Genomic DNA, 71,702 nt, shown 5'->3' with positions numbered 1-71,702 from the left:
CCCCTGGAACTGGAGTTACAGACAGTTGTGAGCTGCCATGTGGGTGCTGGGAAAAAAACTCTTTTTTGAAATGAATTTTATCTGTGTAGCTTTGCACTTTTCCTAGAACTCACTCTGTAGCCCAGGCTGGCCTCGAACTCACAGAGATCCACCTGGCTCTGCCTCTAATGAAGGTATTTTAGGCCTAGGTTCCCTGGGGAGGCCAAAGACAGAATCTATGTGGGGTTTTTTGTTTTGTTTTTTTCCCAGACAAGGTTTCTCTGTGTAGCCTTGGCTGTTCTGGAAGAACTCCCCTGTAGACCAGGTTGGCTTGAACTCACAGAGATCTGCCTGCCTCTGCCTCCCGAGTGCTGGGATTGAAGGCATGTATTGCCACCTCTACCAGCCCGGCTGCATATTCTTTTTTTTTTTTTTTTTCCCAAGACAAGGTTTTTCTGTGTAGCTTTGCGCCTTTCCTGGAACTCACCACCGCCCAGCTATATTCTTAAACTTATTCCTGAAAGGACACATAATTTTTTTTTTTTTTTTTTTTTTTGGTTTTTCGAGACAGGGTTTTCTGTGTAGCTTTGCGCTTTCCTGGAACTCACTTGGTAGCCAGCTGGCTCGAACTCACAGAGATCCGCCTGCTCTGCCTCCCGATGCTGGGTTAAAGCTGTGCACACCGCCGGCCATAATTTTTTTTAATAGTTTTTTCGCCGGGCAGTGGTGGCACAGCCTTTAACCCCAGCATTCGGGAGGCAGAGGCAGGCGGATCTCTGTGAGTTCCAAGCCATCCTGGGCTACAAGAAGGTGAGTTCCAGGACAGTCAGAGCTGTTACACAGATAAACCCTTTCTCAAAAACAAAGAATATGTGAACATGTAATTGTTATCGTCCCCATAATAGAAATGTAATAGTATTAAATACTCTGTATCACAGCTTGCTTTGGAAAATTGTGTCATAATTCATGCACCACAAAGATTCCTATTCATGTTTTGTTGTTGTTTTTGAGACAGGGTTTCTCTGTGTAGCTTTGCACCTTTCCTGGAAGTCACTCTGTAGCTCAGGCTGGCCTCGAACTCACAGAGATCCACCTGGCTCTGCCTCTCGAAAGAAGCTGGGACTAAAGGCGTGCGCCACCACCGCCCGACTACTATTCATTTTTATTGAATAAAGATGTGTATGGATTCCAGGAGAGGCCCAAAGCTGCACAGAGAAACCCTGTCTAGAAAAAAACAAAAACAAACAAACAACAACAAAAAGATGTGTATGGGGGTCAGAGGGCAACGCTGTGGCGTCTGTTCTCTCCTTCCACCTTCTCATGGGTTCTGGGGATGGAGCTCAGCTTCCCAGACATTTGTGACAAGCGCTTTTCCACTGAGCCACCTCGCTGACCCAGCTGGATTTTTGTTCGTCTGTTTGCTTGTTTTTAACTGAACATACTTTGTGATATGTTATCAATGCAGAGTTCTACCTCATTCTAATTTTGGTTTATCTTGTTCTGTTTTTTGAGATAGGATCTTATATCATCCAGGCTGGCCTTGAACTCATGATCCTCTCGCCTCAGCCTCCTGTGTGCTGGTATTACAGGCATGTGCCTCTGTGACAAGCCTTCTTTTAATTTGTTTGTTTTTAAATATTTATTTATTTATTGGGTTTTTTGTTTTTTTGTTTGTTTGTTTGTTTGTTTTTGAGACAGGGGCTCTCTGTGTAGCCCTGGCTGTCCTGGAATTCACACTGCAGACCAGGCTAGCCTCTGCCTCCTGAGTGCTGGGAATAAAAGCATGTGCCACCATCACCCCGAGACTTTTAATTTTTAAAAGTACATCTATTGGGCTGGAGAGATGTCTCAGCGGGTAGGAACAGTTACTGCTCTTCCAGAGGACCTGAGTTAGGTTCCTAACACCTATATCAGGCAGCTTACAACCAACCATTTGTAATTCCTGCTCCAGAGGATCTGACACTTCTGGCGTCTAAGAGCACTGGCATTTACATGTACATCCCCACGTGTGCACACTTGTGTGTGCACGCACGCACGCACTAGCGGTATGCAAGTGCCTGAGAGACCAGAGACATCAGGTTCCCTGGAACGCTTGTGAGGGGACTGATAGGAGCAGTCGGAACCAAACTTGGTCCGTACTAGAACAGTGTGTCTCTTAACTGTTGAACCATCTTTCCAGTCCCTGGTGAGTTTATAGCAGGGGTTCTCAACTTCCCAGTGCTGTGACCCTTTCATCCAGTCCCTCGTGCTGTGGTGACCCCCAGCCACAAAACTGTTCTTGTTGCTACTTCATAACTGTATTTTCCTACTGTTACGAATCATAATGTAAATACTTTTTGGAGACAGAGGTTTGGCAGAGGGGTCGGGACCCACAGGTTGAGAGCTGTTGGTTTATACTGTCTTTCAGTTGATGTCTGTCTGATACTTTTCTCATTAGCCTGGATTTGGAGCTGGAGAGAGAAAAACCACAGGGGTAAAGCACTATTTAGCCTCATTATCTCATTTTTATCAAGCATTACACAACATGCTGCATAGAATATAATATACTGACTGCAGATTCTCCTAGCAGAAGTAGATGACCTCAATAGAGGTATATTTTCCATTAGTCCAGAAAATGCTCTCCTTAATGTTCTCCAAGCTTTCAAGCTCTTGGACACATAGTAACAATCGTCACCAGACCTGCCTATCTCATTCCATCAAAGCCCATCCACCTGGCAGTCAGGCAAATCTTTCTTCTCTTCTCCATTAGTGAATTTGTGGGCATATGCAGTAGCCACTCCAGGGATGAGCAAACACACACCCATGATGCCCAGTCCAGGGAGAATCTCAAACTGCATCTCCACACAGTTAAACAGACTAAAACCCTACCCTTTAGCTTTTCAAAGGTGACCCGGCTTTGGCTCCCATCCAGAGAGGCCCTGCTTGGGAACCTTCTTTACCAAAGACATGTCTATTCTTCATATATTTATTTAGCCAACCATTTATTTATATTAGTAAGCTCTCATTTGTTGCTGTTATTGTGTTTGTTTTTTTGAGTCAGGGTTTCTCTATGTAGCTCTGGCTGACCTGGAACTGTAATATAGAAGATATACCACCACACTTGGAAACTATCTTGTTGTTTGAAGAATGCTTTCCTTTTTATTTGTTTTTTGCTTTTTGTTTTTTGTTTTGTTTTGCTGGAGACAGAGTTTCTTTGTATAGACTTAGCTGTCCTGGAACTCTGTAGACCAGGCTTGCCTCAAATTCACAGAGATCTGCCTTCCTCTGCCTCCCTAGTGCTGGAATTACTGCCCCACCATGACCAGGCTTGAAGAATGTTTTCATTTCTGCTACTATCAGATTCTCCAGGTTCATTTGTTTATCTTCTGATTCAGTTTAGAACTAGCTAAAGGGAATTGGGCAGTGGTGGTACATGCCTGTGATTTCAATCCTCAGGAGGCCAAGGCCAGTGAATCTGAGTTCAAGGCCAGCCTGGTCTACAGATTGAGTTCCAGGACAGCCAGGGCTACACATAGAAACCCTCTTTCAAATAAAACAAACAAAATGTTTATTTCTGGCCACCTGACTAATCTTCAACAATCGACAGGGAAAGGTAACCAAAGCTTATATGTTGTTAACAATCCAAGGACTCATACAGCCCAGACACCATGCTTAAATGCATATGGGATGTCATTTATTTCTCACTATTGATTCTATTCTTGATAAACAAAGTGCTAGCCAGATGCGGAGAGTCACAATCTTGATTCGACTTCAACATTGCAGGTAAGAGGAACAGACCCACTACAGTTCCAACCTAAAAACCAAATGATGGTTACATCTCTTTCTCCTTCACTCTGTAGCCTTGGCTGGCCTAAAGCTCAGTGTGTAGTGCAGGCTGGCTCTGAACTCACAGAGATCCACCTGCCCCTGCCTCTGCCTCTCCGAGTGCTGGGATTAAAGGTGTGTGTCACCACACCCCAAAATAAACATTTTTGAGTTGTCAAGGCCAGCTGAGGGCTTAGTCCTCAGCGGGTTTGGGACCAGACCCTGGCTCCTTTAGTTTTTCTTTACCAGTTGCTTCCTCCTCTGACATGAGTCGCTTCCTCCTGACTTCCTCTGGAAACACTGAGGGCATCTTCCCGGAGTCTTCTCTTGGCAGAAGGTACAGTGGTTGGAACCCAACCTCAAGGCCTCTCTGATCAAGAGGACAGGTGACTCAATAGAGTCGCACTATCCTTTGAGAGATGCGCCAGAGTCCCCTGAGGGACCTAGCTGACCTTGGAGGACAAGGGGCAAAATATTGTCCCCCTGTCCTCACAGGAATAGGTCTCCAAGTACCGTTTATGAATACCCAGAAGGTTAAGTGCAGCAGTGTGGTACTTTACATTTTTTGTTGTTTGTTTTTGTTTTTGTTTTTCAAGACAGGGTTTCTCTGTGTAGCTTTGGCTGTTCAGAACTCACTCTATAGTCCAGGCTGAGCTCAAACTCACAGAGACCAACCTCCCTCTGCCTCCAGAGTGCTGGGATCAAAGGCGTGCCCCACCACTGCCTGGCCCTATTTTTAAAAATAACCAGCCATCTTAACTCAGAAAAAAAAAAAAAATCTTTCATTCTATGGAAATCCAAAAAATTCTTCAGTCTTCGTCTTTCTAACATTCTCTATTCTCTCTAATTGGTTCCCCTTTCCTTTCTGTCACATCAGAAGACACTGTAACAGTAACAAATGTATTTACCAGCTTATTTGGAGACTCACTCTCGTCTGGTGCTGTCTGGCTCAGTACTGGTCCTTCTCATAACCTGTAGACACTTGTCCAGGAGTCTTATCCTCATCAGGATCGTGCATTAAGAGCAGGGATGGACAAGAGACAAAAACCAGTCCTTTTCCTCCGGGGTGTATCAGGGGACACTTGATTTTAAGGGTCTTCTGAGATTTCCCATGGCTGCAAGGACTCTCTAAGTTCCTTTAGAACTCAGTGGGTACAATAATGCCTCAAAATCAAAAGCTGATTGTAGTAGCCAGGATTCGGAACAGAATCAACGGAGTGTGAGTGTGTGTGTGTGTGTGTGTGTGTGTGTGTGTGTGTGTGTGTGTGTGAGAGAGAGAGAGAGAGAGAGAGAGAGAGAGAGAGAGAGAGAGAGAGAATTTATTTTGTCAGCTTTAAAACAGTAACAGCAGCAAAATCACATCTGAGAAGCTGAGAACCTAGTAGTGAGTCCTCAAGGCTGGATGCCCAAACAGTGGAAACAGCCCCCACAATAGCTGTCTCTCATTGAGGGGCGACAACCTGTAGTTACTCAGTCCACGAGGCAGGGTGCCTCAGTATTCCTAACCTGACACTGGAAGCCAGGGAGGTTCCTGTAGAGAGGCTGGTCCCCAGTCCAAGAGGAAGGCAGCAAATGTTGCTGGTTCTGATATCAGCAAAGGAACCAGCAGCATCAAGCAGCCACAGGGCACACTAATTCTGAGGGAGGGCCAAGCAGGCCTTTGGAATTACCCTTTTTATCTGGGCTGCTCCCAGAAGATGTGCCCACAATCGGGCAGGTTTTCCCACATCAGCAATCAGAACACTCCTTCAGGTAAGGTTTCCTACTCAGTGATTCTAATTTGTGGCAGTGTGACATTAAAACCAACCATGATAGTGATGGAGGAGATGCATTGACCTTATCACATGGCAATGTGGACTCCCAGAACACATTACACACACACACACACAGAGAGAGAGAGAGAGAGAGAGAGAGAGAGAGAGAGAGAGAGAGAGAGAGAGAGAGACTATGAACAAGATGTTCAGGGGAGTTGGAATCCTTGCTTGGGCAAGACTGGGGAGGGAGTGTTTTGTTTGCTAAGTGGGCCCCCAGAAAAAGGGACAGATAATAGAAAAACGTCTCTGTGAGCCTCAGTTCATCCTTTTGGAGATGGGGCAAATTCAGAGAGTACAATGAGATCCTAACATCTTAAAATCAGGGTAACAGCCGGGCGGTGGTGGCGCACGCCTTTAATCCCAGCACTCGGAAGGCAGAGCCAGGCGGATCTCTGTGAGTTCGAGGCCAGCCTGGGCTACCAAGTGAGTCCCAGGAAAGGCGTTAAAGCTACACAGAGAAACCCTGTCTCAAAAAACAAAACAAAACAAAACAAAAAAAATCAGGGTAACAGACTCAGATCCAAGACTAGTCGGGAGTCCTCCATCCAATGCTGGGAATTTGGGTCCATCAACCAGTAACCAGGGGTCCTGAAGAAACCAGAGACCTACCAGGGGAATGGAAGGCAGAAGCTCTGGTGAGGGCAAGGGCCCAGAAATGGGGGGGGGGGGGGGGGAGAACGCAGGGATCAGGCAAGAGCCACTAATGAGGGGCCACTGGAAATGCAGCAGTAAGCAAAATGGAGGGTCAGGGCAGGGAGGAAATGGGGGTACATGGGACCTTCAGGACTGGTGAGCTGGTGGGATGGAAGAGTGGGGTAGGGTAGGAAGAGCAGGTGAATATGAACAGGAGATGAGCTGTCAAAGGGAGGGAGGGACGGGTGGAGGTTTGGCCGAGTGGCGGGCGGGCTGAGTGTTAGGGCCAGGCCTGCAGAGGATGGATGGACAGGATAGAGGAGGCAGGGGCAGGGAGGAGTCAGTAGCAAGAGTGGGGAACTGCAGACTCACAATTCAGGGAGAAAGGGAAAGCAGGAGCAGGGTCAGATTTGAGAGGAGGGGGATCCGATCTGGGAGCCTGCCTGGGAGGATATTTGCAGAGGACCTGAGGGTCCGAGCAGGACAAACAGAAAGGCGGAGATGGAAACAGACAAAGGCTTGAATGGACGGGATCTTGGCCCACTTTCTGGTGCGCTGGAGGAAGTTTCCAGGGTCCGCACGGATGTGGAAGTCAAATGCACCAATGATGGACCAGCAGGGACTGTTGAGGAGGAAGGAGCCTGGTGCCGGTCCTGGAGCTCACTCTGTAGACCAGGCTGGCCTTGAACTCACAGAGAGCCGCCCGGCTCTGCCTCCCGAGTGACAGCAGAACACAAGACACGTGGGTTTAATCGAGCCTTTTGGTCTCTGGGCTGGCGACGTTTGTGACAAGATGCGGCAAAAGAGAGTCTCTGGGCATCTTAGAGGGTTGTTGGTCTATGACTGGAGAAGAGTGAGAAAATAGAGCTCTCTTCCCAAAAGAAAGGAGCACTGGGCGCTGGAGTCACCGGAGGGGGAGGGGTCCAAGGAGCGAGGAGGATAGAGAGGGAAAGGAATAGAGCGGAGTTCCCTCAAGGAACCTCACCCTCACCCTAAGACTGCCAAGTGTAAGGTAGAGACAGACCAGGAGCAAGTAACTCAACCATGACACAGGCTAATAAAAGGGGAAACGCTCTAACCAGGGTCTCTGCTGTGACAACCAGTTTGTCACCTGCTGAGGGGCTAGGATGGTTAGAAGGCAGAAAAGAGGAGAGATGGGAACTGACATGTTTTCCTTTTTGGCCGGAGGTCAGCCACTTCGAGGGGTAGCTAGGGAGGTAGGGTAGTGGGTTAAAGAATGTCAGGTGACTGATAAGCATCTGTGTGGTGTGGTGGCCATTACTGGGATGGACGGGACAGGGAGGCAAGAGTCTAGAAAAACAACTTGGAACCCAGTGACTTTTAGTCGGGGAATTATCATTGTTCCACTAAAATGGAGGGGCGTTGCCAATGAGCAGAGCTGTTAGGTCTCTGAGGCATCTTAAAGATGCAGAAGGCAGACAGAGCCCCGAGTCTGACCTCAGCAGGTGAGACTGTGTTTACTAGCACCCACAGCAAAAGGGGTAGCCTTTCTCCTGTGGGAAACGGAGAAAGAAAACCTGAGGTCTCATATAATTAGGGCCTAATTGCATGCCTAATTGCATACTACCAGCTGGGAGGAATGATTGGCTTCTCAGGTGAGCATCCAATGACCTTGCTTAGCTCCTCCTTTTTTTTTCTCTTCTTTCTCTCTCTCTCCCTCTGGTTTTTCTTGTTGTTGTTGTTGTTTTGTTTCAAGACAGGGTTTCTTGTATAGCCCTGGCTGTCCTGGAACTCACTCACTCTGTAGACCAGGCTGGCCTGGAACTCAGAGATCCGACTTCCGAGTGCTGGGATTAAAAGGCATCTGCCACCACCACCTGGCTTTTTCTTTTTCTTTCATTCTCTTTTTTCTCTTTTCTTTTTTCCAGACATGTTGTCTACAGAGCAGAGCAAGTTTCAGGACAGCCAAGAACAGCTAAGGCCACACAAAGAAACCCTGTCTGGAAAAACGAACAAGAAGACGAGAGGGGCCGGGCATAGTGGCTCACTCCTTTAACCCCAGCCCTGTCTCGAAAAATCCATAAATAAGGGCTGGAGAGACTGCTTGGCAGTTAAGAACAGTTACTGTTTTTCCAGAGGAGCAGAGCTGGGTTCCCAGCACCCACATCCGGTGGCTCAAAACGCAGTTCCAGGGGATCCAATGCCCTCTGGCCTTCTCGGGCACCATCCACACATAGTGCACATAAACTCACCCAGGCACATACACACAAATAAAAATAAATTGAAATATATGTAATTAAGTCTTAAAATGTCAGCAGATGATGGCCACTGTCTATAGGATAAAGCCATCGTATATTTTTCTCAGATCTCCAGCAGACAAATACAAAGTACACAAATTATTTTTAAAACAGCCATCAATATCTACCCACTATACATTTTAAGTGCCAAGCAACTGACCGGCCTCCTTTTTCAGCATCCTAAAGTCTCTCTACCATTGACAAAATGGTTAATTAATGGATGACTAGGAAAGAAAAGCAAAAAACAAAAATTTGCTATTTTAAAAAGAAGCTTTGGGGTTGGGAATTTAGCTCAGTGGTAAAGCGCTTGCCTAGCAAGCGCAAGGCCCTGGGTTTGGTCCTCAGCTCTGGAAAAACAAAAAACAAAACAACAAAAAGAAGCTTTGGAGGGGCGGGCAGGGGTAGGGTGGGCATGTCTACAGAACTAGTTTCAGGACAGCCAAGACTGTCTCAAAAAAAAAAAAAAAAAAAAGAACAAACAAAGATCATTCCTTCCTTGTGTGTGTGTGTGTGTGTGTGTGTGTGTGTGTGTGTGTGTGTGTGTTTTCATGCCACCGCGTGTATTTAAGTGCTAGAGCAGGATATATATATCTTACCCTATGGTGCTCAACCTTATTGCTTTTGGGCACAGTCTCTTCCTGAGCTGGAATTTGGGATTATTGGCACAGTCAGTCATGCCAAGGCTTTCACAGGTTTCGAACTCAGGTCCTCAGGTTTGTTGAGCAGGTGCTCTTATCCACTAAGCCATCTTCCACCCTTGAAAAAAATAATCCAAATCTCTTTCGAGACAGGTATCTTGTGTGGCACCTCCTGGACCACTTGGTACCCAGCTGGCCGAACTCACAGAGATCCTCCTCCTCCCCGATGCTTTAAGCGTCGCCACACCCCGGCTCTCTAATAATCAATTCTTAAACATATTTGGGGCACCCACCATTTACATTTCGAAATCTTCAGGATTGAATTACATTCACCATTTAACCTACAAGAACTTTTTTGTTTTGTTTATTTATTTTTTCTTCTTTGAGACAGAGTTTCCCTGTATAGCCTTGGCTGTCCTGGAACTCACTCTGTAGCCCAGGTTGGCCTCAAACTCAGAGATCTGCCCACCTCTGCCTCCCAAGCGCTGGGATCAAAGATGTGCGCCACCACTGCACCCCGCCCGCTTACACTATACTTTTAATCTGTTAATATTTTTAAAGTTATCTTGATGGCCTGAGAGTTCTGAGATGAAATAAACCTTGGCTTCCCTCTCCACGTTGGTTTTGGTTCTGGTATTTATCACAGCAGCAGAAAGCGGGATAGTGCAATTTATCAGCTAATCCCAGAATCTAAATTTATGGCTCTTTGCTAATCTTTCCTGTGTTAATGGATCTAAGGTTAGGGGATACTTTGGGAAAGTAAGGGTGTGGCTGGACAAGAGATATGGAGCCTTTAATTTTATAAACGGCAGCATTGAAATTAAACCCAAGGACAATTGTTCCACTGTGCTAACAGTTAAGGACTGCTATTGTAGGGAGGAAAGAGTCTTTCTTCACTGAATCAATAATAATAATAATAATAATAGTAATAACTTCTTTTTTTCTTTCTTTCTTTTTCTTTTCTTTTCTTTTTTTTTTTTTTTTTTTGTTGTTGTTTTGTTTTTTTGAGACTGGGTTTCTCTGTGTAACAGCTCTGGCTGTCTGGAATTTGCTTTATAAACCAGGCTGTCCTTGAACTCACAGTGCCTCCGGGGATGCTGGGACTAAAGGTATGCAGCAGCACTGCCCAGCTTATTTCCATTTTTTAAAGTATTTATACTAGTTTAGCCTTGAAGTGCTGGCGCATGCCTTTAATCCTAGCACTGGAGAGGCAGAGACAGGTGGATCTCTGTGAGTTCCAGCACAACCTGGTCTACAGAGCGAGTTCCAGGATAGCTAGGGCTACACAGAGAAACCCTGTCTCAAAGCAAAACAAAATAAAAAAAGATACATCTGTGGTAGGAGCAAGTAAATATGACACTGAGATTTCTGGCTTTAAGGAGATCCCAATGATTGACAGGTGTCGAGACGAGCATGAGGAGAGATGTAGAACAAAGTCCCATTATTGTCTGATTCAATGGCCCTGCTCAAACTTGCCGGAGACACACTCTTTCCACTTCACAGGGAAGGGTTAAGCAAGTCCTCAGAGCTAAAGTGCTCAGATCAGTATCTCCAAGGCAAGTAGAGAACCTTAAAATGAGTTCCCACACTAGGTTCCTTTGGTCCCAAAGCTGCCTTGAATACCGTTTCCACTGCCGGGGTGGGAGTTGGGGGTGGGTGCTGAAGTCCTCCTGGTCTGCCTCAGCCTCCTCCTCAGAGGTGTCGTCTTGCAGAGGAAATCCATCACACAACACAAGCCGGGCCATGTGAAGCTAGGCCAAGCCAATGATGTCCTTGCACTTCTCAAGAAGTGGCCTGGGATGACAGGCTGAAGTACCAAAACAGGATGTGCCAATGTTTCATTTCCTTGTGGAAAGTTGGAACTCTCCCCAAGAGAATGAAGATATTGGACTGTTGGTCAACACTAGCAGCCTCCAACCTTGTGACAGTCTCTCCCTTCAGGGCCTCTGATCTGAAGACATTGCTGACCAACAGAGCCCGTTGAACTTGAGTCCAGGCCCATAGGAGCTCTGTTCAAGAAACATTTATTGAAAACCTAGAGATGGCTACAGGAAGAGGCCCCAAGACTGTAAAGACTTCCCCCTAAACCTTCAAAACATGGAAGCAGAAGACACAGGTTGTATGAGTATCAGCCTTGGGGAGCAGGATGTTGGGCTGTCTTTGGGGCAGGTTGAATTTGAGTGCATCCCCAAGGCACCTGAGAGTAAGGCTCTGGAATTTACAGAAAGTCACAAGAGTCAGAGAAAAATCCTGTAAGCGTCACAGACCTGAATGGCAGCTGTGGTATCTGGCCTTCAGCTCATCACATACCTTCCCTTAGGCAATGCGTGGTGTTTGGACATCTCCTAGCTAGTTTGTTTCTACAAAAGCTCTTGGAATCAGGGTCATTATAGAAGATTTTAGTGGACTTCTATACTGGCCATTTGTCTATGACGTCTACTCATGAAACAAGAATGCTTTATCTTAACATTCCAAATGCTTCTGGTGCGGGACAGGATTGGCACATTTTGGAAAGACCTCTCCCCGGCTGGCACTTGAGACACCTCATCAGAGAGAGCTGAAGGGTTACTCAGGAGACACTCTTTATGACTAGGGCCCAACATAGCCTGCTGCCCAGTAGATACCTGACAGATACTTTATCAAAACACCAGTGAATAAGGGGGAGAAGAATGGGACCACGGGCTATGAAGGCAACAGTCATTCTCAGTCAAAGAGTCTGTTCTGTGAACAAGAAGAAAATCAGAGGCATCTCTGAGACAGGAAGTAGGGGCCGGACACATCGCCCCAGAGCCATCTCAGGCTTAGGAACAGTCTCTGACAGAGGCAGTGGCTGCAGGTCACGCAAGCATGCGATAGGTGTCCTCTGCCACTCAGGCCTCAACACAGATTTGGACCCAGCCCAGGGGCTGTGCCCAGCATCCAGAGAGAAACTGGCCTGGGCCTTCAGGAGCTAACTGCCCAGAGATATCCAGATAGGCTGGGGTAGGAAAATTCTGGGTGGACCACAAAAGTGCTGGTTAGAGTCTCATGGAAGGATAGTCGTTGAGCCTGTTCTAGGCAAGAGCTGAGTGGTGAGAAGTTCTAGTACTCACCCTCCCTGAGAGATTTTATTTATTATTTGTTTATTATTATTATTAATTTATTATTATTTTACATTTTTTTTTTTCTTTGAGAAACCACAGGTGGCTCTCTCTGTGGATAAAGGCTGCGCCACCCTGGCTCGTTCCTGTGAACTCCCTCTGTAGACCAGGCTGGCTCGAACTCACAGAATCCGCCTGCCTCAGTATGAGAAGATACTCACTTGGAATCCAAGAACTGGAAAAGAGGAAGTGGGCGGAGTCTGGTGTCAGACTCCAGGGATCTTTACCCAGGCTCTCAATCGAAGTTCTCCAAATGTGGAGATCACTCCAGGCTCTGCTTCCTTCTGGTCTTGTGACTGTAGAAGTGGGTGGGTGTAGGGAAATAGTGATTTTGGTATTTGTTTCCTAGTAGGATTGTTGTTGTTGTTGTTGATTTCTTTGAGGTTGGATGTTGAAGGTATTTGCTTTAGAGCAACCCTACCCTAGCTCTAGCCCGTGGCCTGTCTGCAGGAGTGGTTCCAGCATGGAGCTGTGGGGGACTACCTAGTCAGAAGCTCTTCCCAGGGCTCTTGATGTTCACAGGTGTTCCTGTGGTTTCAGAAACTCCATTTTATTAGTTCAGTCAAAGTTATCACGAAATCTGTTACTCTAGGGCATGGAACACTGATTTGTAAGGCCACTTTATTAGTTTGTACAGAGCAAGCGAACCAGTGTGTTCTTCAGAATGGGATCTAATGTCTTCTCAGGAGAAAAAAATCCTCCCAAGAATTAGGACAGGTGGAATTGCTGGGTAACCGATTGCTGGGTAACCAGTAGGGTCCCAGCAAAGGTCTTAAGGGGGCTTTGTTTAATTTAGAGTGGGATAGCCTCAGGAACTGCCAGAGTCATCAAGAAACAGGGTAGATTAATAGTCACACAGCTAAGAAAAAATAGCTGCCAGGCAGATACCACGCCAGCTAGCCACCCAGTGTGCTCTGTCTGTGGGGAGACTAGGAGCAGCTAATGTAATTTCCTTCCCCTGCAGCCCAGGCTTCACCCATCAGCTCGTTAGAAATGCAAAGTCATCCCCCATCCACTTAACCTTCTAAAGCAGAATCTGCATTTTACAAAGGGCCAGAGCCCTAGGTGCACATTAAAGTTTAAGGCGTTCTGGGCTGGAGTCGGGTCCCTGTGGAAAGGCACTTTCAGCCTAACTGCGGCAGGGATTCTGTGGTCTCTGGAAGCCAAGGCGAGGGAGCTCCCTCTTAGCCCAGCTGGACTGACTCTCCCGGGATGAAGAGAGCGGGCGGGCTCAGGAGGATGGCCTCCTTTTCCCAGCATCCTCTCCCTTCAGCTCCTGCTGCTGGTGTCGCTCACAATAACTGGATTTGACTTTATTACAGAATCGAGGCATATAAATAAAGCTCCAGATCTCACTGGAACCCAGCTTCAGAAGCAGCAAATTTCTTCTTGCTTTCTTTTTCCTTTCTTTCTTTTCTTTGGGATGTGGGGGAGTTCAGGACAGAGTCTCACTATGCGACCCTGGCTATTCTGGAACTCACTCTGCAGACCAGGCTCGCCCCCGCCTGCCTGTCTCCTGAGTGAGTGCTGGGGTTGAAGGTTCCTGCCACTTTATCAGGTAGAAGCAGTATTTTCTTTTTCATTGGTGTTTTGCCTGCATTGTGTCTCTGTGAGGCTGTCAGATCCCCTGGAACTGGAGTTACATGTAGGTGTAATATGAATTGAACCCTGGGAATTGAGCCCCAGTACTCTGGAAGACAGCCAGTGTTCTTAACCATTGAGTCATCTCTCCAGCACCCAGAAGCAGTAATTTTTTTCTTTTTCACTTTTTTAAATTTATTTTTCTATTAACAGCTTGATACAGTATAAATTCTTATCCTAATTGTGAAATGTTTCACTGAGGCTTGCCCAGCAATTGAGTAAAACCAAAACTTATTATAAGCCTCAGTCATCCTAGGGTCCCCCCTGCTACATAGCCTCCCTGGTTCTGTGGGTTGCAGTCTGATTGTTCTTTACATCTAGAATCCACTTATGAATGAGTACATACCATGTTTGTCCTTCTGGGTCTGGGTTACCTCACTCAGGATGATTTTTTCTTGTACCATCCATTTGCCTGCAAATTTCATGCTGTCATTGTTTTTCTCTGCTGAGTAGTACTCCATTGTGTGTATGTACCACATTTTCTTAATCCATTCTTCAGTTGACGGGCATCTAGGTTGTTTCCAGGCTCTGGCTATTACAAATAGTGCTGCTATGAACATAGCTGTGCATGTATCTTTATGGTATGAATCAGCATTCCTTGGGTATATGCCCAAGAGTGGTATGGCTGGGTCTTGAGGTAGATCGATCCCCAATTTTCTGAGAAACTGCCATACTGATTTCCACAGTGGTTGTACAAGTTTACATTCCCACCAACAGTGGAGGAGTGTTCCCTTTGCTCCACATCCTCTCCAACATTGACTGTCGTTGGTGTTTTTAATCATAGCCATTCCAGAAGCAGTAATCTTAAGCAAGCTTGGGGTTGTGTTGTCATGCTTATACTTCATGTTGGCTGCCTTTAACCACAGTTTGGCTAGAAGGCATGGATCTTCATCTCATTAGTTAAGCTAATTATAAATCCCTCTGCAGGGGAGGCCACTTCTAGACAGCGTTTGGGAGCGTTACCCTAGGCACACTTTTGACCTGTTCACTTGTTTGGTTTGTTTTGGTTTTCTTTTGGTTTTTCAAGACAGGGTTTCTCTGTGTAATGGCCCTGGCTGTCCTGGATCTCGCTTTGTAGACCAGCCTGGCCTCGAACTCACAGATATCCACCTGCCTGCCTCCCAAGTGCTGGGATTAAAGGCATGTGCCACCACTGCCTGGCTCACTTGGGTTTTTTATTGTTGATGTTTTGTTTTTAGGAGCTTAATTGTGACCCTGTCATCAAAATCCCAAGATGGACACAGTTATAAAACTCAGACAGGAGTCTAGCTGTAAATCCTTCTACAGTGAAAACAAAGCTTCATTTTTCGTTTTGTTTTGATTTGATTTGATTGGGGGGGGGGCAGGGTTTCTTTGTGTAGCCCTGCTGTCCTGGAACTAGCTCTGTAGACCAGGCTGGCCTCAGATTCACAGAGATCCGCCTGCCTCTGCTTCCCGAGTGCTGGGGTGAAAACAAAGCTTCAATCTTTTGTCTTTCAAAGTAGCTTTTAAATAATCCAGTACCTGGTAGACAGTCATAAGTGGTTTTAAGGCCGGGCGGTGGTGACGAACGCCTTTAATCCTAGCACTCGGAGTCAGAGGCAGGAGGATTTCTGTGAGTTCGAGGCCAGCCTGGTCTACAAAGCGAGTTCCAGGACAGCCAGAGCTATACAGAAACACCCTGTCTCAAAACCCACCCACCCTCCCCAAAAATGTGGTTTTAAGACAGAATATCAAGACTTCAAAGAATCTTAAAGTTGGGCTCTGCTGTATGGCAAGATAATCGTAGTCAAAGTCATTGTATCATCTCCCTCTATAAAATGGGTAGGCTTCCCAACTTACAGAATTGTCGGAGGACAGAGACAGGAGCATCCAGCTCTGACCCTGGATAGTTAGGGACTTGGTTAACAGGAGCTGACTCTGAGGCCTGGGAACTCCAGCCATGGAAGACAACTCTTCCCACATTTAGGACTCAGGTGACATGAACCAGAGGAAGCCAGGCCAGCCCTCCCAGATGTGACCACCACAAAGTTGCCTCCTTGACCACATTTCCATGTCTCAGAAATGAAAGTTTGGGCAGGACCGTTTTCCAAACAGGAAAATTTTGTCTACTATGCATGTTAGGCCAAGAAAACCGAAAAAATTCTGATGATTCAGTATTTTTCCTGCACATTGAATTTGCTGACTTGGGATTTATATTCCTTGTCTTCTTGTAGCTTCTTCTTTTTTATATATATAATAAATTTTAATCAAACTCAGGCAGTCAGGATTGGAGGCAGGCGCCTCTAACCACTGGGCCACCCTGCTGAGCCAAGCAGCCTCTTTCTTTATACATTTCCCCTATTATACCAAGTTACAATGTTCTTTCCAAAGGCCTCTTCTTAATCTAAACAACAAAGAAACATAAAAACAAAAGACCTCTCAGTCTAGTCCATGTCCGACCATATGATACACAGTCTGCCATAAGCATTAGGACATCAGATGTCAGTGATGGAGGCAGGAAAATTTAGATAGACAAAAGAGCAAGATGAACATGTGAAAAGCCAAACTGGCTTTTTGATATTTTAGAAACAAAATTCCCATAGTTCTTTTAGTTCGTCAGCTCTCCTCAGCAAAGGCAGGTATACAGAACCTGGGGATGTAAAGGAATCAGCTGCCGGGAAGTGGAAATGGGGTTTCGTGAGCTGTCAAATGTGAACATCTGCAAAGTTGCACCAGAGTTGAGTTTTTTAGAATTATGTGGGATTGCCTCTCCATGTCAATATGAATGCAGATGATGAAGGTGAAATTGAATCTAGGGCTTTAGAGCAATGATCTTAAAGGTACTGAATCCCCTCAAATTGTCCCACTTGAGTTGAAGGGACTCCAGCCAGCTCCGGCATGGAGGGAGGGCAAACACGGCTCTGGCAGGCCTTGCCCTTCTCCCAGTTCCCTCTGCCTTGCTAAAAGTCTTTAGATTACATTCCTAAGGCTAGCCACCAAGGTCTATTCGATTATTTGGCCACTTGCTCCTCCTGAGGCTGACCACCAAGGTCCAGCTATCAGAGTATTGAAGTCCAGCAATCAAAAGCTCTCTTTGGCTCACCTAATTAACATGCCCAGTTAAAATTAATAACATCTTAATATAACGTTTCCCCTTCCGCCTTTATAAACTGCCACTTGCCTACAGGCCACGTCTGTCTCCTCTCTATCCAGATGGAGTCCTTTGTCCCCCTCTGGCACAAATATCCCTTCCTCTTTCCCTTGCTCCCTCCCTTCTCCCTCATCCTCTCTCTCCTGTCTTTGTCTCTTATTCCCTGCTCTCCGTTCCTCTGGGGCAAATAAATCTCCTTCGTGCTGAGAACTTGGTCTTGGGGTGTCCTGGGCCCCCTAAGGTGATCCTTTCACAAGTGGTCCGAGCAACTCTCTGAGAGGTCGGGAGGCAGCACACGTGATGCTGAAGTCTAGATCATGGTTGGGTCCGTCAGGAGGCGAACTGTGGAGATTCAGGAGCTGGCGGCTTGGGTTTGAATTCCGGTTGTTTTAACTCAGGCAGATTGCTCGGTTTCTGTGTAAATGCCAGTTGCCATGCTGTAGCAGGTTTTTCTTTGGGGCCACCAACCAGCTCCCAAATCATGACATGAAGACTTCTTATTAGCTATGAATGTTTGGCCTCATCTTAGCTCTTATAACTTAACCTGTCTCTCTTCATCTACGTTTTGCCTCGGGCTTTTCGCCTCTCTTTCCTTCTCTATATCTTATTTTCACTGTTCTCCATGGCTGGCTGATGGCTGCCTGGCTCCTGGCCCTGAGTCCTGTCCCTCTCTTTCTCCCTTCTTCTCTCCTCCTCCTCTCTCTCAAGCCTAGATGTCACCTCCTACTTATTCTCTCTGCCTGCCAGCCCCACCTATCCCTCTCCTGCCTAGCTATTGGCCATTTAGCTTTTTTTTTTTTTTTTTTTTTTTTTTTTTGCTTTTTTCGAGACAGGGTTTCTTTGTGTTGCTTTGCACCTTTCCTGGAACTCACTTGGTAGACCAGGCTGGCCTCGAACTCACAGAAATCCGCCTGCCTCTGCCTCCCGAGTGCTGGGATTAAAGGTGTGCGCCACCACTGCCCGGCCCATTTAGCTTTTTATTAGACCAATCAGGTGCCTTAGGCAGGCAAGGTGAAACAACTACACATCTTTACAGAATTAAACAAATGCAGCAAAAACAATGGTAACCCAGCTTCACACAGTTAAAGTAATATTCCTCAGCACAAACAAATGTAACACATCTTTGCCTAGTTAAAATAATATTCCATAACATCATGCCTGGAAAATGTGGTAATATCGGTTTTAATTTCTAAGGATTGTGATGAGGGCTACATGAACCAGCGTGTTTAAGGCCTTCTGATGCCAGCACATAGTATATCTTGATAAATCTTAGCTATTGTCCTCTTTTTTTTTCTTTTGAGACAGGGTTTCTCTGTGTAGCCCTGACTGTCCTGGAACTCACTCTGTAGACCAGGATGGCCTTGAACTCACAGAAATACACCTAGCTATTGTCCTTAATGGTAAGGATGTGTGTTTGGTTGGAACCTCCAGCTCGCCCCTGCATGATCCCAAAAGCCCCATTTCTTATCTTTTTCTTTTTTTTCTTTTTCTTTCTTTCTTCTTCTTTTTTTTTTTGTTTTGTTTTGTTTTGTTTTGTTTTCCAAGACAAGGTTTCTCAGTAGCTTTGCACCTTTCCTGGAACTCACTCTGTAGACCAGGCTGGCCTCGAATTCACAGAGATCCACCTGGCTCTGCTTCCCCAGTGCTGGGATTAAAGGCATTTGCCACCACCGCCCGGATCAGCCAAAAGCCCCATTTCTACCTCTCTCTCCAAACCCCACCCACTCAGAAAATCTCCAAACAAAGGGAAGGCACCAGAAAGCCCAGTTCTGGGGTTGGGGATTTAACTCAGTGGTAGAACGCTTTACTCTTTGGTAAAGTGGTAGAGGCCCTGGGTTCGGTCCTCAGCTGGGGGGGAGTTCCATATTCTTGGTGCCTACTGCACCTCTCTCCCCTGAAGCTGCTGGCCGCCCAAGTCCCAACCTAAGGCGTTTAGGTTTTGACCATACTTGGACACAAACCCAGCTTGTGGCAGACACATCATCACCCTCGCCTACAACCTATATAAGCTCCCTGCTTTAGGTTGGGCCTACAGCTTCTCTGGCCTCAATCTCTGGGACTGGACAACTCACCCAGGAGCTGCTTTGCTCAAATAAACCTGTTCTTATACTTTTTAAATTCAGCTTGATTGAGCTTACTGTGTTGGCAGAGAAAACTATTATGGGGGGTGGGGGCAGAAAACCAGTTAATGTTCTCAGCCAATAGATTAGAGATTAGATTTTTTTCCATCATTATCATCATTGTTACTTTAAATTATGTATATATATGAGGTGTGTGTGTGTGTATGTGTGTGTGTCGTGTGCACGCTCGTGAGTGCATGTGAGTGCAGTGCCCTCAGAGGCTAGAAAAGGATATGGGACACCTAGAGTTGAAGCCACAGGCAGTTCTGAGCCACCTGAGAGGATCACTGGGGATCTCATGTGGATCCTCCAGAAAAGCAGCATGTGGTCAGGTGCAGTGGTACATACATACCTTTAAAGTATAACAACAGGTTTATTTGAACAAAGCAACTCCTGGGTGTGTTCTCCAGTTCCAGAGATTGAGGCTAGAGAAGCTGCACCCCTGAACTAAAGCAGGGAGACTTTATAAGCTGTAGGCGAGGGGTGATGACGTGGCCACCACAAGCTGGGTGTGTGCCCAAGCGTGGTCAAAAGGTGAGCGCTTAGGTGGGGACTTGGGCTGCTGGCAGCTTCAGGGGAGTAAGCTGCAGCAGCCAAGAAGCTGAACTGGCCTTTTTGATGCCTTCCTGTTGTTCGGAGACTCTGAGTGGGCAGAGATTGGAGAGAGAAAGAGACAGAGACAGAGAGGGATGGGACTTTTCAGATCAGGCAAGAGTGAGCTGGAGTTTTCAAACGAACAAACATATGAATAGATTCATCCATTCATGAACTTAATGCACTATCTAATCACCTGGCAATAGTACCATCAGCCAGGCACCAGGCCTCCTCTTCGGGGCAGGGGGGGGGCACGCGGGGGGGGGGGTACTTCATATCTAAACAACAACACAGTTCAAACTACTCAAGACTCTGAGAGGGATTGTCTCTTGAGCAATTACAGATTTACTCTCATTGGGGAAGTAAAAGAGACCCTAGTCACTCATTTGGATGAAGTAGTGGGTTTTAAGGAAATTTTTTGTGTTTGTTTTCCGAGACAAGGTTTCTCTGTAGCTTTGGAGCCTGTCCTGGACTAGCTCTGTAGACCAGGCTGGCCTCAAACTCACAGAGATCCACTTGCCTCTGCCTCCCGAGTGCTGGGTTTACAGGCGTGCGCCACCACCGCCTGGCCGGGATTTAAGGAATTTAACTTTCGTTTATTGAGTTAACGTTCCTTCCAAACTGAAAATTCTATTATGAAGTTAGTTCTATCTTGCCCATGTGTGGCTAAATCTCATTTCCTATCTCTCTCTCTCTTTTTTTTTTTTTTTTGGTTTTTTTTTTTTTTTCTTTTTCTTTTTTGGTTTTTCGAGACAGGGTTTCTCTGTGTAGCTTTGCGCCTTTTCCTGGAACTCACTTGGTAGCCCAGGCTGGCCTCGAACTCACAGCGATCCGCCTGCCTCTGCCTCCCGAGTGCTGGGATTAAAGGCGTGCGCCACCACCGCCCGGCTTTTTTTGGTTTTTTGAGACAGGGTTTCTCTGTGTAGCTTTGCGCCTTTCCTGGATCTCACTCTGTAGACCAGGCTGGCCTCGAACTCACAAAGATCTGCCTGGCTCTGCCTCCCGAGTGCTGGGATTAAAGAAGTGCGCCACCACCGCCCGGCTCATTTCCTATCTCTTCACATCATTATATTAGTTAATATAAACATCCTCATAATTAACTAAAAATTAATTACCTCCTTTCCCCACTTAAATAACCTTGGACTTTACTATGAGGTGGGGCAGACTCCTTCCTATTAGTCTGGATATTGCTTCTGTTTTATCTTCTTGAATAAGTTTACCTTGTGCCCTGGGGAAACAAGACCATAATGTGGTCATTACTATAAAGACAGGAAAATGAAAGGTTCCAGGTTAGTGTAGGAAGGAGAAAAAAAAGATGGGAAAACAGTACCACCAGCAAGAGTATGAACTGATAACCCCACAGCCGTCCTTTGGACCCCATCCTGCTCCCAAACAGCAGAGTTCCACATTTTAGTTTTACGAGTCTGGATCTAAAGCTATTTCCCTGGGCTTTGAGTCCACGGAAAATGAAAAAGGAGACAGCATGTTACCCAGGTGCTGTGGTCAGAACTCACTGTGGTTGAGCGTGGTCTAGAGGGCTCCAGGAAGATCTGCTTCGCCGTCACCAACCAAAGCATGTGTCACCGCTTGAGAGCCTTCAAAAGGCTTCCTGCATCTGTGCTTTCTGCCTCGGCCTCCCAACTCAAAAACCTAAATCAATATTTGTTCAAGTGCTGGGTGCTAGAAAGTGGACGCGGTGGGCAGAGGACCAGGGAGAAGCCTTCATGTTGAGTTGGGCAGAGGACCAGGGAGAAACCTTCACTTTGAGTAAGTCCTTTATTCTGCTCCCTGTGAAGGCTTGTTCCAGAGAAAGAAGGCCGTGGACCAACGCCTGATGTCTTCGTACACAGGTCACACAGCCCGCCAGGAAATCCACTGAATCAATCGGGGGGGGGGGGGGGGGGGGGGGGGAGAAGCAGCATTTTTATAATCTCTATCATGAAGAGAGTAGAAAACTTCAGAATATAAGTACATAGTATGAGTGTTGTCATGAAAGTTTTATTTCAGTTTCATGTGCGCGCACACACACACACACACACACACACACACACTCACTCACTCACTCACTCACTGGTTGTGAGAGAAGATGGACATTTTTCCATGGAGCATAGTTAAAAATGCTTGAGAAACACTGATCAAAGGGATTCTACCATTGACTTGAGCAGCATGTATTACTCCATAAGGAACATTATTAAGTGGACGGACATATGCTATTTGGGTTTGGTTTGGTTTGGTTGGGTTTTTTTTGAAGGGGCAAAAAGGGGTTGAGACAGGATCTCACTATGTAACCCTGACTGTCCTGGAATTCACTATATAGACCAGGCTGGCCTTGAACTCACAGAGATGGGCCTGCCTCTGCCTCTCAGTGCTGGGACTAAAGCATGGGCCAGCACACTCAGCCTGGTATTTTTTTTTTATTGTAATAAAATACACACAACATAAACAGATTAGTGTTTTAAACCTCAAAGCCAGGCCAGGCATGATGGCACACGCTTTTAATCCCAGCACTTGGGAGGGAGGCAAAGGCTGGTGGATCTCTGTGAGTTCCAGGACAGCCAGAGCTACGCAGAAAGATCCTGTCTCAAAAAACCAAATCAACCAAACAACCAAAACAAAACAAAACAAAACAAAAAAACCAACAAAAGTTCAAAGCCTTCCCCTCTTCCCCTCTGTATGCCATCACCTGGCAGTCTGGGTTCTCAAGGCCTTCCCTACCTCGTCTGTAGCTCACGTGAGATTCGTATTATGACTTTGCTCTGTAGGGCAAAGCAGTAAAGGTTCTTTTTTAGAGCAGGGACTGAGGAGGAGAAAGTATTTTCGTTCGGTTTTACTTTTACATTAAAAACATTGAGACTAGCCGAGTGGGATGACACTTGTCATGATTCCATTGTTCAGAAGCAGAGGCAGGAGGATTGCTGAGTTGGAGGCCAGCCCGGTCTACATAGCTAATTAGAGGACAGCCAGGGCTATAAAGAAGGACTCTGTCTCAAAACAACAAGAACAAAGTAAGTAAGTAAAACTAATGACACCCCTTTCTGGCCTCTCTTTGTCCCGACATATTAACTGGAGTCTAAGTCATTGCTGGAACAAGATGGAATCACAGCTGAGCCTCCGTGAAGACAGCTCAAGCCTTTCAGTTCGTTCATTTGGCTGTCAAAGACTATGCCTTGTTTTTGTTCATATTCAACATTTGCATGCTGTCTTTAAAATTAAATTCATGTTTAACCCATCCAGGAAAACATAAAAAGTGTACCTTGTGATGCTTTGACACATTTACATGGCATGTAATGTTTTAAAACTTTTTTTTTTTGCTTTGTTTTGTTTTTCAAGACAGTGTTTCTCCATGTAGTTTTTGGTGCTTGTCCTGTAACTCACTCTGCAGACCAGGCTGGCCTCGAACTCACAGAGATCTACCTGCCTCTGCCTCCCAGGTGCTGGGATAAAAGGCATGCGCCACTGCCATCCAGCTTAAGTCAATTTAAACAGGTCTCCCTAAACATTCATTTTGTCCTTATGGTAAAACATTCAAAATCCTTTCTAGAAGCTTATGTGTTCTTGAGTGGCTTTGAATTCCCTGTGTAGCCCAGGCTGGCCTGGAACTTGAGATTATTGTTACTATATGAATGTTACTGTGAGAGATCACACTAAAACTCCTTGCTCCTATATTTTCTTTCTTTCCTTCCTTCCTTCCTTCCTTCCTTCCTTCCTTCCTTCCTTCCTTCCTTCCTTCCTTCCTTTCTTTCTTTCTTTCTTTCTGTCTCTCTCTCTCTTTCTTTCTTTTTTTTTTTTTTTTTTGGTTTTTCAAGACAGGGTTTCTCTGTGTAGTTTTGATGCCTGTCCTGGATTTTGCTCTGGCTCTGCCTCCCGAGTGCTAGGATTAAAGGTGTCTGCCACCACTGTTCGGCTCTATTTTCTTAAAATATTTTCTCATGTGCATATTTAGTAGTGTGTGTGTGCATTAGTGTGTTTTCATGCGTGTGTCTAGATGCACATACACATGTGTGCATATGGGTACGAAGGCCAGAGATTAAGCATTCTCCTCTTGATTTGCTGACAGGGTCTCTCTCCCACAGAACCTGGAGCTAGGTTCTTCCACCAGTCCAGCTAGCCACTCTGCCTTGGGAATTCCATCTCTGCTTCCAAGAGCTGGGATTACAGATAGGCCACATGCTCACCCAGCTTTGATGTGGGTTCTGACATCTGGGTGGCAAGAGCCTCTCCCCAGCCCCCTTGCTTCTGTCTAACTGGACCTCAGCCCTTAGTGATCAATATTTTCCAACTCCCGTTCTCTTCCCAGACTTGGGTAACCACCGTTCTACTTCCAATTTCCATCCGTGTTGTTGCAAATGATAGAATTTCATTTTTTTACTGTTATTTTGATTTTTTGAAACAAGTCTTTCTATGTAGCCCTGACTATCTTGGAAATCACTAAGTACACCAAGATAGCCTTGAACTCAGAGATCCTCCTGTCTCTGCCTCTTCAGAGAGCTGGGATTAAAGATGTGCACAGCCATGCCTGGCCCGAGAGGATTTAATTTTTAATGGCTGAAGAGCATTCCACTGTTACACACACACCACATCTGTCTTTTTGACCTTTAAGGACATAGTCTGCTGTTTGGCTTCTCAGTGCTACAGGACCCCCACCCTGATTCTTTACATATCTTTTCCCATCACACAGCATTACTCAAAACATAATAATGCTGTTACCTTGGTCAACACAAAACATAGCTTCTCACTTCAAAGGGAAAAGAGTTTGTTCTTGAACCAAATATGAGTGACCAAGAGGCACAGATTCTAATTGTCCCAGATAACACATTCCTCTGCAAACAATTCCCTGATGTTTTTATGGTTACAGAACAACAAAAAAGTAATAAATGAAGGCATTTTTTTCCCCTCAAATACATTGTTGGAAACAGATAGGTGGTAATGGTGAAATTCTTAAAAATGAATTCATTTATTTTACAATTCTTTTTTGAGTATTTACTTTGTTTTTGTGTGTCTGAGTGGTTTTGCCTGCATGTGTGTGGGTACCACCCAAGTGTCTGCCAGAGGAATTTAGAAGATCAGATCTTCTAAACGTCTTATCATTTGACTGGAATTAAGGACAGTTGAGAGTCATCTTGTGGGTGCTGAGTACTGAACTAGGTTCCTCTGCAAGAGCATCAAGTGCTCTCAACCACTGAGCCACATGTCCAGCCCCATTTAAAAAATATTTAATGTTTATGGTGTTTTGCCTGCATGTATGTCTGTATACCATCCTCACCTGGTACAGGTAGAGGAGGTCATAAGAGGGCATTGGAGCCTCCAGAACTGGAGTCACAGATGGGTGTGAACCGCTGTATAGACTGCTGGATGCTGGGAGTCAAACTAGGATTCTCTGGTGGAAGAGCAGCTAGTACTTTTAGCAGCTGAACCAACTCTCCTTCCTAGAGTAGAATTTTAACCCCAACTGGTTCTTGCTTCAGAGTGGAGCTGCACTCTAATAGGTTTTCTGCGCCCCATAATAAGTTTCTCCATTGATGCTATAAGTCAGATCAAGCCCAACTTGAAAAAGTATTAACAGATTTATTTGAGCAAAGCACCTCCCAGATGGGTTCTCCAGTCCCAGAGATCAAGGCTGGAGAAGCCACCCCCACAAATGGAAGCAGGGAGACTTTATAGTTGTAGGCAAGGGGTGATGATGTGTCCACCCAAGTATGGTCAAAAGCTTTAGGCAGAGACGTGGGTGGCTGGCAACTTCAGGGGAGGAAACCGCAATCGATGCCAAGAATGCGGAACTGGGCTTTTTGGTGCCTTTCCTTGGTTCGGAGACTGAGTGGGTGGGGTTGGAGAGAGATACAGGAATGGGGCTTTCCAGATCACGAGCTGGAATGTCCAACTGAATGCACTCCATTGGAATGCCTTCTTTCTTCCTCTTCATGAGTCCAAATCCTTCCTAGGTCTGCAGACATCTTCCATGTTTGCCTGACCCAATACACCCCCCAAACTGCCTCTACCTATGCTGGCTAGATCCTACTCTGTGCCAGTCATTTTCAATAGCTCCTCTTCTTTCTCCCCACCCTCCAGACAGGGTATCTCTGTGTAGTCTTGGCTGTCCTGCAACCCCTCTGTAGACCAGGTTGGGCTCAAACTCAGGGATCCAACGCCTCAGCCTCCTGAGTGCTGGGATTAAAGGTGTGCCAGGTCACTGCCCGGCTTCAGTAGCTTTTTACCTGCCTTAGCTCATTAAATCCACAGAAAGCCATCATGGCTCAAGGTTTAAGGGAGTTGAGAACTCCAATATTTGGACCCTCCAGGCTTTAAGTTCTTTATCCCCCAAACTCAAGGTCATGGGATTTTTTTTTCCTTCAGTAAATTGTACATATCTTGTTGATCTCCAGCCTTTTTTTTTTTTTTTTTTTTTTTTTTTTTTTAAATAAAGTCTTACTATATAGTCCTGGTTGATCTAGAGCTAAGTCAAGCAGGCTGTCCTGCAACTCCATTGATCTGTCTATCTCTTCTTGCAGTGTGCTGGGATTAAAGATGTGTGCCACCAAGCCTGGTTTCAGTAAATTTTGTGAAAATTCTAGTCTATGTGACATTATGTCCTGTGCATCTTTTTGAGGAACTGTAAGAATTCTTTTGTTGGTTTTTATTTTTAAAGGCATTTTGTGGAAGGCTAGCTTTTGGGTTGTCTCCCCCCCTCCACCCTCCACAGGGTTTCTCTGTGTAGTTTTGGTGCCTGTCCTGGACTAGCTCTGTAGACCAGGCTGGCCTCGAACTCACAGAGATCCACCTGGCTCTGTCTCCCAAGTGCTGAGACTAAAGGTGTGCACCACCACCGCCTGGCCAGGAAGGTTGGCCTTTGAAAAACAGACACTTTAAATAAAAATCACCTAAACCATGTTTAGTCTGTCCCACCTCCCACCCCAGACAGTCTCACCATGTAGCTCTAGCTTGTCTGTCTTGGAACTCTCTATGTAGACCAAGCTGGCCTTGAACTGACAAAGATTCACTTGCCTCTGCCTCCCAAATGCTGGGATTAAAGGCATTGGACATTACACATGGCTAACCAAACCATGTTTCATTGTAAGCATGCAAACTACTGAGCCTCCTGAAGTGGGAGGAGAGAAAAGTATTAATAATGATAACAAAACAATGAATGTTTGTATAGAATAGGAGGCAAAGGAATCTTGTTTCTCAGTATAAATAGGCTTACAAGAAAGAGGAATTCACATTCATTTTCTTGAAGTTACGAGGAGGAGGAGCCTGTGAACCTCCAGTCAAAAGGGTCGATGGAAGATGTAATTACATCAAGTCCACTATCACTAATAAAAACATGAAAAAAATGACATCCTCTTTGGTGCTCACTCTACTGTCTCATTAATTAATATAAAACTGTTATTTGTAGCTGGGCAGTGGTGGAGTGCAGCTATGGTCCCAGCACTTGGGAGGCAGAGGCAAGAGGATCTCTGAGTTCGAGGCCAGCCTGGTCTATAGGAGGAGGACAGCCAGGGCTACACAGAGAAACCACCTTGAGGAAAAAAAAAAAAAGACTTACAAAATGAAACAAAACAAACAAAAAACCAATACCACCACCACCAACCAACAACAACAATAAAAAACCCAAATACCAAACCACCACCAACAAAAACTATTATTTGCAATTTAATAGAAATGAATGGTAATAAATATTTCCTGAACCCATTTTTGTCACAGGCCGGGGTGCAGCCCAGTTGGTAGGATGCTTGCCTACCAGCCAGGATGCCCTGGATTCCATCTTCAGTACCCTGGATGTGGTAGCATATGCTTGTAATCCCAGCACCTGGGAGACAGAGCTTGGAGGATCCGAAGTTCAAGACCAGCTTGGGCTACATGAGACCCCAGTCTTTAAGAAAAAAAGATTTTTCATGAGATAGCTCAGCGGGGTAAATTATTTAAGTTTGATCCCCAGGCTGCCCAAGATGGAAGGAGAGAACCAACTCCCAAATGTTGTCCTCTGACTTCATGAGCACCCAGGCTCATACACAACAAAATGATTATATATATATAATATAATATAAATATATAATATAATAATATATATAATATAATATATATTTAAACGAAACAGAAACAAAGATTTTCACCTCAAAATGCCATCATTGTTTAGATATGTTTTTTGGAGATAGGAGTTCTTGCTGTGTAGCCTACGCTGGCCTGGAACTCACTCTGTAGACCAGGCTGGCTTGGAATTCAGAGATCCCTCTGCCTCTGCTCCCGGAGTGCTGAGATTAAAGACGTGCAACACCATGCCAGTTTATTGTCTTAATTTCAAAGAGATCTCTCAAGTCAATCTTCTACCAATTTGCAGTGGTGCTGCGGATTTTGTTTGTTTGTTTGTTTGTTTGTTTGTTTTTTGGAGACAGGGTTTCTCTGTGTAGCTTTGGTGCCTTTCCTGGAACTCACTCTGTAGCCCAGGCTGGCCTTGAACTCACAGAGATCCATCCGCCTGCCTCTGCCTCCTGAGTGCTGGGATTAAAGACGTGCACCACCACCACCCGACTGGTGCTGTGGATTTAAAAATTATAATGTATTTCGGTAGTAGTACAGTTTGGACATGAGTAGGGTGTAAAGGGACCAGCAATTAGCAAATCCTAAATACTTGCTGGATTTTAGAGCAGATAAACCGGAGGCTGAGAAGTAGCACTTTAAAAGACGTTTCCAGGGGCCCTAAAGACTCCACCAGGAAGTCCTTTATCTGTAATCCTTTTGTGGTTTAGGACACACTATCATTATAGCTCTTTGTAAACTTATCTCAGGCTGGACAGTAAACTACAGATAGGAAGAAAAGGGTGTGAATGTTTACAGCCTTAACTGAACTTTTACTTGCTGTGCTTTGCAAAGATCCACTAACAGCAATAATGGCGATAAACAATCGAGTTAATCTACAGTCTTATCATTGGTTTCTATTTTTCCCTCCCGTCGGCTCAGTTTAGAAAGCGAACTTGCTTGGTGCAAGTGCTGCTTGTGAAGATCCTTAAAAAAAAAATATTTGCACTGTGCATTGCAGTATGTCCTTTTTCAAGCCTTTCTGAGGCTGCAAAACAGGTTTTCACGACGAGGTTGCAGCGGAGGCCAATGCCCACTTCCCCCGCCAGCAGGAACGTGTTGGAGGAGAGGCTAACGCTTCTGACCTTGTACCGCATGGCTGGCTGTCGGTCAAGGTTAAGGGGGTGGGGGAGGGCGACCCGCCAGCGACCGCGGCACCGCGGGGGAGGGGTGCGGTGGAGGGAGGACGAGCCAATCGCGGGCGCTCCCGGGACACCTGCCGCCCTTGGCGCCTTTTTCCTCTTGAACGCCGCGCACGCGCGCACCGCGCCTCCGGGGCCCCGGCGGGGAGCACCTCGGTAGGTGTACGTGCGGCAGGAAGTGACGCAGAGGCCGGCGTGCCGGCAGGGGGGCGGGGCCGGGCTATAAGCCTGGGTCCCGGAGGCTGCGGTCCCTGCAGAAGGCGTGCGGAGTGTGGGTGGCACCATCGCGGACTGCAGAGGCGCCTCCGAGTAAGTGACGGCGGCGCGCCTGGCAGTGTGGCGCGGACCCTCGTGCTCGCTGCGGGCGGGCGAGCGAGCGGGCGGGAGCGAGAGGTCAGGGCCGGCGAGCGAGCGAGCGAGCGGGCGGGCGGGGAGGCTGCGCCGACCTGCGGAGCCCGAGTGGCAGGTGCAGCGGGGTGGCTGGGTGGCCGGGGAGCCGCTGTCCCCGGGCGCCCTCCGGATCGGCGCCGCAGGCCGGCCCTAGGCCGCGGGTCCGAGGGTGGAAGGGCCACCACGCTGCGGCGCGGGCTTGTTCCGCCGGGAACACGTGGTGGCGGCGGCGGCTGCAGGAAGTCGCCCCAGGGAACGGCTGTCGGGGTACGTGGGTGACCTTGGGGCTCCTCGCAGGCGGGCAGTCCACAGCTGAAAAGGACAAAGCTGTCTGTCCTCTCTTCGGTTACCACTGCCCTGGGCATTGAGGGTGTTTCCAAGAAGCGCGCACGGGAACTGCGGCACCCCCCTGGGGCTTTCTTGCCAGGTTCTGCCTCTTGGCCCTGCGCGTGGAACCTCATTTTCCAGGGCAGACTAGATCTGCAACCTTGCAAGGATGTCGCTCGCAGCCCTCAAGCTGAGAGACCATAGGAATAAGACATCTTTGTAAGAGCCATTTAGAAATAGAAAGCCAGCGTGCTCACAGTGTTGGACAGCTCTAAAATAGTGGTTGAGGGTAAGAATTATATTTGCACACTCGTCGGTTAACACACTTTGCCCCGTGCTTGAAATGATCTTGCATTATTTATCCAGAGGACTGGACTGTTTAGTTTCTTTGCTTGCCTTTTTTTTTTTTTTTTTAAATATGAGGATTGAAATGGGAAATAGTCTGTCTTACAGAAATTCTCCACCCGATAACCTTTATGCTAAGGATTAAGTGCATTTGGAATGCTAGATGGCTAATGCAGTTGGCTCTGAACTGTGAAATATGACCTCTTTGACAAAGACATTTAAGCTGATTCAGGACTTTATCTCCAAAGAAAATGGAATTTAGCCTCTCTAAAGTACCTCTGTGGGTCCTCCTGAGGTTATGGTTTGTGCAGGATTATAATAAAACTTACTTTATACAGGAATCCGATATCAAATATTTTTTTAAAGAGTTTTATATATAGCATAACTTTAAGGGAATGCTGTCAAGGAATGGTGGGTTGAAGATAGCCGGTGTTGACTGTGGATAGAGAGAGATCAAGTCTGGCTAGCTCCACCCTAAGGCTAGGCGGTTATGCCTGGGCCAATGTGCTTATCTATAATGGAGCAAGGTTCTTGGCTAACCTTGAATTAAACAACAATAAAAAGTTACTTGCAAAGGAGCCTCTGGCCTTGTGGAACTGTTTGTATCTACAGATGAGTGCTATACAAAATAAACTTAAGTGACCTCAAGTGGTTCTGACCTTCGGCTGCTTTTCAGAAAGCTGTATGGGAATGGAAAAACTGCCAGCTCTATTTCCTCTTCTGATTTTTCATTTCAAGCCCATAAAGCCTCCCCCAGTGAGAGTCACACTATGAACTCCTGGGTAGCCTGGATCTCAGACCCACCTGCTCTTGCCTGGAGTGTTAGGATTAAAGGCATGTGCAGCCACACCCAGCAAAGTTAGGCTCTTAACAGGTGGGCATGGTGGTACACACCTTAGATCCCAGCATTTGGGGAAGGCAGAGGCAGATGGATCACTGAGTTTGAGGTCAGCTAGGGGTAAAGAATAAGAAGCTGTATAAAGACAAAAAGCTAAAACTCAGACCTTTCCATCTCTTGACAAGTCATTCTAAGTATATACACCTACAGAGTTTGACTAGTGTTTTATTACGCTTGTTTTTTAAATGTCAAAGAACAGAGGGAGCCGGGTGAAGTCGGGAACTGGGTGCTGTCTAATTTTGAAGGTAGTGGGCAGTGAGCTTACAAGGGACAGAAGATCTGGAACAGGTCCTCAGAGGAACTTCATGTGAGCTCAAGGGTTTTGAAAGTGATTTTTTTATCTAATGAGGTGTGCTTGTCAGAACAAATAAATGACTTTCAGGAAAAAAGGATTTAGAGTTACTACTCCCTTTGAATATGTGAAATAATATTTTGGTATCTCACTCTGCCTCTGTCCCCACCCACCATCTCTATTATAGAGTCCAGGTTTTGAAATGGCTCAAAGTAGATTTCAAGGTAATCGTTTGTGATTAGTCTGGCTAATATCTTTGCTTATCTGCCATCTTACAGTGCAAAAGTTAAGGTCATGGATCAAAACGTGAGACTATGCTTTTATTTTTAAATTTTACCATTAGAATTGAATAGTTTTCCTAATCTTAGGGAACAAAGGTAATAAATAGCTAATGTGAGAATAATCAAGATTAACTCTCTTGTCAAAGATTGTTGGTATTAGTGACAACTTGGGGTAATAAGCCAAATGAGAATTGTTTTGTTTTTAGGTGTGGCCCATTAACAGCTACCAGTTTTATAGTTGAAATGGTGTTTTAGCCATGCTTGGAGAATATAAATTCAGTGACTTAACTTGGAAGAAATTCAAAAGAGGTTCTTAGAAATAAGGCTATGTTGCTGGGCAGTGGTTTAATCCCACCACTCAGGAGGCAGAGGCAGGTGGATCTGAGTTCAAGGCCAGCCTAGTTTACAAAATGAGATCCTAAACAGCCAGGGCTGTTACCAGAGAAACACTGCCTCCAAAAAACAAACAAAAAAAATTAAAATTAAAAAATAAGCTGTGTTGTGGGTCCTCCTGAGGTTATTGTTTGTGCAAGATTATAATAAAACTTACTTTATACAGGAATCCGATATCAAATATGAGATTAAAATATGAGATTTTAAGTGAGTGACTTAAGTTTTGCACATAAAACTTAATGAATAACTGGGTTTATTTTACCTGAGGTCTGGCATTTTGTGGCTACTTTGGAACTACTCTGGTGTTGACAAATACCGAGTTTGGTAATGGGGTTAAAAGGAAATTTCCTAAACTTAACTTTTTTAAGACGTAGGTTCTCCTGTAAGTCATGGAGATAAACCTCTGCCTCCTAAATGCTGGGGTTAAATGCCTGCTCCACCACTTGCCCAGCTGTGACTTGGGTTTTTTGTTCTTAATTTTGGTTCTGTAGATTAAAATAGAAATAACATTTTTTTTGTGTTTGTGGGGGGGGTGTACTTGGATTATAATTAAACAAAACCAAATGTAGACATTAATACCACCAGCCAGTTTTCGTTCAGACTCAGAATTGCTCAGTCTTATTTATTTAGGGCACTTTTTAAATTAAACGCGTTATCACTTCAATGGTGAAATAGTGGAATTCTTACTGTGGATAAAGCATCCTTCCTTGGTTGGATCCTAAGTAAATCTAAATCAGCAAAGCTAAATGTCAACCTAAGACTAGACTAGTTTGGGAGACTAGAAGTAGTCTAGGAACTATTTCAGACAAGCATTAAAGTCTAAGCTGTTTTTTCCTAGAAAAGGATGATTAAAATTGTTCAGGGTGGGGCCTCTGGTTCTGGCTCTGGAAATTGGATGTTTCTGGTGCAGTGGTAGCGATAAACTCAGTGACAGAAGGAGCAAGAGATTGTGCTTCTGAGAACTGGTCTGATCACTTACACATGGCTTTGAGGAGTCAAGAATGCTGGGGAATAACTTAGAAGTTTTGGGTTTGTTTTTTTTTTTTGTTGTTGTTGTTGTTCCCACCCTCCCAAGACAGGGTTTTTCTTTAATAGCTCTGGCTGTTCTGGAATTCACTCTGTAGCCCAGGCTGGCCTCAGACTCACAGAGATCCACCTGCCTCTGCCTCCTGAGTGCTGGGATTAAAGGTGCACCACCACCACTAGTTTGTTTTTTTGTGTATGTGTGTTTTTTTGTTTGTTTTTGAATGCAGGGTCTTACTATGTAGCTCAGGCTGTGTTGAACTCACCATTCTCCCCATCCTTCCAAGGGCTGTGATTACAGCCTGTTTCCAGGGCTGACTGTTAGAGAATGACAGTCTTGACTTAATTCTCCTCTAGTTTCTGAGTTTTTTTTATTTTTTTCCCCCCAGGTGATAGTTTGTCTTTGAATTAGTCCCTTTGGATACCAAGTTTAAGTATTTATCTAGGCACAGTACACCCCTGCAGTCCACTTTGGAGGCAGAGAGGTAGCGTGATCATGAGTTCAAGGCCAGTTTGGGCAACTTACTTAGTAAAACTGTGCAAGAGTTGCCACGCCATACTTTTTTCTTTTGATTACTTAAACACACTTAATATCGATGGTAATCTAATTAATTTTTTCTACACTTTGGCTTTTTTGGTTTGGTTTTTCTGAGATAGGGGTTCTCTGTGTGGCCTTGGCTGATTGCTAGAATGCAGAATTGCCTCTGCCTTCCAGGTGCTGGGAGTAAAGTCATGTACATCACCAGGTTGATATCATGACTCTCAATTCTTAGATTCTTCAACTTTCTGTTTGTTTGTTTTGGGACAAGGTTTCTCTGTACAAAGTCCTGGCTGTCCTGGAACTCACTGAGATCCACCTGCCTCTGCCTCCCAAGTGCTGGGATTGAATGCGCCACCACTGCCCAGCAAAAATTTTTTTTCTCCAGCCCCAAATATACTTTATTTTTATTTTGTGTGCACATTAATCTGTGAGGGTATCAGGTCCTGTGGAACTGGAGTTATGGATAATTGTAAGCTGCCACGTGGGTGCTGGGAATTGAACCAGGGTCCTCTGAAAGAGCAGCCAATACTCCTAACCACAGAGCCATCTCTCCAGCCCAATTCTTCAATTTTTAATCTATGAACAATGATCTAGAACATTACCACACCCCCTGACTCTAATATTATCTATATTCAGATTTCTTAATTGTCCCAGGTCCCAGTCCTGTCCTTTGTGGTTTTCCCTCTGCTATCCAACTCAGTGCCACATGCAGTCCAGGGTTACACTGGGTTGTTTGTCAATGTCAAGGGCACACTGATATGGTTCATCCTTGTAATCTCAGTTCTGGGAAGCTGACAGAGTTAAAGGCCAGCTCGAACTCCATAGTGAGATTCTAGCTCAATAAACTCAACCCAAAGCTTTTCTCAAAAGCTAGAGGGATATTTAGGAGAAAGTTTGATGCATTGTAATTAACATAGCATAGTAATGGAAGGCCCTCACTAATCTGCAGTGATCTCTCTCTCTCTCTCTCTCTCTCTCTCTCTCTCTCTCTCTCATTAATTCTCTGTCCTAATATTAGGTGCTTCTTGTAGCAGCTTGGAATCATGGATCAAGCCAGATCAGCAATCTCTAACTTGGTAAGATTGATTGTCATCCATCTATAAAAATTTAGTAAAAGAACATGACTTCAACCAGTGTACAGAAAGTAGCACCCCAGGCATTATTTTACATCTTGAGGCATAACAGATCCCACAAAAGAAAGGCATATTCTTTTTGTGTTTTTGAGTCAGGGTCTTGCTGGGTATGTGTAGCCTTAGGCTGTCCTTGAACTCAATCTTTGTTTCCCAAGTGCTGAAAATAGAGGCAGGTATCACAACACCTACACACACACAAATATGTTTCATCTTAATTAAGATTCATTGTGAGAAATACTCTACAGGGTAGCTTTGGCTCTTTGGGGAGAGATTATGTAGCTGAGTAGAACTTAAAATGTGTGCTGATAGTTTCAGCTACACTGGAGGCCGAGTCGAGAGGATTGCTTGGCCTCTGAGTTCAGGGGCCAGTCTGAGTGACATGGTGAACCCCCCCCCCAACCTCTTTAAAAAATAATTTAAAAAGGTTATAGGAAACCTACAGAATAGAAAGGCTGTTAGCTAGCCTCTATCTGCCATTGACAGAATTGGGCACAAAGAAAAGTATTAGTTGGAAAGGGTAGCTTTTTTTCCCCCTATGAATGTATGTCATAGCATATTATGTACAGAATATATGACCAAACTCTTGTAATGTATTAATACTTTTGTATCACTTTCTTTCCTTTTCAAAAAAAAAAATACCAGTTTGGTGGAGAACCGTTGTCGTACACCCGGTTCAGCCTGGCCCGGCAAGTCGATGGAGATAACAGTCATGTGGAGATGAAATTGGCTGTAGATGAAGAAGAAAATGCTGACAATAACATGAAGGCCAATGTCAGAAAACCCAGGAAGTTTAATGGGAGACTCTGCTATGCGGCAATTGCAATAGTCATCTTCTTCTTGATTGGTAAGAATGTCTTTTAAGAAATTCAGAAGTATTTTTTTTTTTTGGTTTTTCGAGACAGGGTTTCTCTGTGTAGCTTTGCGCCTTTCCTGGAACTCACTTGGTAGCCCAGGCTGGCCTCTAACTCACAGAGATCCACCTGGCTCTGCCTCCCGAGTGCTGGGATTAAAGGCGTGCGCCACCACCGCCTGGCCAGAAGTATTTCTTATAATGAACTATTAGAAGTCTTATTTCAGGCCAGGAGATAGATGCTTTGTACATTTTTCAAGTGTTGAGGTGTAAGTTAGAAATGGAGTCTGAATTTATCTCTCAATCCTCTGCCTTTAGGATTTATGGTCGGCTACCTGGGCTATTGTAAACGTGGAGGACAGAAAGACTGCGTGAGACCGGAGGACGCGGAGACAGACAGTTCTCAAAGCTTCCAGCCAGAAGAAGAGGTTCCTCAGCCTTCGCGTTTGTTTTGGGCAGACCTCAAAAAAATGTTGTCAGAGAAACTGGACACTATAGAGTTCACCGACACTATCAAGTAAGCCTCACCTTGCCAAGTTCAGTTATCTCAACAGTTTATGGGAGCAGGACAGACTTGAAAAGAGTGTCCCCTGCCCTTGAGTGTAGGGAGCTTTGCTGACAGGGAATCAGAACTCATCTGGAAGGTCTCCTTGCCTTTCCTTCAGAATCATTTTGTCAGCTGTAGATTATTGTGGGCTGTCAGGTTTCTTTTTGTTCTAATGTTCCTTTTAAAGTCTCTGTAAATATAGGTTTTATGTGTATGAGTGTTGTCTGCCTGTATGTGTTTGCAGCACACTGCGCTTAGAGCCCACAAGCTCTAAGTGCTATAAACTACGGAGCCATCTCTCTAGCCCTCTTTCAAATTGTTCTTGATTTGTACTTGTATGTATGTGGGAGCAATACTATTAGAGTGCTTGACCTTGCTTGTTCTCTAGGTTAGGTCTCCTAGAACCTGTCTGTCATTCCCTAAAATACACCCGTTAGACTAGGGTTTTAAGGGAGTCTTCATGGTAATAGATTTTTGTTTTTAAAACAAGCTTGAAGGAATATGTTACTTAAGGCATTGGTATATTTTGTGTAACAACTTAATCCAGTAGTTTTGAGTCACAGTTCATTTATCTTGACTATGAAGGATGATGTTTTTAAAACAATTTGCTTGATCCCTTGAAAATGTTTATTTAAAATAGATGTTTTAATGCAGGCATTTTTTAGTTGACTGGTGTACGCCTTTATTTAGTCTCAGCACTTGGGAGGCAGAGGCAGGCTAATCTGAGTTCCAGGACAGCCACGGATACATAGAAACTCTCTTCCAAACTAAAGACATTTTCTTACAGACAGCTGAGCCAGAATACATATACCCCTCGGGAGGCTGGATCTCAAAAGATGAAAATCTTGCCTATTATATTGAAGATCAGTTCCACGACTTTAAACTCAGCAAAGTCTGGCGAGATGAACATTATGTGAAGATTCAGGTGAAAGGCAGGTATGTTGAAATATATAGTAGCTTATTTTATAGAGGTAACTGCTTTTTAGATTTGTAAAGTAGGTCAGACTTTCAAAATGAAAATCAAGGTTAAAATTTAGAGATCAGTTTTCTTATGCCAGTCAGTGCAGACTATTCTCTGTGTACTAACACTATTGAATTTTTTCTTCAATGATGGCTTTTAACTTTTATTATCTTGTAGCATTGCTCAAAACTCTGTGAGCCTAAATAAAAGTGGCACCTTGAACCTCTTGGAGAATCCTGAGGGTTATGTGGCATACAGTAAAGCTGCAGAAGTGACTGTAAGTAAAGATAACACATGTGACTCTTTTCCGATGTCTCTACTGAGGAAACTAGATAACCAGGCAAAATTAACTGATGAGGTTCTTTATTTTGGATTTCCATTACCATAGGATAAATTCCAAGGTCCTGGTTTTTTTTGTTTTGCAAGACCTTAAATCTGATGCTGTGACCCTTTAATAATAATAGTTCCTCATGTTGTGGTGACCCCGATCATAAAATTTTCATTGCTACTTCATAACTGTAACTATGCTGCCGTTATGAAGCATACTGTAAATGTGTTCCCAGTGGTCGTGGCTGCCCACAGGTTGAAAACCACTGCCCTAGCTCTTGGTCCTGTTGTATTGCTGTTATTCATGTGCACACATTCAAGCATGTTCCCACCTAAGGAAAGGCCTTTTTTATATCTTCCTATCATCACAAATGAAGGAAATGCCCCACAGACATGCCTGCAAGCGGGGCTTCCCCAGTCCAGGTCTCTCCCTCAGGTGACTGGCTTCTGTCAAGCTAAAAAATGGGAGAACACAGCATCCACCATACCTTTGTCCTGTATGTTTTTAGTTTGAGATTCAGATGTGGAAATATGTAATTAGTGCTTCCATGCCTGACCTATCTGTTTCTGTTTATCCTGGTATACTTACCCTAGATATAGCTGAAGCAATGTAAAGGCAGAATGAGATAGAGAAAAACAAGGCCAGAAATCTTGGATTTTTACTTTATTTTTGCTTTAGAATTATCAGTTGGGGATTTGATTTTTGTCACCCCACTCCCCACCCCACCCCCCGCCTTTTTCCTCTTAATTTCTTTCTTTTTTGAAATAGGGTTTCTCTGTGTAACTCTGGCTGTCCGGGAACTTACTCTGTAAACCAGGCTGGCCTTAAACTAAGAGATCTGCCTGCCTTTGCCTCCCAAGTGCTGGGGTTAAAGGCGTACACATCAACACCCACCCCCCATTTCCTTTCTTATGATTGGTCTGTCAGATTATAGTAGCTTTGATACAACATTCCTCATTAAACCTAATGTCTTTATCCTAGGGTAAACTGGTCCATGCTAATTTTGGCACTAAAAAAGACTTTGAAGATTTAAAATACGCTGTGAATGGATGTTTAGTGATTGTTAGAGCAGGGAAAATCACTTTTGCAGAAAAGGTAAGTACACTGGTCTTAATGTTACTTTTGTGGATTATTTTCCCCCTTCCATTTATTCCCTTCAAATCTACTTATATGCCTTTCTTTGCTCTATTCATGGCCTCTTTTGCATAATTTTTTTTTGGTGTGTGTGTGTGTGCACCTAAATATAGATACAACTTGCTCAGTCAGTATAATGATTCCTGTATGTATGTGTTTAGAGCTGACCATTTGGCATTGTATAATTAATTGGTGTGCTCTTCCCAGGTGAAGATTCCTTACTAATAGTTTGCTCTTTAGCATAAATTCCAGTATGTTATTTTCATTTTGTGTGAACAGATTTTCATGTCCTGCATTTCTCTGTTTTAGGTTGCAAATGCCCAAAGCTTTAATGCAATTGGTGTTTTGATATACATGGACAGGACTAAATTCCCCATTGTTAAGGCAGACGTTCCACTCTTTGGACATGTGAGTTATTTCTGGAGTCAATGTTCTCTGGATGTTCCTGCATTGCATCTACTGTGCTGCTTTTCTCAGATCCTCTCAGGAGATTTATGGCAGGAAGAAGATAATTGCTGAATGCTTTATTAATAGTACCTTAAATTGAAATCTGTCTGGATGCAGTATTTTTTTTTTTAAGCTACATTTTATAGAAATCCTTAGACTTAGGCTTTAGGTTGCTAAATAGTTTGAGCTATAGCCTACACAAACACACACACACACACACACACACACACACACACGGGCAACTTCTTGAGTTGTGGATGGAACTAATTATTCTGTGTTCACTAGGCTCATCTAGGAACTGGAGACCCGTACACACCTGGCTTTCCATCTTTCAATCACACTCAGTTTCCTCCATCTCAGTCATCAGGATTGCCTACTATACCTGTTCAGACAATCTCCAGAGAGACTGCCGAAAAACTATTTCAGTAAGTGTCTGAAAGCTCTAATCTGCTAAGGTTGTAAGTGTGCAAGAATGCTAATAGCCTAAGTTGATTAAATAAACATAAACAGTTGTCTGTTCACATTTGGAAATTTGGGGATAGTTATCTGCTAACTTGAGTTTTTTTCCTCGGTAAAGTGATTTTGATAAGAGACTTGAAAACTCAGTTGACCCAGTGAGCAATTCATGAGGTCTGTTTGCTTAAGTACTTCCTGTTTAGTTCCTGTAGAAAATATGTTGGGGCTGGGTAGTGGTGGCACACACCTTTAGTCCCAGCACTCTGGAGGCAGAGCCAGGCAGATCTCTGTGAGTTCCAGGCCAGCCTGGTTCCAAGGACAGGCTCTAAAGCTACACAGAGAAACCCTGTCTCAAAAGAAAAAGAAAATATGTTGGGATTCATTTTGACCTGACATCTAAACCCATGTGGTAACCATTAGTTCTCAGTTTTCATTTAGCAACACAGAGTTATTCTAGTGACAGTCTGCTGAGTATGGTAATGCTTTTTCTGGTTGTTCTACCTCTTCTAAAAAAAAAATAGGACCTGAGCTATGCATGGTGGTGCACACCTTTAATTCCAGCACTCTGGATGTCAGGATGCAGAAGCAAGTGCATCCATCCCTGAGGTCAGGGCCAGCCAAATCAATAGAGCAAATTCCAGGCCAACCAGGGCTTCGGAGTGAGTGAGTGAGTGAGTGAGTGAGTGAGTGAGTGAGTGAGTGAGTGATCCTTTCTCCAAAAAAGTATATCATTATACTTCTTTGACTTCATACTTATCTAATTTATATCCAGTTTCAAGCTCTTGCTCATTGTGTAACATGGAACAAGTTATTCTAACCCCTCTGATCTTGTTTTCAGTTTACTTAAAAAAATATATTAATGAATGAGGGGCCCACAAATAAGGAGCCACTTATTTGTTATGTAGTGAGGGCTCAGTGAAGCACTAGATGCTTCAGACATGTTGGAACAGCCAGTACTGAATGACATGAGTTGGCTAGATGAAGATACTTAAAATCAACATAGGAATGTTTTTGTTTTTGTTTGTTTTTTCAAGATGGTTTCTCTGTATAACAGTCTTAGCTGTCCTGGATCTTACTCTGTAGACCAGGCTGGCCTCAAACTCACTGAGATCCACCTACCTCTGCCCTCCTGAGTGCTGGGATTAAAGGGTTGGGAAACATGAAAATGTACTAACAGATTCCTATGAGACTTTCCTTATAGATCCATCTTTTTTTTAACGTATTTTAAATGCAGACTAACTATTGATGCTGGAGAGCTTCTCTCCAGGTCCCACCAAGCCCCGCAGTCTCACAATCCACGTATAAAATAATCACTCAGACGCTTATATTACTTATAAACTGTATGGCCGTGGCAGGCTTCTTGCTAACTGTTCTTATATCTTAAATTAACCCATTTCTATAAATCTACACCTTGTCACGTGGCTCTTGGCTTACCGGTGTCTTCACATGCTGCTTGTCCTGGCGGTGGCTGGCATTGTCTCCCCCTTCTTCCTGTTCCCCCAATTCTCCTTTCTCCTTGTCCCACCTATACTTCCTGCCTGGTCACTGGCCAATCAGTGTATTATTTATATAGAGCGATATCCACAGCAAACTATAGCTTTTAATGTAGAACATTTCTGGACAGGTAACAGATTTTGTAAAACAGAGAAAGAAAGGCTAGCTCAGAATGCTAATGCTTTTTTTTCTGTTTCTAGGCACATGGAAGGAAACTGTCCTTCTAATTGGAACATAGATTCTTCATGTAGGCTGGAATTGACACAGAACAAAAATGTGAAGCTCGCTGTGAACAATGCGCTGAAAGAAACGAGAATACTTAACATCTTTGGAGTTATTAAAGGTTTTGAGGAACCAGGTACAGACTCTGCCTTGTACTTTCCATTCTGGTCTGCTTACTCTAGGGGTGTCTTAGAGGAGGGAGCAGGGATGGGATGCTGGCCTGGCTGGGGTTTGTGAGGTGCTAAATCTTGTTTGCCCTAAAGGGAAGTTTGTGTATTTGTGTACATACACACATAGATGGCCATGTATGCATATGTGTAGGCCAGAGTTAAGCATCAGGTATCTTCGTCTAGTCATTTAAAATGGCTGTTAAAGTTCATGTGTGTGTGGATGCATGGGTGCCACAGCAGTGGAAGTCAGTGGAAAAACTGCAGGAGTTGTGTCAATGTGGGTCCTGGGGATGAATGCTTGGGGATCAAACTCAGGCTTGGCAGCAAACACTTAATCTACTGAGCTGTCTCCCTCACTAAAGTTAATTATTTAGATTAAATGTATTAGAAGATAACAAGGCCTTGCGATATCAGCTTGTTGAAACTAACCATTATAGATAGAAGCTCTGCTTCATAAGTAAGCAGTTTTTTCTTTTTTTATGAGTGGTTTTCTTAAGGGATCATATATACCATATATATATGTGTTAGGAGCTATAGTCTGAAACTATCTAGTTTTGTCCATGTAGCATAAAAACAGCATAACTAGTATTAATAGATTAGTGAACAGGGTACAGTCCCTGGGATTACATTAACCTACATTAAACACAGCCACAGTTCCTGAATAAGGGCAGTCCTTGGATCTCAGTTGATAGGAAATTGCTGATGTGGTTAAAGAGCAGTAGCATGAATGGGAGGGAGTCATTGTCCTGTGAGTTTTAACCCCTGGCATCCTAAGTCATCTGAAGTTAGGCTTTATCCTTCATACCTGACATGCTTATTGTAGATTTCATTAATAGAATCATTTTGAAATTAAACAAAAACCAAAAAAAGCTGGACATGGTAGCACACCTATAATCCCAGTGTTAGGAAGTTGAGGTTAGAGAATCCTAAATTGGTGTGATAGTGTGTTGTCTTTTTTCTTTTTATAGACCGTTACATTGTAGTAGGAGCCCAGAGAGATGCCTGGGGTCCTGGTGCTGCCAAGTCCAGTGTGGGAACAGGTCTTCTGCTGAGACTTGCTCAAGTATTCTCAGATATGGTCTCAAGAGGTACAGTAGAAAAGCTCTATGTAACTCTATCAGTTACATTCTACATTGCTGAATTTAACCTGTAATGTTTTCTCCATTAAGTGTCATCATTGAACTAGTGATCATCTAATTCTTTGAAAAAACACTGAGAAGTAGTATTTAGTATTATACTAAGCCATAATTCTTAGCCCAATGTGTATTGAAAGATAAACCAAACTAACATGGGTCTTGAGTTTACTTGAAAATAACCTCATATCTTTATATAATGTGCTAAGGTTAACAACTTGATAATTCTACTTCCAAGACATTCTCTCATGTACCTTGCGACACATGCATGCAAACCGAATATCTTACATTTCTTAATTGAGGTCTAAAGTGGTGCTTTTATACAGAATATGTTAATGTAGAAAATAGAAACAGGGCAGTTGGTGGCCTGTGGGAACATGTACTGCCTAAAGGATTTGTCACAAAGTTCATACTCTGGAGACTTCCTAAAACTTACTTATGCCTGTTGTGGCATTGAAGTCACATCTCCTTGAGCCTAAATAAAGCAGGGATGTTGCTTGTGAATTTAAAGTGAGCCCGGACAAGGTAGATTGTCTCAGAATAAGGTAAATCGTATTTTAAGTAACTCGCTTCTAGGCAGATTGTACTCAAAGAGTACTCAATACAGCAACTCAACAGCTTTCAGGGAGTAACCACCAATACGGTGCGCCCTGCCATGTACTCTGTTACATACATACGTACAGACGCTGTCCTACACTGACTCACAGGATTTTGTCCTTACTGGGTTTTGAATCTTGACTTGATCTTCAGGCATCCACCCGCCTGTAACCCCCCCTGAGGTGATTTTCTTCTCCTTCCAGGGGGGTTTAAGCCCAGCAGAAGCATAATCTTTGCCAGCTGGAGTGCAGGAGACTTTGGAGCTGTGGGCGCCACCGAGTGGCTCGAGGTACGCCATACTCTGTGTCCAGAGTGAGTCTAAGCTGTCCTCCAGAGAGAGCTACCTAGGTCTCTGTAGATTTGAAAGTAGATCCTTGGGCTGGGAGATGGCTCAGAGGCTAAGAGCACTGACTGCTCTACCAGAGATCCCAAGTTCAATTCCCAGCAACCATATGGTGGCTCACAACCATCTGTAATGAGATCTGGCGCCCTCTTCTGTATACATAATAATTAAATCTAAAAAAAAAAAAAAAAGGAAAGTAGATCAGTACCTATCTGTGAAAGGTTGATGCTTCTTAATGTATACATTAATTAGGTACAAGTATGTAATACTGTCTCCTCTCTTCTAGGGATACCTTTCGTCTCTACATTTGAAAGCTTTCACTTACATTAATCTGGATAAAGTTGTCCTTGGTAAGTGTCCCTTCCAAGGGAACAGCAGACTGTAAAGCAGCACTTGGTTTGTGTTTGCAGTGTACATTGGCCATAGCCAGGTCTAAACAATCCATCAAACTATAGAATCTGCATAAATAAATGCCTTTTCTAGATCATATATCCAACATGATTCTCAGATCAATAGTATCACCACTGAAGGAATACACATTTTAAGGCTGACTACCTTTGATCTTTTTTCGAGACAGGGTTTCTCTGTGTACCTTTGGCTGTACTGGAACTCACTCTGTAGACCAGGCTGACCTCGAACTCACAGAGATCCGCCTGCCTCAGCCTCCCTAGTGCTGGGATTAAAGCCGTGCGCCACCACTGCCCGGCAGCATACTTGTAGAATTATTGATGAAAATTTGCTTGTCTAGAAAGGGGAAAATGTTAAAAAAGTAATTTCTTTACAGGTACTAGCAACTTCAAGGTTTCTGCCAGCCCTCTGTTATATACCCTTATTGGGAAGACAATGCAGGATGTGAGTATACTAGTTATACAATTGTATGACTTTTTGTCAAAACAAAACAGTGTTATCAGTAATCAGTGATAGGAATTGAAAGTAAATTCTGTAGCAGTATTACTCATGTGCCTGGCTTACCGAACCTCAGTCTGCTGAACTGTGAGATGGAGTATCTGAAAGATTCTCAGAATACATCATCTTTAGGATTATTGTCCTCAGGCCTGACCTGTTTTAGGCCCTCACAGGAGATTATAAGTAGACTGCTAAGGAAGGTTCAGAAGGACTTAAAAAGGGTAATCATAATCACAGTTTTGAATGAGGGAAGAATACGCTGTAGAGAATATTTACAGAGAATATTGAATCTCTTCAATTACGTTGAAGAGAATGCCCGGGGTGATTAAAGATGGAGGGAAAGAACTAGATACTGATCTTGCTCCCGTGAGACTCTACAGGTCACTTTCAGGTCTCCAACAAGATAGTAGTACACTTGCTGGTTAGTCTGGCAGTCTCAGATGTGCGACAAAGAAGTGAGCAGAAAGAAGACGGGCCTATTTATGCAGGTTAGAGGGGGTTAAAGTGATGCATCTGCCGCATATAAGATGCAGTTAAAGGACTATCACAGGAAGAAAGCAGAAAGGCCGGCATTCGGGAGACTCAGCCTTTCCTAAGGGACTGGTGTGGACAGCGTGGGTAACTGAGATTTTAAGTATTTGTAGACAAAAGAATGTTAGTGGCGAGCCTGAATTAAGTACAGAAAAACTAGGTCTTAATGAGCTATTTCTCATTCTACAGGTAAAGCATCCTATTAATGGGAAATCTCTCTATCAAGACAGCAATTGGATTAACAAAGTGTAAGTGGAAGTGAATGAACATTGCCCTTAGCCTAGCTAGCTCCGCCACAGCGACCTGGTTATCAGGGAAGGGGTGTTACCTGGTGGGCTCCTGTTCAGAATTCTTGCTAAAGATTGCTCTTGTTCTCCTTGCAGTGAGCAGCTCTCCCTGGACAATGCTGCTTTCCCTTTTCTGGCATATTCTGGAATCCCAGCAGTTTCTTTTTGTTTTTGTGAGGTAAGAAGTCAGTGTTTTCATTAGATCTTATAATAACTTTGAAACCAAATTTCTCAGTTATTATTCAACTTGTAATTATTTTCTTTATAATATTCCTTATTAGTTATAATTGACTTGCCATTAGCTTAGTTTTTGCTTAAATGTCAGTAATTTTAGTAATAGAACTTAGTTTCTTTTAGTGCACAGATATGTTTCCATTAAAGATCTGTTGAACAACACTCTTAGATACCTATTGAATGTATTCTAGGTGTTGAGAATTTTTTTTTTTTTTTGCCATACATATTTGTCATACAGAGCATATATCATACACACAAGACATTCGTATGCCCCACCTCTCTACTGACCCATGATATTTTTGTTGTTTTTCGAGACAGGGTTTCTCTGTGTAGCTTTGGAGCCTGTCCTGGAACTAACTCTGTAGCCCAGGGTGGCCTCGAACTCAGAGATCTGCCTGCCTCTGCCTCCCCAGTGCTGGGATTAAAGGCATGTGCCACCACCGAAATGTTCTTTTATATATATATATATAATTTTAATTATTTATTTATTATGTATACAGTATTCTGCCTGCATGTGTCCCTGCAGGCCAGAAGAGGGCGCCAGATCTCATTACAAGTGGTTGTGAGCCACCATGTGGTTGCTGGGAATTGAACTCAGGACCTCTGGAAGAGCAGTCAGTGCTCTTAACCACTAAGCCATCTCTCCAGCCCCAGAAATGTTCTTTTAAGCAACAACCAAACAAAGCATAAGTTAACTGTGAGACAATGTTGAACTGACCCCGTTGTCACGGGAGCCACTGAGAAGGCACTGACGGCCCAGCCAAGGCAACAGAAGGGAGGGTTTTGTCCTGCTGTGCAAGAGTCAGAAATGGCCGTGTAGCAGAGTTGGATGAGGATGAGGAGATCCCGGCATCTGGGGAGCCAGAGTGGAAATTGTCCATTATTGATCCATAGAGGCTAGGACCTAAGTGGACTTACATCACTTTGGAAAGTCTAGGGAATAATGAAACACCTGGATTTGGAGGTTGACATTGCTGGATTTGTTTTAAGAATTGTGTTTGTGGGCATATGTTTGGCCTGGTGTATGTGTGTGTGTGTGTGTAGGTCAGAAGAAAACAGTTCTTTTTACAATGTGGGTTCTGGGAATAGAAGCTGAGTCTCCATGCTCTGTTGCCTTGATGGTAAACCCAGAAGGTAAGGCCTCTGCTCTCGGCTCTCTCTGCTCTCAGCTCTCCCTCGTACAATAAATAAACAGCCTTTCTTTGTCTTCTAGGATGAGGACTATCCTTATTTGGGCACTACTTTGGATACCTATGATCAATTGATTATCAAAGTTCCTCAGCTGAACAAAATGGTTCGTGCAGCAGCTGAAGTGGCTGGTCAGTTCATTATTAAACTTACCCATGAAATTGAACTGAACCTGGACTATGAAATGTATAACAACAAAATACTGGCATTTGTGAAGGATCTGAACCAGTTCAGAGCAGACATCAAGGTAAGCCCCGAATTTCTAGTGTCCTTATTCTCCTTGCTGCTTCCATCAGCTCCTGGGAACCACTGTCCTTCTCATCTACCAAATCAACCGTGTGTGGTTAGTTTCTGCGGCGGAATCTTGCTGTAGCCCAGGCTGGCCTTGAACTTGGATCCGTCCTCTGTCTCAACCTTCAAACGTTGGGATTACAGCTGTGTACCACCAGTTCCAGCAACCTTTTGCTTTCCCTTAGCATAGAAATTATGAAAGATTGGCCATTAGCTTACTTAGGCTTGTCCCAAACTAGCTCTTAGAAACTTAATTTAACTTATTAATCTATGTTGTGCCACGGGGCTTTTTTTTAACCTCTCCTGTACCACACGTCCAACTTGGTACTGCACCTTACTCACATCTCACCTAGATCCATCCTGTCTGACTTCCCCTCTCTGCCCAGAAGTCCTGCCTAGCTATTGACCATTCAGCTTTTTATTAAGCCAGTCTTTAGAGTATAAAAAGATTATCCTAGACCGTCGGGGAGGCGCATGCCTTTAATTCCAGCATTAGGGAGGCAGAGGCAGAGGCAGGCGGATCTTTTTAAGTTCAAGGCCAGCCTGGTCTACAGAGTGAGTTCTAGGACAGCTAGGGATACACAGAGAAACCTACAGATTATCATCCTACACCAGTAGATACCATTGCAATACTTGGCCAGATTTGTCTAGAAAACAGTTTCTTTGTGTAGCCTTGGCTGTCGTGGAGCTCACTGTAGACCAGGCTGGCCTCAAGATCCGCCTGCTTCTGCCTCTGCCAGAACTAGGAGCCAATCTTCTAAACCCCTTAAACAGTGACTGGATCTTTCTTGAAACAAACTTCAGAAAATGGAACTTAGAAAAAGATTTTCAAGTGCATATCAAAGTGTTGGACGTTTTCCCCATGGGGAATTAAACTGGAAATCATTTATGCTTCTTTTCTTTTTCTTTCCTTTTTTTTTCTATTATATATACAGTGATTGCATGTATCCCTGCAGGCCAGAAGAGGGAGCCAGATCTCATTACAGATGGTTGTGAGCCACCATGTGGTTGCTGGGAACTGAACTCAGGACCTGGAAGAGTAGCCAGTGCTCTCAACCCCTCAGCCATCTCTCCAGCCTGCTTTTCTTAATTATTAGGTTCTATATGAGGCTAAGAATAGACAATTGAATTACCTTGTCTGGCTCAAAGATGAATTTATTACTATGGTTTATACAGCCTCTGATACAAGGGGCTTAAAAATGTAGCTTTTTGGGTCTTGAATTTACATGTAAGTCCTTCTTTTAGAATTAGTAATTGTCAAATCTAAAGTCGGAAGTTATATACAGTAACATCTTTAGAAACACAATTTCTACAGTGGGTGGGGTGGCTCGTGTCTAATTCCAGCACTTAGAAGCTGAGGTAGGAGGATAGCCTGGAGTTCTAGGCCAGCCTGGGCAACCAAAGTGAGTGCCGGTTAACCCTGACCTGTAGAGTATGTGACCCCTACCTTAAAAGAATCATAGCATCTAATGAACAACTGAACCTGTTTTTGACAGGCCATGGGTCTGAGTCTACAGTGGCTGTATTCTGCTCGTGGAGACTTCTTCCGTGCTACATCTAGACTAACGACTGATTTCCACAATGCTGAGAAAACAAACAGATTTGTCATGAGGGAAATCAATGACCGTATTATGAAAGTGAGTATTCTCTTAGGAAAGAAGGAACTAAAATATGTAGTTGTGGGTAGCAGTAGCGGCCTTTGCTGCTTTAGAATTGAACACAGATTTTAATTTGTATCATGAGCTCAAAGTAATATATAACCTAGAAATAGCAAGAGACATTTAATCTTGTGCTTTATGCTTTAATAAACATTTAAGGTTTATTTATTATGTATAGTGTTCTACCTGCATGTACGCCTGTAGTTCAGGAGAAGGCGCCAGATCTCATTAAAGATGGTTGTGAGCCACCATGTGGTTGCTGGAAATTGAACTCAGGATCTCTGGAAGAGCAGCCAGTGCTCTTAGACTCTAACCACTGAGCCATCTTTCCAATCCATCCCTAGCAATTTTTCAGAAGAAATCTTTAATGAGTTTTGGCCATAATCAGAAGAAACTGGATGTATTACAAGACTGATGTTAGTTAGGCTGGGTGTAGTAGTGTACGGTTTTAATCTTAGCACTGAAGCAAGTAGATCTGATTTGGAGATATACATAGCAATCAACTATACCTATAATAACGTGAGACATTGTCTCAAACAACCAACCATACCAAAACCAAAGAGACAACTCAGCAGGTAAGAGCAGTTCCTGTGCAAGCTTAGTTACCTAAGTTAGATCCCAGGATTTTTAAAGGTGACAGAGGACCAATCCGACTGTGTGGCTCTAACTGTCTTGGAACTCACTCTGTAGACCACACAGGCCTAAACTCAGAGATCCACCTGCCTCTTCCTCCCAAGGCAAGCAGTTGGTGCACTCTGCCTGGGTACATAAATTTTTAAATTAAAAAATCTCCATACCCTTGTTAGTAATGGAATTGAAACTTAGTCTGGACTTAGGTGATAGTAATGTAACTTATCTCCCATAGTCTCATTAGAGGGAGTTTGACAATTTAAAGGAGAATGAGTAGTCACAAGTCACAGCACTGTGTAAGCTGTTTTGTCCTTGTCTTGTAGGTGGAATATCATTTCCTGTCTCCCTACGTCTCTCCAAGAGAGTTTCCTTTCCGACACATCTTCTTTGGCTCTGGCTCTCACACTCTCCCAGCTTTAGTGGAGAACCTGAAGTTGCGTCAGAGAAATATTAGTGCTTTTGATGAAACACTCTTCAGAAACCAGTTGGCCCTAGCTACTTGGACTATTCAGGGAGTCGCAAATGCCCTCTCTGGTGACATTTGGGATATCGACAATGAGTTTTAAATGTAATATAAAAGAGCAGGGTAGTCTGTTTCTAGACTTGTACTGGTTGTGCTAAATTTTCATTAGAGCTCAAATCTAATGTTAGAATTCTACCCAATCTTGATACTAAATGTCTTTAGGCAGCAGCTTTTAGTGCAGGGTTGGACCTACACTTCAAGTTCCAGTGGATAACACTTTCCATTTATGATAGCGTCTCAGATTATCTTTAGAATTTTGAGTCCTTTGTAATAACTTCCTCTTTGCATTGTGGTCATGAAAATGTCGGAACCAGTTGTAAGAACATTGCTCTAGTCCTGAGGGCATTAGCTAGTATTTTTTGAGGTCTGAGGAAGAGGGATGCTGAGGGTCAACGGGGTATCTGGGTGTGATCCCCATCTTCATCTGATTCTCACTGGGATTCTCCAGGTGAGCTGTGTGCCCTTAAGGATTATCTGGTTTCCATTTCCTAAATTAGACAGTTACTTTCAGAAGAGATGGGTATGTCTGCCAGGGGGTTGACAGGTCCTTCTGCTGATGAGAGTTTGTCTGCTTACTGCAGGAATAGGCCTTACTGGTTAACCTTACATTATTTGTGATGAGGAAACCAGAAGCCAAAGACTTCACATTTTCTCTCCTGGCATCTGCCCAGTAGTGTTTAGTTCTTTGTTTTGTTTTGTTTTTTCCTGACATTTTCTGAAAAAGAACAAGTTTTAGACTCAGTTTGTCAGACTTTAAAGAACACACTGCCAATTTTTGGCCAAAGTGTTAAGTCTTTGGGAGAAGCTTTCTATCATTTTGGCACTGAGATATTTATTGTTTATTTATCAGTGACAGAGTTCACTATAAATAGTGTTTTTTTTATAGAAGATAATTATCGGAAGCAGTGCCTTCCATAATTATGACAGTTATACTGTCGTTTTCTTTTAATAAAGCAGCATCTGCTAATAAGACCCAACAGATACTGGAAGTTTTGCACTTATGGTCAGCACTTGCCGATTTAGGAGAAAGTCACAAGCCAATGGGTTATTAGACAAGAACTAGAAGAGAATTGGATGTAACGAGGGATTCCTAATCCAGTCAGACTTTTAACTGTCCAGGAAAAAAAAGATAGTTCTCCTAGGTGCAGTGAGTTGTGGCCAAGTTAAAGATAAATGCCATTTGAAGGCTGTGGTAGTACTTACATATGCAGAATTTTACAGCTCAGTTTATTCAAGATGTAACTCAAACTCAATTTTGCAAAATTTCCAGTACCTTTGTCACAAACTTAACTCACATTATCGGGAGCAGTGTCTTCCATAATGTATAAAGAACAAGGTAGTTTTTGCCTACCACAGTGTCTATATCGGAGACAGTGATCTCCATATGTTACACTAAGGGTGTACATAATTATCGGGAACAGTGTTTCCCATAATTTTCTTCATGCAATGACATCTTCAAAGCTTGAAGATCGTTAGTATCTAACATGAATTCCCAACTTCTCGTAACTCCTTAGCTTTAGTTGCAGAAACGTCATTAAGCATTTGGTGGGTATATTCAACTGCTGGACAACAAAATCATTATTTCCAAGATCCTTTTTTCCCCCAATTTAATGTGGGTGTTTTGTTATCTCTGGTTTCTCAAGATTTTCTGTTTATGAAATAGAAGCATACATTTGTAATGTATGTTGGTGATAAATGAGTTGAACTATCTCCCTTTATCTGCATGTTATTTCCTAAATGTAGTTCAAGCAGGTTTGAATCCATTGTTGGCTTAAAGTAAGAGGATTTTGGAAGGTAGGGAGTAGGAAATAAAGGGTGTTGGGAAACAAAGCTTGCAAAAGGATCTTGATGTACTGCTCATCACTATGGTAGCTATAGATGTTTATATGAACAAGATTGAAGATCACGTTAGCAAGGACTAGTTAGCCGTCTGCACCTAATCAGTTTTGTCATGGGGCAGTTCAAAGCTGCCACATAAGACTCACTAGGTAGGGTCTCAAGGTTCTCGGCACCACTCACCCAAGTTACACGACCAGGCTATTTTACAGCCTCACTGAGTTAACCTCCTTCATCTTCAGTGTTTCTCTGTGCCAATATTTGAGTATCATCATACATAACCTTATTGGTATTTCAAGGCACATGAATAAAGGGCATGGGTTTTGCCATAAGTCTCATTAATAAAAACAGCCTTTACCATGATAAGGGCTGTTTTCTAATCAAAGCAGTAAGTTGGTAAGAGGTTTAATATTCTTGGGTAAAATGTGTGTCTGATGAGTAATAACCTGTTAGTCATCAGATTATTTCTGGTTAAAATGTAGAATTTGAAAAGAATAGAGTGAGCTCTTGTCATGATTCACGGCTTTAGTGTTTGCATGACCTTTACTGTGGTAGCTTTTGAATGTCCTTTGACGTTGGGACTTGCCAACCTACGCTCAACTGTCTATAGACATGCCCTTAGAAGTGGATAAGCCGGTATGTAACAATGTGGAGATTCCTTACCTGACTTAATAAAATGCTTGGATCTACTGAATTGCCAGACTCTTCATTCATAGCGAAGCTGGGCATAGATTCCCATGGACCCCTAACATCTTTGTCCCCCGTCAGCCTCCCACCAGAGTGGGTAGTTACGCAGAGAACAGCATCATTACCAGGCAAAGACATTTATAATATCAGTAGACATTCTGACTTAGCTACTTGTCTTTAGTGTATTTAGGTAGATCCCAAAGCAACACAAATTGGTCTGAAAGTTGGAGGCTGGAGAGATGGCTCAGGTTAAGAGCACTGACTGCTCATGTGGAGGACCCAGGTTCTGTTACCAGTACCTATTTGGTTTACAAGTACCTGTAACTCCAGCCCTAGAGGATCTGTTGCCCTCTTCTGGCCTCCACAGATACTGAGTGCATGCGGTCCATAGGCATATAAGCAGGCAACATACTCATACATAAAACAGAAATAGGTATTCTAAAAGTCCATTCCATTAATAGCCGGTCTAGTTCCCAAAGTGTTAAAATTTTTGCCACATTATTGCTCTGTCAGTTGTTGCACTCTATCATAACAGGAAAGGGAGGCATGGTAGGAGTGGGAGGTGTCCCGTCATATTGCCTCTAGTCTACGTAAAAGTCTGGTGATGGGGGTGCACGCCTTTAATCCCAACACTTGGGAAGGGAGATGCAAGAGGATATGAATGAGTTCGAGGCCAGCCTGGTCTACACAGTGAGTTCTAGGAAGCCAGGGCTATACAGGGAAACCCTGTCTCAAAAGTGAATGCTGGTGCTTAGCTGGCGGCATTTAGGAGTATCCTTCAGGACAGCCACCATCTTGTAGCATTAAGCTGTACTCGGAAAAGATCACCCGAGCTGGGCATCCTCTCAAAGGGGTGGGAAGGGTCGTTGAGTATCCAGCAGCTCCCTGCAGGCTTTGTTTGCAACTGCCTTAACTCCAGGTGGCCTTGGGGAGAGGCTAGATGGGGAAAGACTAGGGAAGGGGGGCTTCTGTGGGCCGCTAGGAAAGTCATCTCAGCTGAGTGAAGACAGGTGTGGCATTTGGGGGTCATCCCTACTCCAGTAACTTCTCACCTCTGTAACCAAACCAAATAAACTCATTGGTTCTCCAGAGTGAACTTTGGTGAAATGGTGCCACAGTTTGTGGTCGGACCTTAGGAGGGATAGGTGCTTTCATCTTCCCAGGGGAAGAATTGTAGCAACAGCTGGCTTTATCCTTTTTATAAATCAGTTTTGGGCACCATCCATAAGATAATGCTACCCACATTCATGCTGGGTCTTCCTTCCAGGCAACCTCAGGAAATGGTTTCATGGATAACACCCAAAGGTGATTCCGAATCCTGCCAAGTTGACATCGAAGTTAGCCATTGTTCAGTTACTTTGCTACTGCTGGTTTCATTAGTGATGTAGAAAGAAAGAATGTGTGCGCGTGTTCACGTGGAGGTCGGGGGACAGCGTTTGGAATTTCTCTCCTACTTTGTTGAGGCATTCTGGTATGCCAGGTAAGCTTCCTGGCAAGCTTCCAGGAAGCCTACACCAACAGTTACTGAAGCCTCTCCTAGAAGCTTAGAGAACAAAGCTTGGAGACAAATGCTTTTGATTATCCTGATTTGCCTATTGTGAGAAGCAAGGAATTGGGTAGCTGCATGCATGGCACTTTTGATAGTGTGTGGGAAAATAACGATGCTGGCTGATTGCTTCCAGCATCTCTGGATAAAATGATAAAGGAAAGCATGAGCTCTATAATAAAATTAACCAGCTTCTTAGCATCTCAAGATACAGTGAGGAAGAACACCCATGAACGCTGATAAAATTGATTAGGCTCCAGATACACATAAACAGTCTAAAGGTGTCTAAATGTGCCCTGAAGGAGAAACTTCTCTACAGAAGCCACAATAGCTCGTTTCAGAAAAATCAAACTGAAACTCTCAATAAGATTGGCTGAATTAAAATTCAAGTTCCAGCCTTGGAGGGTGTCGAGTGGTTCAAGTAAATATATTGGTTGGTAAGGAACGAGATGCTGTAATAGGACAGGCATGGAAGACCCCACTGAGCCGGATGACTCCCCGATTCTCAGTGCTTTATCTCACCCCAGGATAATCCCTATCCTGAAACCCAACCCCTGAAGTATTGCCCTCCCAGCCTTTACCTGAGGAAATTAACCCTTCATTGTCTGCCTAACCAGCAGTGATTGTCACTGAGGGCCACCAATAGTTGCCTCTGGACCTATAACCAGACTTAAGGCTGAGCAGGCTCCTAGAGGGGAGGTAGAAAGTGTGGTCCATGAGGAGGTGTGCTGTACTGCTAGGAGATTAACGAGTTTTCTAATGCATTCAAGTAGAAGTCTGGAGAAAACTTGTGGGAATGCATTTAAGGGTGTGGGATAATGTGGAAGGAACATAAAATTGGGTCAGACTGAGCTTATTGATATGGGCCCACTAAGTGGAGAGTCTAGGTTTAATGTGGAAGTTTGCACAGTTAAAAATGGTATGAAAAGTTTTTTTGACTGGTTGATTAAAATATTTGTCAAAAGAGGGCCTTAAGGAAAAGCATCTGGAGAAGCCGAGAAGCCTGGTATCCCTAGGCTTAGTGTTGAAGGGATGTTTTTGTTTGTTTTTCAAGACAGGGTTTCTCTATGTAGCTCTGTGCCTTTTCCTGGAACTCACTCTGTAGCCCAGGCTGGCCTCGAACTCACAGAGATCCACCTGGCTCTGCCTCTAATGAAGGTGTTTAGGCCCACTTCACCTGGCTTGATGAAGGGATTTTGTTGTTGTTTTTTGTTTTGTTTTTTTTCCAGACAAGGTTTCTCTGTGTAGCTTTGTGCTTTTCTGGAACTCACTTGTAGCCTAGGTTGGCCTTGAACTCACAGAGATCCGCCTGGCTCTGCCTCCTGAGTGCTGGAATTAAAGGCATGACCACAACGCTCCGTCTTGATGAAGGGATTTTTTTTTTTCACAATTGTATATTTGAACATTTTTATAAGTAACTAATATATTTAAAATCATTTTTTGTTTTTGTTCTTATGTAGTCAGCCTCTCTATGTACAAAGATCCTTGTTATTTTGTTTTTCAAGTCTGGGATTTCGCTCTATGTACGTCTTATGCTGCCTTTCACTGGAACTTCACTTGGTAGCATCCAGGCTGGCCATCAGCGAGGATATCACAGAAAGCTTGCCTTTCAACTGCTCTATTTCCTTTTCCTCAATCTTCAGAGACACCTTGGTCAGGCGGCTTTCCTTATTTTTCTTTAATCCAGAGTCCGACAGGACCATGATGAAGGGATTTTAAGGTTCGGGAAATTGCAATACTAGAGTGGTATGCTGTGTAAAACCTAATCCTTCATAATAGGAAGGCCCAGAAGACACGCCCTTCACTCATCCTATAAGATAGGAAATGGTGAGAGGCACAAGCACGTGTTTGTTTTTCAAGGCAGGGCTTCTCTGTGTAGCTCTGCGCCTTTCCCCGGAACTTACTCTGGTTGCTGGGAATTGAACTCAGGACCTCTGGAAGAACAGTCAGTGCTCTTAACCACTGAGCCATCTCTCCAGCCTGCACCAGCACATTTGAAGAGCTTTATTGTCTCCCTTTTCCTGTGCCAGACCTTAGGGTTAGAGATGCTGCTGCTCATTTGGAGGAACTCAATGCAATGGGTTTAATTGGACCCTGAGGTAGCAGGGGCCAGGTGGGCTGGCTGCCCTGGATAGCCAAAGGTGAGATGATTGTAGTTTTCATAGTGGGCAGCATAGGCCAATATCCATAATGGCCTGACCCATGGTGGCCAGCACAGGAAAAGTGATTTTGATGGTGGCATGACTCCTGTGGACATTTGGTACTGACTAATCGGTCACGGTGTTTCTAAGCGTGAAATAGGGAAGAAGCCTACTGCATTTTTTGTTTGATCTGTATAAGCAAGTAAATTCTCCAACAAATGAAAGAAAGGCTACATGGAGCCGTGACAAGAGGGAATCTCAGCCCGTGAACCAATTTCCAGACAAGTCATTTTACAGATCTAGAATCCCTTGAATGAAAGGATGGCCAGGTCCCCTGAGAAAGGATCTTGCTGAAAAGTATCTAAAACTTTTAAGTGGTTCTCAACCCGTGGGTCACGATCCCTTTGGGGGGTGGGTCACATATTGGATATCCTGCCTATCAGATATTTACATTATGATTCAGAACGGTACAAAATTAGTTATGAAGGAACAATGAAAGAATTTTACCATGGGGTCACCACACACAAGGAACTGTATTAAAGGGTCACAGCACTGGGAAGGTGAGAACTTAGGTCCTAAGAGTTTTACCGTTAGCTTTTCCCATCCTTCCTCAGCGGCCTTCTGCAAGTGTAACTGCACTGGAGACTTTCCGGGGTCTAGTGGATGCCCTCCAGTTAAAGTAGGGGCTAGCCGGGCGGTGGTAGTGCACACCTTTAATCCCAGCACTCGGGAGGCAGAGGCAGGCAGATCTTTGTGAGTTCGAGGTCAGCCTGGGCTATGGAGTGAGTTCCAGGACAGGTTCCAAGGCTACACAGAGAAACCCTGTCTCGAAAAGCCAAAATAAAATAAAATAAAATAGGGGCTATTATAGAGGTCAGGTAATAATGGGATTTGGGCTGAAGTTCATCTGGAATTACAGATGTGGGCCACCGCATCAGTATTTTTTTTTTCTTTGAGACAGGGTCACTGTACACAGCCATAGAGTCGTGACATGTTTGTGTTGTTTCATCGGAATGTGAGAGATGGCCATGAGGAATGGAATGTAAACATTATAGATCTTGTGTGTCTTCTGTTTGGTTGATTGGTTGGTTGTTTTGAGACAAGGTTTCTCTATAGCCCAGGCTAACCTCAGACCGGCATGCCTAGCCCAGGCCGGCATGCCTGACTATCTATCTTTAAAAGAAGACTTCCATTAAACATTATGAACTTTGGCTGGATATATACTTTTACCTTGAAGGTAATATTTTGAAGTAATTGGTGCTATTTTCTTTATTATATTATTGAAAAGTCCTCTACATTTCTGACTCCTAACTATTCAGGTTCTAGGGATTGAACCTAGGGCCTTACACTAAACAGACGCTCAACCCTGAGTCACACTCACACACACACACACACACACACACACCTGTTTTCTTTTCTTTTTTTTTTTTTTTTTTTTTTTGGTTTTTCGAGACAGGGTTTCTCTGTGTAGCTTTGCGCCTTTCCTGGGACTCACTTGGTAGTCCAGGCTGGCCTCGAACTCACAGAGATCCGCCTGGCTCTGCCTCCCGAGTGCTGGGATTAAAGGCGTGCGCCACCACCGCCCGGCCACACACACCTGTTTTGGTTTGGTAGTTGTCTAAAAATATTTTTTCTGGGTCTGAAAAGATGACTCAGCAATTAAAAGCATTGGCTACTCTTCCAGAGGATCCGGGTTTGATTCCAACTGCCCACAAGGAATCTAATGTCCTCTTCTGACCTTCAAGAGGAATGGGACCCACACATGATGCAACACATAGGAACCTGCAGGCAAAACGCCCACACGCATAAAAATAAATAAGCAAATCTAAAAACCACGACCGTTTGTCTTGGAGACATTTTCCATGAGCGATTATGACGTCTTCTATGACCGTAGCTTTTCTGGGGTGCCCTGTTCGCATGCCGGGCTGTTTGACTCGGTTAATTCACTCTTTAGAGCCTTGTCTCTGTTGACTTGAACTACTCCAGGGAGAGTTTTTCAACCTTATTTTCTAACTCCCTCTTGAAAGTGTTGCTACTGCAATTCTAACTTTCAAGAACGCTTTTCTCTCTGAATATTGCTTTTGACACCCACGTATTCTCCTGTCACAGAGATGCAGTTTTATTTCATCACTCAATATTAATATAGTTTCGAGGCTTTCTCCTGTTCTTTTTTTTTTTTTTTTTTTTTTGGTTTTTCAAGACAGGGTTTCTCTGTGTAGCTTTGCGCCTTTCCTGGAACTCGCTTTGAGACCAGGCTGGCCTCGAACTCACAGAGATCCGCCTGCCTCTGCCTCCCGAGTGCTGGGATTAAAGGCGTGCACCACCATCGCCCGACTGCTTTCTCCTGTTCTTGCTGCTGATTTCCCTGAGTTGGTTCATTTTTCCTTTTCCAAAGGTGTGAACCCCCCCCCCCAAGTATGTGGAGTTTGGTTATCTGCGAGGGAGGAGAGAGAGAGAGAGTAATTTGCATTTGTCTCCCTGAGAACCCCTCAGTGGAGTAATTGGCAGGCTCTGACACTTCACGGGGCACTGGTATCTGCAGGTCTTACTCTTAAATGTATCTGTCTCTCTAGAGAGGAGTTTCTGGGAAACTTGGTTTTTTAATCTAGGGCAATGGTTCTCAACCTGTGGGTTGAATGACCCTTTCACTTACTTCATTACAATTCATAAGAGTAGCAAAACTGCAATTATGAAGTAGCAAGAAAAGTAATGTTATGGTTGGAGATCACCACAACAGGAGGAGCTGTGTTTTTTTTGTTTGTTTGTTTTTTTTTTTTTTTTTTTTTTAAGATTCATTTATTTATTATGTATACAGTGTTCTGCCTGCATGCATGCCTGCAGGTCAGAAGAGGGCACCGGATCTCATTATAAATGGTTGGGAGCCACCCTGTGGTTGCTGGGGATTGAACTCAGAACCTTTGGAAGAGCAGCCAGTGCTCTTAACCACAGAGCCATCTCTCCAGCTAAGGAGCTGTGTTAAGGGGTCCCCACACAGCATTAGGAAGATCGAGAGCCACTGTTCTAGGGACTGCAACTTTGTTTATTGGTTATCTGGGTCCAAGGGAGCTAGCCTGCTGCCTAGCCCATTCACTCTGGAGGCTATCATTCGTTCACAGCTTTGAGCAGGGTTTGTTGATTTCCTCCCCTGCACCCGCCCCCCAAACCTTCAGTTTCCAGCTGCACACGGTGAGTCTCTTGTCATCTATAGGCAGGATAGGGAAAAGAAGTCTAGAGATAAAGGTTCCTATTTGTTTAGACAAGGTCTCACTCTGTAGCCCAGGATGGCCTCAAACTTGTGGTAATCCTCCTGCTTCAGACTCCCGGGTACTGCTGGGATTACAGGTGTCCACTGGCATTCCCCATTCCAAGAGTGCTGGGCAAAGACTGCACTCGGCCACAGACCCCGAGTGAGCCTCCGGGTGGCTTCAGGGCTCCCTCAGCTGTGACATCATCCCCCTCTGCCTCACTTAACGGTGCTTCCAAGTTTCTAAACTAACACAAAGCAGAGCTGACGGTTACCCTGAGGGGAAGGTGGCGTATGCCTATTTGAATTCCTGCATCAAAGTAAATCTCCATAAAGATTCCAAGTTGAAAAATAAAACCGTTGGGCAGTGGTGGCGACCCCTTTAATCCCAGCACTCGGGAGGCAGAGGCAGGCGGATCTCTGTGAGTTCGAGGCCAGCCTGGGCTACCAAGTGAGCTCCAGGAAAGGCGCAAAGCTACACAGAGAAACCCTGTCTCTAAAAAACAAAATAAATAAATAAATAAAATAAATAAATAAAATATCGATATGGTGTGTGGGGGAGATAAGATGTGCGTGTCAGGGAAATGAGGTACGTGTGGTAGGGGATAGGGGGAGTGAGGGGTTGTGGTGTGTGGGTGGGGTGTGTACATTTGTATGTGTGTGTGGGGGGGTGTGGGGGGTGAGGATGAGGTGTGGGGATGGGGGTGAGGATAGAGTGTATGGGGGAGGGGGGGAGGTGTGTTCAGTCAGGAAAGTGTTTGTCTTGTAAGTAAAGACTAAGCCATGAATACTTTCTCTCTATAAACTCCCAGGAGTCTCTTAAAATATTTGACTTCCTTTCCCCGCACTTTTTTCATTTAAAAAATGTGTGTGTGTTTTAATTACTATTCGGTTGCTGTGATAAAATACCATGACCAGGGGCTGGGAAAGATGGCTCAGCAGTTAAGAGCACTGGCTGTTCTTGCAAAGGACCCAAGTTCATTTCCCAGCACCCACATGGTGGTAGCTCACAACTGTCTGTAACTCCATCCAGTTCCAGGTGATCCAACACCCTCACCCAGACAGATGTGCAGGTGAAACACCAATGTATGTAAAAATAAATTTGGGATTGGGGATTTAGCTCAGTGGTAGAGCACTTGCCTAGCAAGCACAAGGCCCTGGTTTCAGTCCTCAGCTTGGAAAAAATAAATAAATAAATAAATAAATAAATAAATAAATAAAAATAATCACAACCAAGGCACCTTATAGAAAGAAGGGTGGGGGCTGGTGAGATGGCTCAGTGGTTAAGAGCACCAACTGCTCTTCTAGAGGTCTTGAGTTCAATTCCCAGCACCCACATGGTGGCTCACAACCATCTATAATGAGATCTGGTGCCCTCTTCTGTATACATAATAAATAAATAAATTTTTAAAAAAAAAAAAAAGAAAGAAGGGTTTATTTGGTTTCAGAGGGTAAGTCTACTAGTCAGGTTTCTCTAGAGGAAAAGAACTTATAGAATGAATCTATAGAGAGAGAAAAAGGGGATTTATTAGTATGGCTCACAGGCTATGGTCCAGCTAGTCCAACAATGGCTGTCTACCCATGGAAGGTCCAAGAGTGCAGTAGTTGTTCAGTCCATGAGGCTGGATGTCTCAGCTGGTCTTCAGTGTGCACTGGAACCCCGAAGAGGCTCTAATGTCAGTGAGGGAACGGACGTGCTAGCCAGAGTGAGCGCAAACAGGCAAAGAGAGAGCAAGCTTCCTTCTGCTACATCCTTTGTACAGGCTGCCGGAGCAGGTGTGTCCAGATTAAAAGTGGATCTTCCCACCTCAAAGGATTTAATTAAGGAAAAAAAAAAAAACAAAAAAAAAAAAAAAAAAAAAAAAACAGCTCACAGGTGTGCCTAGCCCTCGAGTTTTAGTTAATTCAGTCGTAGTCAAGGTGACAGTCAAAAAGAGCCATCCCAGTAAGAGTCCATCATGACAGCAGGTGGTGGGGGCGGAGGGTTGGGGGGGCAGGCTGAGAGAGAACATCCCCAATTGTGAGCACAAACAGAGCAAGCTAAAAGTGGGGGAGGCCACATAATCTCAGAGCCCGACCTCAGCGACACAGTGACATTCTTGTGACCGGCTTCCTCCAGCAGTACTGCACCTCCTAGGACGTCCCAAACAGTGCTACCAACTGGGGACGGAGTGTTCAAATGCCTGAGCCTGTGGAGGACAGTTCTCATACAAACCAGCATGATGTGTATGTGTGCAGTGTGCTCGTGTGTGGTGTGTGTAGGTGCATATGTGTGTATGCGGAAGCCAGAGAACAACTTCCGGTGTTCCTCGGGCGTGCCCACCTTGTTTCCCACACAATCTCTCATTGGCCTGGTACTCGTCAAGTAGGCGGGGCCCCAGAGATCTACCGCTCTCCACCTCCCCATCCCTGAGATTACAGTTTAATGCCACTGTGCCTGGCTTCCTCCTACTCACATGGATCATGTGACTCAAATTTAGGTCCTCCAAGCACTGCTTTCTGATGTATCTCCCCTGTGGGGCATTTACCCACCAACCCCACAGCTCCCCAGAGTTTTCTTGAATGCCAGCAGCAGGAAATATTAGATAGAAGGATTTATTGCGGAGATAAACAAATAGAAAATAAAGGATAGCCTCGAGAGGGCCTGGAACCTTTTCCAACGGGCCCCGACTGTCTCTGCCCCAGAGTTTTTATAGAGACGCCAAGGGGTGGAGCAAAAGACCTCCTCCCCCAGCACAGCCAAGTGCAGGCCATCTCAGACACCTGCACTCAGGCCCGTGGTCCTGATCATCCTCTATTCGGACCTGCTGGGTAAAGCCACGAGGAACCCGAGAACGGGCTCCCACACTCCCTAGTGCCTCATTCTGTATATTTTTTTTGTAGTTTAGCTTTGGCATGCACATGAGTGTGAGTGTGAGTGTGAGTGTGTGTGTGTGTGTGTGTGTGTGTGTGTGTGTGTGTGTGTGTGTGTGTGTTGGAGAAAGTTGAGTGAGAAGGTCGGCAGTAGGATTGTGGATGTAGTTCCTCTGGAAGAGGGTTTGGCTAGCATCTGTGAAGCCTGAGGTGCTGTGGGATGTCGTTCCGTACGCTGTGGATATCTGTTACTCCATTGGCTAATAGATAAAGCTGCATTGGCCTATGGCAGGGCAGGAAAATCCAAGAGAGCTCGTGGAAGGAGAAAGAAGGGTAGGAGGAGATGCCAGCCACTGCCCAAGGAGCAGCAAGATGCCAACAGACCGGTAATGCCATGGCCATGTGGCAACTTATAGATAATAGAAATGGGTTAAGTTGAAAGAGCTAGCTAGCAAGAAGCCTGCCATAGACCATCCAGTTAGTATTAATATAAGCCTCTGAGTGATTATTTTATAATCGGCTATGAGTCCTGGGTGAGAGAGATTTGTCCTGCACCACGGGCCAGGAGGGACACAGGAAATATTCCAGCTCACTGAGGTTCAGTTCCAACCACCACAGAAAACAACAGAGACAGGTAGAGAGGAGCTCCGGATTTGTGTCTGGTTTGTGGAGATTGCAATCCAAGTTCAATCACGTGACTGAGAATCCTTCCCTAAGGCTCAGAATGTCCATTTCTTCGTTGATGTTGGAAGCGGGGCTGAGCTAGTGCTCTCTGAGACAGATCATTTCTTGTTCTAACATAAAACTCCTCTCCTGGGCGAGGGGCATAGCTCAGTAGTAGAGTGTACAATACAAGGTCCTGGGTTCTATTCCCCATCACCTCTATAGAGAGGGTATGTGGGGAACAGAAACTGAAACAAACCGTCTTCCATGGTCCTAGTTAGTGTTCTACCACTGCGAAGAGACGCGATGACCACAGCAACTTCATAAAGGAAGACATTTCATTGTGGGTGGCTTACAGGTCCGGAGGTTTAACTCCTTATTGTCATGGCAGGAAGCATGGCGGCGTGTAGGCAGACACGGTGCCGGAGAGGAGCTGAGAGTTCTACATCTGGATCAGCAGGTTACAGGAAGAGAGCATGGCATTGAACCTGGCTTGAGCATTTGAACCCTCAAAGCCTGCCCCCAGGTGACACACTGCCTCCAAAAAATCCACACCTATTCCAACAGGGCCACACCTCCCTATGAGCCTAGAGGGTGGGGGTGGGGGACATTTTCATTCAGACCACCACAGCCATGAAGTGCATTTATTTCCCCGGGAAGTGGTGGTGCACACCTTTAATCCCAGCACTCAGGAGGCAGAGGCAGGTGGAGCTCTGTGAGTTCCAGGCCAGCTGGTTTATAGAGTGAGATCCAGGACAGCCAAGGCTACACACAGAAACCCTGTCTCAAAAAACAAAACAGAAGCCATTTGGGCAAAAGCATATACTATGTGACACACTGCAGTTCCTAACACCGCTATGATGAACAAATATCGAATGGAGAGGTGGAAAGGATGGAGGAGCGGAGCGGTGAACGTGTGGAGAGAGGCTGACCTAGAGACTGGACTGTGGTGACTGTGTAAGAGAAGGCTGCAGTGGATGAGGGACATGTCCTTGCTGAGTATGATCTTTAGACAGGGTGGTGTGCAGAAGCCTGGATCTTTTGCAGACTTGGCCCCCAACACGCTGCCCATCCACACGATTGCCCTGGTTCTGAGCACTGACAGGATGTCCAAGATGAAGAAGGGTCCATTTTCTGGATTGGACCTCCTCGGGAGACCTCGATGGTCGGGGCTGTACCTGGAGGCCACATTGTTGGTATCTGTGGTCTGTTGCCCCAGATACCATATTGAAGCCTGAGGTCCATGTGGACGTCCAGGGTCCTACAGCAGCCAGGGGCCATGTTAATGGGAGTGGCCTGTGCAGCAACCTGCGGGCCATGTTGGTATCTGTGGGCAGTGCTGTGGCCTATGGCTGTGTCTGGGTCAGTGTGTCGTCTGTTTCAGTCAGGGGCCAAGTGGATGTCTGTGGCCAATGTCAACCACCAAGGGCCATGAGGATATCTATGGTCTGTGCTGCCTGAAACCATGTTGATGTCCTTGGCCTGTGCTGCCCCCAGGGGCTATGATGGTGTCCATGGCCTGTGCTGCAGCAGAGGGCCGTGCTGATGTCTGTGTTCTGTACCGCCACCGGAGACCATGTTGTGGTCCACGGCACGTGATGATGCCGGAGATCATATGGATGTCCGCGGTCCTTGCTCCCGCTGACTGAAACAAGAAGCACCTGTAGATATGATGACTGCAGATGCACAGTTGAGAAAGAGGGACATAGAAGGCTTCTGTGACCACCCCTAACCCAGCCCCACCCCCACCCCCAAATAAAGTAACAGCCTAAACAGGAAGTCATCAAAGAGAACTCTTAGAAAGTGCGATGAGGATGCTGAAGTATAACTCTCCACACTGATGGCATCTGTCGCGGGTACAGGCGGGGTAGGACTCAGTTATCTGCAAGGGGCTGGCCACCGTGAGTTTGACCATGCTCCAGTGAGTATATGGGTAACACAAATTGGACATTTTTTTTTGTTTGTTTTTTTTTTTTTTTGAGGGGTGGGGGCCGGGGAGGTCACAAAGGTGAGGGGGTGGGCATGGGAGGATCTGGAAGTGAGTGTAATCAGGGTTCATGATGTGAAATTCCCAAATAATCAAATAAAATTATTCTTTTCAAAAGTGTGTGTTCGGGTCTGGAGAGCTGGCTCGATTGGTTAAAACACTTGTTGCTCTTGCTGAGGACCTGGGCTTGATTCCTAGAATGTACATGGCGGCTCACGACTGTCCCTAACTTCAATTCCAGAGGATCAAAGGCCCTCTTCCGACCTCCCTAGACACCAGACATACACATGGTACACAGATATACACGAAGGCAAAACACTTGATGTTTACCGATGCGTTTGGTGGTATGAACCTGGGAGACAGGGGCCTGAAAATAAGGCGGACTAAAGTCTCGTGCAATAGCCCACTTCATTCAGAGCATCAACAATTCATACTCTGAGGGTTAAGAAGAACCACCTGAGTGAGGTGTGCAGTCACAAGGACAAGCCACACGTGGCAAAAACATGTTTTCCCACAGAGCCACATGACTAACAACAGCTGAGGTAAACTCACTCCTGTCCGCTACACCTGGAGGAGCAGGAAAACACATTCCAAGAATAATTCTGTGTTCCGAAGAAACTGAGGTCACAAGACTCTTGTTTTCTTGGAGTTTTCTCACAAACACTCAACATTCTCACAGGACTCCATTCTTGGACTGTGTTCTGACAACTCATTAACATAAAATAAAATAAACCTTTAAAAAATGTAAAAGAGTATTTCTTTCTGTAAGCCCAGATTCAGTTTGTCCTAAATGGGCCAGGGCTGGGCGTCACTCACCTGACATGTATTAAGCCCTGGGTCCCAGCCCCAGTGATTCCTAAATTGGGTGTGATGGTATACCCAGCCCTCAGAAATAGGAGGCAAGAGGTTAAGAAGTTCCAGGTCATCTCAGCTGCCTAGAGTTCAGGTAGCCTCACAAAGACAACCTGGAACAAGAGCCCCAGCCTGGCTCAGAGCAGCCTCTGAGGTCGCTCGTTAATGTTGCCTCCACCTGTCCACAAGTGTTAGTCAGGGTTCTCTAGCGTCACAGAATTCTATTCAAAAAGGGGATTCATTGGAATGCTTTACGGACTGCAGTCCAGCTAACCCAACAATGGCTAGTTGTGAACAGAAAATCCAAGAATCTAGTAGTTGCTCAGTCCCTCGAGGCTGGATGTCTCCCTGGTCTTTAGGGAGATGGATGATGGAATCCTGAAGAAGTCAGCTCCAAAGCCAATGAAGGAATGGCTGTGCTAGCAAGAGCAAGCAGGCAGAGCCAAAGCTTCCTTCTATGTCCTTGTTCAGCAGAAGGTGTGGCCCAGATTAAAGGTGTGTCTTCCTGCCTCAAGATCTAGAATAAAGGTGTGTGTCTTCTTCCTACCTCAAAGGTCCAGACTAGAAGTGGATTCACCCACTTCAAACCAAGCAGAAAATCTCTCACAGGTGTGCCCTGCATTTTTGGATCGTAGTTCATTCCAGATACAGTCAAGTTGACAACCAAGAACAGCCACCAGAGCAAGCATGGGGAATATCTTTGCAAACTTCTTCAAGGGCCATTTTGACAAAATGAAATGCACCTACCTTCTCATGGTAGGCCTGACTACCGCAGGAAATACAGCAGTTCTGTACAAATGGAAGCTGGCTGAAATAGGGACCACCATTCCCATTGCTGGGTTCCACCTGGAGGCCACTGAGTACAATAACATCATCTTCACTGTGTGGGATGCGGGTGACTTCAGGACAAGGTCCCGCTAATGTGGTACCCCTACTTCCAGAACACTCAATGTTTGATCTTGGTGATTGACAGAAACGCAGAGAGTGTGTGAATGAGGCCCATGAGAATGCTGGCCAAGGACGGGCTCTAAGATGCTGTTCTCCTGGTGTTTGCCAACCAGCAGGACCTCACAATGCCAAGAACGTGGCCCAAATCACGGCTAGGCTGGGGTTCCCCTCTCAGCACCACGGGGACAGGGACATTCAGATTACCTGTGCCACCAGCGTTTCTGGGTTCTATGAAGGACTAGACTAGCTGTCTGGCCAGCTCGGGAACCATACTGCTCCTTCCTCACATCCTCCTCTCTGTCTTCTGCTCTCCTTTCATGTGGCAAATGATGTGACTCTGTGGTCCATTGAGGCAGTTTTAGGCATGCTCATGCATTACTACATAGCTTCTTCTTCTTTTTTTTTTTTTTTTTTTTTTCTTTTTTTTTTTTTTTTTTTTTTATTGTAAAAAGGAAAGTCAACTCACTATTGGTGCCCAAAAGGGATTTTGGGGTCTGAGTGTTTGGCCTCTGGGAGCCAATGGGCTGAAGATTGATATGGGAAGCTGTTTGCTGGTTGTTTTTTTGAACCAAACTCCATGCATTAAAAAATAATAATAATAATTAAAAAGACAAGACAACCAGGGGCTAGGGAGATGGGTCAGCAGTCAAGAAGGCTCATTGCTCTCTGCGGCGGAAGCTGCCAGGCTTCTCACAACTGCCAGACAACTCCAGCTCCAGGGGATAACAGCGCCCGTTTCTGAACTCTGTAGGCAAACACACACACACACACACACACACACACACACACACACACACACACACGAAAACAAATCTGTAAAACGATGTTAAAAAGCTGGTCATGGTCCAACATGCTTTTAATTCCAGCACTTGAGGGGCAGAAAGAGGCAGAAGGGTCTCTGTGAGTTCAAGGCCAGCCTGATCTACACAGTGAGTTCCAGGAGAGCTAGGACTACAAAAAGAGAAATCCTGTCTCAAATAAATAGATGAGAATGAGTGAATAAACAAACAAACAAACAAACAAACAAATAAAAATAAAGCAATGCTAGATGTTGTAGGGTATTCACTAAAGAAGTATGCTCAGACATGGATTTAAGCCAATAGAAAGTCTTTATTAGCTGGCTAGCTGTTCAGTATCCCAGTGTATCCCTAAGCCTTTCTCAGGATGAGCTTTTAAGCACAAAATCATGTTCTGGGTTGACATGCTTCAGTTAACAAGAATAGTTAGCCAGAAGCAGAACTACAGAAGCTAAAAAGCAAGGTTAGTACATTTTGAGACTTTCCCAGAACTTTGTGGACTTTGATGGAGTAGGTCTTTGTTTTAGTTTTGGCAGGTGGTGCTGTCTACATGCTGGGTTTTACAGCCTGAGTGGTACCTCCGTCATGGAGTCAGTTGTGCTAAGGTCTGGGGGTCTGCTACAGCAGACAAGAAAACTTGAATATACAAAAGGGGGACTGTGCCTAGTATAGCTTTTGCTGTATAGCCTGGAGCTAGTCCACGGGATTAGCTATTTCCCTGTGGGAATTAACTACCATCCACAGCATGGTCACAATGGCGCCCTCATGACTGGCCTGTCTTTGAGTCACCTGCATTCTATAGCACGGTGCTTGTATTCATGCTCACATGGTCACCCAGGGGTGAGCTGGAGACCTCTGTGAGGTGCAGGGCCCAGCCTTATCTTTGATTGAATGATTGGGCCGCGGAATTCCCAGCTTGCTCTTGGACCCACTTGGGCATGCTGCCAGGAGACCTGAGTCTCACCTGCATGAACATGTGCAAACTGGGAGGGTAGTCCGCTCGGGACCAGATCTCTGAGTGCACTGCTCTACCTGTGAAGTAGCTTCTTCCCTCCGTCTGAGCGAGTCTGATTTACTGGCTGTCTTAGGGTTTCTATTGCTGTGCACAGCACCATGACCACGGCACCTCTTAGAAAGGAAAACATTTAATTGAGGTGGCCCGCTTACAGTTTCAGAGGTTTAGTCCATTATCATCATGGAGGGACATGGCGACATGCAGGCAGACATGGTGCTAGAGAAGGAGCTGAGAGTTCTACATCCAGATCTGCAGGCAACAGGAAGTGAACTCTATCACTGGGAGTGGCTTGAGCATATATGAGACCTCAAAAGCCACCCCCACAATGACACACTTCTTCCAACAAGGCCATACCTACTCCAACATGGCCACACCTCCTAATAGTGCCATTGCCTATGGGGGCCATTTTCTTCCAAACCACCACACGGACCAAGGATGACTTCTAATTTTTTCTTTTGTATATACTAAGCATCTAAGAAGCTGGAGCTGTTACACTTAGCAGGGAAACTATAGGCAGGGTTTTCTGTCCCACCAGCCACACAGAGTGGCAATATTAGGAGGTGTGGCCATGTTGGAATAGGTATGGCCTTATTGGAGGAAGTGTGTCACTGTGGGGGTGGCCTTTGAGATCTCATATATGATCAAGCCACTCCCAGTGATAACCACACAGAGACTTACTGTTAATTATAAACGCTTGGCCGATAGCTTAGACTTGTTACTAACTAGCTCTTACAACTTAAATTAACCCATATTTCTTTTTTTTTTTTTAAAGATGCATTTATTTATTATGTATTTAGTGTTCTGTCTGCATGTATGCCTGCAGACCAGAAGGGGGCAACAGATCTCATTAAGGATGGTTGTGAGCCACCATGTGGGTCCTGGGAATTGAACTCAGGACCTCTGGAAGAGCAGCTAGTGCTCTTAACCACTGAGCCATCTCTCCAGCCCTAACCCATATTTCTTCTCTACGCTCTACCATGTGGCAGTATCTTTTCTCAGCATAGCATGCTCATCTTCTGTTTCCTCTGCGTCTCCTGGTAACTCTCCCCTCCTTCTTCCCTGTGCTCTTTTTGTCTGGAAGCCCACCTAATCTCTACCTGCCTAACTATTGGCCATTTAGCCCTTTAATAAACCAATCCGGGTGACAAATCTTCACAGTGCACAAAGGGATGATTCCACAGCAGCAAACCTCAGAACTGGTTTACTTGGGCATCGTCATGGACCCTTCCACTGCTTTCAGTAAACAATTAGTAATCAACCAATAGGCAGACAAAACACAGGACACCTTTGCAATCTTTTCCTCTTCATTCAATAACCTAGAGGTGCCTCTGGTAACCTGCATCACTCTGTTTACCCTGCAGACAGCTGTCCAAACCTGAGCATCTGCCCTCATTGCCCCAGCTAATGTTCCTCTTGGTCTTACCACCTGACCACTTGAAGCTACTAAGTCATCTTGGATGGCTAAAGCGACATTCCAGGAACCAGGAACCTGCTGTCTTACTAGGGACATGCCTGTCACAGATGTCATAGGTCAACACCCTCACTTTTGCTGTTCACCCTCCCCCCCCCCCCCCCCGATTTCTGACACACTGATCGCCTTGTCTTCTGAAAGCAGTGTGGCAACTCACAGACCTGTGTTGGCTTCGAATTTCACACGGTTGACCTCTGGGTACCTAATTTCCTGTGCTGAATCAATCCCTGTAGGTCTTACCTTGCTGTGATTTACCAAACACACAGGGATGACTAGGGAGCAGCCATAAAGTCGTTAAGTAAGAGCGGGGATGTGATGAAACCGAGGTTTTAGGAAGATTAACCAGCAGTTAACGAGGAGGCCCAGCGTCTGAAGTCAGCAAGGTCATCCAGACAACACTCACGGTAATGACAGTTCAGGGGTGTGGATGTCACTGTATTATCTCTTGTAATCCTCACATCCTCTGAGAGAGGATCTGAGAAACAGGCTGGCTGGGCTGGTGAAAGCGTCTTCTCCACGTTACATCTGGCATATCACATCTGGGTCATCGCAGGTGTGTGGCTACCATTTGAATGAAAACCGCCCGAGAGAAAGCTAGGACTTGGGACACAGGTTCTCTCGAGGTGTACTGAAGCAAAGTAAGGCTCAAAGCCTGTGGGACTGAGGCACTGCTAAGGTGCTGGAGGAGGAAAAGGCTAAAAGAGGCTGCCAAGAACCAGAGTCTGAGCCAGGTGGTGGTGTCGCATGCCTTTAATCCCAGCACTTGGGAGGCTGAGCCAGGTGGATCTCTGTGAGTTCCATGCCAGTCTGGACTACATAGTGTGACCCTGCCTCAAAAACAAAAACAGACAAACAAACAGAAACCAGTCTGTTTTCTGGGTCAGTGAGAGAGCCTGGGGTGGGGTGAGATGCTGCATTTGTGTCTGGGATGTTGCTAACTCCTCAGACTCCACGTGACCAAAGAGAAATGCCTCACAGTCAGCTGAACACTGGTACCAGGAGGTAGCCAAGGATGTCTTGCAGGGAGAGCTACATGTGTGAGCCTAATTACCTCAGATGTAGTAGGGTGGCTAGTGGAAACAAGCTTCCTCAACTAGAGAGGGAAGCCAAAAGAGACTCTAAGAACGGGCTGGCCTGGGATGGGCACCATTGGGGCAGAAGGAGAAACGCGGCAAACGCTTGTGTAGTGTCTCCATTTTAATCGAGGAAAGCCGAGCAAAGAGAGGAGCTTCAGGAAGGCACACAGGTGAGAAAAAATACCTCACCACTGCCACTCGGAACAGTGGGGTCTGCTAGTCTTGACTTTCCAGCAGTCTTTTGTCGTTTTGTTTTTGACCGTGTAGTTTTGTTTTGTTTGAAACACTGTTTCACGTAGTCCAGGTTGGCCTCAAACTCCCCCGTGTAGCAGAGGATCACCTTAAATTCATCCTCCTGCCTCTACGTCCGAGTGCTAGGATCACAGGCAGGGCTCACCACACCCAGTTTACTGTATGTCAGGCAAGCAACTGAGCTTCATCCCTGACCTCTTGGTCATGATAACGCCTGACACTGCTGGACCACAACTGGACAGCTGGTGGAGCACCAGCCTAACTCTAGATGTCCACCAGGGGGCGTCAGGACTCAGGACTCAAACGGTATTTCCTTTATGAACATAGCCCATGTTGACCTCAGGGTTTATAATCTTTTGACTCTGCTGGCTCTTACTCCATCTGGGCAGAGGAGGCAGGCACGTGGGAGAAGCTGGCCGCAAACTGCTTCTCCCTATGCCCTAGTAAGGTTTTGAAAACTGAATTCCCCGGGGGTGTGTGAACAGGGCCCGCTGAGCGGCTCCCAGGAGCTCTGACCTAGTGATAGGTGAGGGCACCGTTTGTTCTTGGTTCTGGGAGGATATGGCCTGGGTTAGCAGATACTTCCGCACCTGTGGAATCGTCAGATCCCTTCACCTTCTTCTAATGGCCCTTTCCTGACTCCAAAATCCTTTGCTTTTGTCCAATCCAATCATTGACTCTGATACCAGCATTTCACTTCCCAGGGAACTCAGTTCGGACTTCCAGGCACAGGGTACAAAGACCGAAATAGCTGGTCTCTCTGCCTCCCTACCCAGCTTCACCAAGCACTGTCCATTTCTGGTAACATGCTGGAACCACCTGGTGAGCTTTTAAAA

The 71,702-nt window shown here is 44.8% G+C and overlaps 1 protein-coding gene and 1 pseudogene across 1 annotated transcript; both read left to right on the top strand.

The window, feature by feature from the left end:
• The first annotated feature begins 29,144 nt into the window (after positions 1-29,144).
• Tfrc (transferrin receptor) lies at positions 29,145-52,028 on the top strand. Its single transcript, XM_028860056.2, is given in 20 exon segments — positions 29,145-29,254; positions 34,454-34,511; positions 35,211-35,412; positions 35,737-35,935; positions 36,753-36,793; positions 36,796-36,901; positions 37,104-37,203; positions 38,236-38,349; positions 38,698-38,796; positions 39,121-39,260; positions 40,986-41,143; positions 42,146-42,265; positions 43,111-43,196; positions 43,537-43,600; positions 44,035-44,102; positions 44,877-44,935; positions 45,071-45,152; positions 46,422-46,643; positions 48,184-48,324; positions 49,299-52,028. Coding segments are annotated over 19 exon segments (2,277 nt in total). The 5' UTR covers positions 29,145-29,254; positions 34,454-34,478; the 3' UTR covers positions 49,542-52,028.
• A 13,966-nt stretch (positions 52,029-65,994) lies between these two features.
• On the top strand, positions 65,995-69,446 carry LOC114685396 (annotated as a pseudogene).
• The last annotated feature ends 2,256 nt before the right edge of the window (positions 69,447-71,702 follow it).

This window comes from Peromyscus leucopus, chromosome 12 (assembly GCF_004664715.2).
Source record: "Peromyscus leucopus breed LL Stock chromosome 12, UCI_PerLeu_2.1, whole genome shotgun sequence".
Lineage (NCBI taxonomy): Eukaryota > Metazoa > Chordata > Mammalia > Rodentia > Cricetidae > Peromyscus > Peromyscus leucopus.
This window is presented reverse-complemented; position numbering and strand designations above follow the sequence as displayed.